At 42.3% G+C, this 72089-nt stretch overlaps 2 protein-coding genes across 10 annotated transcripts in view; both read right to left on the bottom strand.

Moving 5' to 3' along the window:
• UPF3A (UPF3A regulator of nonsense mediated mRNA decay) overlaps positions 1 to 18900 on the bottom strand; it is a 21146-nt gene extending 2246 nt beyond the window's left edge. The window contains exons 1-10 of one of the 6 annotated variants that reach the window (XM_058548560.1): positions 18698 to 18900; positions 17667 to 17773; positions 15630 to 15736; positions 11981 to 12079; positions 11754 to 11864; positions 11001 to 11165; positions 7956 to 8011; positions 7708 to 7866; positions 3277 to 3437; positions 1172 to 1466 (exon numbers count right to left, since the gene is read on the bottom strand). In XM_058548560.1, the coding sequence (XP_058404543.1) occupies positions 1172 to 1466; positions 3277 to 3437; positions 7708 to 7866; positions 7956 to 8011; positions 11001 to 11165; positions 11754 to 11864; positions 11981 to 12079; positions 15630 to 15736; positions 17667 to 17773; positions 18698 to 18883 (1446 nt within the window). In that variant the 5' untranslated portion in view covers positions 18884 to 18900. Of the gene's footprint in view, positions 1 to 1171; positions 1467 to 3276; positions 3438 to 7707; positions 7867 to 7955; positions 8012 to 11000; positions 11166 to 11753; positions 11865 to 11980; positions 12080 to 15629; positions 15737 to 17666; positions 17774 to 17924; positions 18463 to 18697 lie in introns of those variants that run through there. The other 5 variants (XM_058548561.1, XM_058548562.1, XR_009221231.1 and 2 more) reach the window with 5 other exon arrangements.
• A 17241-nt stretch (positions 18901 to 36141) lies between these two features.
• Positions 36142 to 66229, bottom strand: CDC16 (cell division cycle 16). 4 transcript variants are annotated; one of them, XM_058548556.1, is made up of 18 exons: positions 66095 to 66228; positions 64747 to 64801; positions 64554 to 64651; positions 63334 to 63372; positions 62539 to 62679; positions 60331 to 60490; positions 59239 to 59330; positions 58600 to 58733; positions 57954 to 58033; positions 56600 to 56649; positions 55668 to 55741; positions 53880 to 54005; positions 46614 to 46766; positions 45109 to 45172; positions 42650 to 42711; positions 41246 to 41381; positions 39580 to 39670; positions 36142 to 36624 (listed from the first exon to the last, which is right to left on the bottom strand). In XM_058548556.1, the coding sequence occupies exons 1-18, from the start codon at positions 66140 to 66142 to the stop codon at positions 36365 to 36367; spliced, it is 1863 nt and encodes a 620-aa protein (XP_058404539.1). In that variant the 5' UTR covers positions 66143 to 66228; the 3' UTR covers positions 36142 to 36364. The 4 variants fall into 4 exon arrangements, with proteins under 4 accessions (XP_058404539.1, XP_058404542.1, XP_058404540.1 ...); XM_058548559.1 differs by lacking the exon at positions 66095 to 66228 and adding an exon at positions 65781 to 65805; XM_058548558.1 differs by lacking the exon at positions 41246 to 41381 and having other exon boundaries at positions 36500 to 36624; positions 66095 to 66229.
• Positions 66230 to 72089: the final 5860 nt, after the last annotated feature.

The following is a 72089-nucleotide window of genomic DNA, read 5'->3' as shown; positions in this document are numbered from 1 at the left end:
GAAGGAGTCGTCCCGAGTTCCCACACCTAAAGCTGTGCAATACCCAAGCCCCTTGCTGTGGCGAAACAAAAAGGCAGCGAAAACCACTGTCCAAACGAACCACCCTGCCCAAAGACCCCCGTCCCACGTGGTGTGCCTGCAGACGAGGTCACTGCAGAGACCTGTGAGTCTCACACACACACAGGATCAGTGAAGAGTGAAGACAAGGAGGCTCTCCTCTTGTTTGGAGGTCCACCTCCCCCTTACTGGAAATGTTTTAAAAATCAACAACATCGCTGATACTTGCAAGGCCCTGGAAAAGTCTGAAGGGAATTACACCGAGTGAGAAAGCCAGTCTCAAAGGTCCACACTGCATGTTTCCATTTCCACAGCATTCCTGAAATGGCGGGATAACAGCGACAGCACAGCGGGGCTGCAGGGTCAGGATGGGTTGGGGGTGGGAGTGACGGGGAGGCCGGGCTGTGGGTGACTGACCAGCACCACAGGGCCCGGCCTTGGAAGGGAGACGGCCCCATTCAGTGCTTCTCTGCAACAATGTGGCCTGAATAAAAACTAACCTCAGACATCTGAAACAAGAGCTGTTTGTGGCTAAGTAGGCCGTCCTACCGTGTACGGCCTGCGCAGACCTGATCAGGTCTAGAATGGGTGTTTACGAGCCATGTGATTAGGCTAATAATCAGAAAGTTGTCAACAATGTAAAGGAACGCTCCATAAACGTCACTAATATTTTCCTTACTGCCTTAGGGGTAAATTTTGTCAACTTGCCATCACTTATTCTCAAGCAAATGGTATGAATGTGCTAATTTTATACTAAATAAAAGCTTTTTGTTTTCCTGGTGAAAAAAAACTTGATTCTCTCAGAAAAGATGATGGCTGGTTCCATTCAGGATTTGACATTCAGGACGTGGTGCTCACTGAGTGGACAAGAGTGAGTTCTAGCACATACAGACCCTTTGGGGCAGGACGCTCCTAAGATAATGCAGGATCCAGCGGGGTGGCCACTCCCTGTCGGAGTGTGCCACCCTGTACCTCAAGACACCTATGCAGATTTCCCTTTTTTGGTTAAATAAAAGAATTCCTGTTTGGAAAAGCAGTTGTTAGCCTGCAGAAGTACAGTTCGTACTGTGAGCACAGACACGAGTGAAAGATGATCCCAAAGGAATAAGAGAACCTTGTTTCCCACATGCTCCTTCCTAGGCGCCGGGCCGCCTGCGCTCTGCTCCGTCACTGGTCTCTCTGCTGCCTCCATAGCAACCCCGCCGTCCTGGCTCCCTTTCTGCCCTCTGTCTGGGGTGAATCCTTCCCCCCATTTTGGCTCCTCTTCCTTTTTTCTTGAAATCTTGTCCAACTCATAGTGAGCTCTGTGCTTCCTGCTGTCATCCAAGTGCTGTCTTTGTGTTTCAAGGTCTTTTTCTCGAAATCTTCTCTCCACATCCCTCTGCTCTTTATCACTGTCATTTTGTGACCTGTGATTCAATACAAACCATCAGTGACCCTGTGTAAACCACTAGTCCATCGCCCGCCTCCCCTTCCAGACCGTAAGTTCCAAGAAAGGCAGGGAGTACATAAGTCTGCTCATCACTTATTGCCAAGTGTGCATGTGACGGGCACACCACAGGCATTCCATAAAAACTACTGAAAAGATGAATAAACGATAGTAATACAATATTTAGTGTTATACTTGAGTGACACATATGTAATAGGCGCTATGCTAAAGTACCATATATACATATTTTTCTAACTTTTAGTAATCCTCCAAAGTAAATATAATCCTCCTTCTAATACAGATAAAGTAAATGAGACTAGAAGTGGTTGAGTGACTTTCCTAGAAGCCCAGATCCATTGTGACACAGAGCTGACACTGAGAGCTTAGTTTCTGCTCCAAGCATAGCTAAACTTAACTGAAATTTAGTAATATTTGTGCATATATCCAACTGTCAAATGAACAGTAAATACACAGGTGGCTGCTTAGCTCATCTTGTTCTTAAGTCTTCCTCTCCAAGAAAGATAGGCAGACGTCCCCAACCACGGCCTGTGGCCCCCACATACAGAAACAGCAGGACTACTGGGGACAAAGAGATCTACGAACAAAGTGTGAATTCATGCCAGAAACACGACAAAAGGCACTGCTGTATCATAAGCAATAATAATACAAACGCCTGTAACACAGACCACAGTGCTAAAAGATCATAGTTTTGATAAGCATGTATAAATTCACTTTATAAACAAACCAATAAACCAGAACCCCCCAAAAGAAGGAAAAAAACCTTTATCACAACTCTATGTGCAAGAAAGACAGTAATAAGCCATTCAGATTACTGTGATTCAGGAAAAATGGCAGCCTAATCTCATGACCTTGCTGTCTCCCCTCCCAACTCAGATCCACTTCCAGGCACCCTTGGAAGCAGCACAGCCCTGGGCTCCAGGAAGCTCTGCAGGTGTCCAGATGCAACACACGGGCAGAAGCCCTGGGGTGGGGGACAAGAAGCCCAGCTGCACGTGGCCCCACTGACTGTGGGGAGGTGACCAAACCCCGAGGACGCAGGGGCAGGGGCAGGAGGAAGGGGCTCCCCCTGACAAGCGTCTGGCTGCGCTCTCTCTGGCCCGTGTGCAGGGACTGCTGTGTCTGTCCTGTCTCCCGAGAAGCCCTCTCAAGCTCCCTTCGTGAGATGCAAGTCATGAGCAGGCAAAGAACTGCATGCCTAAGGGTCCCCAGCCGGAGAGAGGCAGGGCTAGTGGACACCACGATCCACTGCCGCTAGTCGAATCCCACAGTGGACCACAGGGATGACAACTCCACAAGGAATCGCAGCACTTAGAACTCCCCTTCTACATCACAAAAGACTTCCCAGCACCTACAAGACTGGGTTCTCAAATTTACAATTCCGCAGATAAATTGAAGGAGGTCTGGAAGATCAAGTGAGCAAGATATCTCAAAACAGAGGAAAATTACAAACTGATAAACTCACAAAGGAAAAGAGCCTGGGAAGAAGGTCCGTATCTGCAGTAACAGCACTCCAAGGGGAGAGGAGAGAGAGCGACAGTTAAGGGAGGCTCAGGAGGACATCTCCCTGGTTTGACGACTGCAGACCAAACGGGTTTACCGAGTTCCTCGCACAACCAAGGAGAAACAAAGATGCGGACAAGCACATCCTGGTGAAATTCTTGAATTTCAAGAATATTATGAAATATAAGCACTTGCATTGACACAGGTGACTGTGACCCAATGACCTCGTGATGCCCCACGTGGTGGAAGGGATGGGAGCATGGGCTCACCTTTCCCGGAGCTCCTCCCGAGAGCTCTCCGGGGGCCTGGGCCTCACGACTGCGCAGCGGGGACAGGGCTCCCACCTTCCATCTCCAGCATCAACTTCCTCTTCTCTTTCTTTTGGTTTCTCAGGGGTTGGTTCCTCTCCCTTTTCTGGTTTCTTAAGCAGCTGAGAAATTATAATGTCAGTAAAATGTCACTTTAAGAGTATATTATAAAAGAAGTTGTTTAATAAATAATTAAAAATATCCACCAATATTGAGCCCAGATGTTTGAATAGCAGAAAATGTAAGCTAAAGGTCCAATGAACAGGTTTTGGTTAAATACATAGGGGAACATTCAGTCAAGGAAATACTTTGTAGTTAGGAAAAACAATTTAGGACAGTCAATGTGATGGAAAGATGCTCATATTAATGAATAAAAGAATGTTACAAAACAGAATGATCTGATTTCTATCAGATACACACATATAGAAAAATGTCTAAAAGCTTGCAATACTGTGTTAATAGTGATTATTTTTAGGTGGCAGAACTGAAATGATTTCCTTTTCTTTCATCTACAGGTTCTAGTTTTTCTAAAATGAAAAAGTATTACTTTTGTAATAAGGAAAAAAATATTTTTTAAAAGGTTGCTTTATGTTGATGACTTTTAGAATGTTTAAAGTTTTCAAAACACTTATTATTCTCTTTCTTGAAACAGACGTAGCAGGTTGTTATGAGGCATTTAACTGGTATACCTTTGGAGCTGGGCCTTCCTCCCCGTTCTCACTCTTCAAAACTGAAGTACCACAGGGAGAGTCAACTTGTACAACATAAATGGAAGGTCTACCTCTGAGAATTTTGTTCTCACTTAAATAAGTGAACATTTTTTAAATTGCAGTATAGTGGGGCCGGCCCCGTGGCTTAGCGGCGGAGTGCTCGCGCTCCGCTACTGGCGGCCCGGGTTCGGATCCCGGGCGCGCACCGACGCACCGCTTCTCCAGCCATGCTGAGGCCGCGTCCCACATACAGCAACTAGAAGGATGTGCAGCTATGACATACAACTATCTACTGGGGCTTTGGGGGAAAAAAAGGAGGAGGATTGGCAATAGATGTTAGCTCAGAGCCAGTCTTCCTCAGCAAAAAAAAAAAAAAAGAGGAGGATTAGCATGGATGTTAGCTCAGGGCTGATCTTCCTCACAAAAAAATAAATAAATAAAAAATAAATTACAGTATAGCAAAATTATACACACATACATTTCGACTAAATGAGTTCATTTCAGAAGGACACAGATGTAATGGACGGCAGAACCCTTTTAAAGGCTGCTTCTCATCAAAGGTGTACACTGTGCACCTGTGTATACACTCTTATTCTGCCTACCTGGGGTCTGCGGGTTTAAACATTTCCTTTCAGATAACTATTGAACTTTTTTTTTATTACAAAAGTAATATCTGCTTGTAATAAACGCAAGCCACAGGAAGTGCGACAGTATGTGTCTCTACCCATCCACCCAACAAACAACTGTGTGCACCTACGAACTGTTTTTACTCACAATACCTCTGAAACCAAACGTGTGGAGTCTGTTCCAACACCACTTCTCCACTATCCAACACAGGCTGGGTGTCCTGTAATTCAATTCAGTTCTGACTCCATCTACCTGGAATTAACGTCAGATCCCACAAGACTGTCGCCACTTCAAATGTCAGTCCAAAGTCCCAATTTGTCACTGGTACTTCTAACCAACTAGCTATAAATTCAGGGGGTTCTTGAATGAGAATGACTCATGGACTCAGGAAAGTGCTTTGTTACAAAGGATACAGCTCAGGAACAGCCAGAGGGAAGAGGTGCACAGGGCCAGGTACAGGGAGCCATTCGGAGCTTCTAAGCCCTCTCCAGGGGCGTGACCTTCCTGGCACCTTGATGTGTTCACCAGCTCTGCAAACTCCATACTTTAGGGACTTTTATGGAGGCTCCGTTGCATAGGCACAACTGATTAAATCACTGGCCACTGGTGACTAACCCCAATCTCCAGCCCTCTCCCCTCCCCAGAGGTCAGTGTGGGGCTGAAAGTTCCAACCCTCTAAGATGCCCTGGTCTTTCTGGTGGCCAGCTCCCATCCTGAAGCCATCCAGGGCCTCAGCCACCCGTCACCTCATTAGCACACAGAAGACACTCTTATCACTCCAGAGACTGCGATGGTTTTAGGAGCTGTGTACCAGGAACCCGGGGAAAAGACCCAGTGCTAGGTGTTTGGAATATAGTTGTGGATAAGACACAAGCGCCCACAATGAAGGAACACACACTTGACATTTTCACCGAGGCAGTGGTGGCCATGGGGGTGGGAGAATGGTGTACACAGTCACAAAAATAGAGAAAAGTGAACAAGATAACCGCAGGTGGTATGAAATGCTGCAAACACATAATAAAACAGGATAAAAGGACAGAGAGATGCGAGGTGAGCGGAACAGGAGGAATGGTTTCTCGAGGGGGTTAGGGAAGGCCTCTCTGTGGAGACAAGATGTGAACAGAGACCAGATGATGAGAAGGAGCTCTTAGGAGAAGGCGTACGTCTCGGGGAAAAGCTCCCTGTGGAGGGAGGCAAGCAAGGGACCGAGGTGGTCAGCCTGGCAGAGGGAGGCAAGGAGGCCGGACAAGCCAGGGGCACATGACACGGGAGGAGGGGACGCAGGCTCCCGACCAGCCCTCTACGCTCCTTCTACGTGCATGTAACCTGGTCTCACACGCACATCTGTTTTTAAAGAGCTTCGTGAAAAAGACCACACAACTTTTTTGGATAATGTAATCTACAGCCTACAATTTACATATTCAGGAATTTTATTTGTAACTTTGGTAACCTAACTTCCTACTTCAACTTCAGCTCATTGCTTAGTTTTAGAGTCCTCAGAGGAAAATAAAAAACAGCTGGGTTGCTCTCCTTGTATCATATTTCTCTTTATTGTCAAAAATAGACATAAGGACATCTCTCTGCCTCTCTATTTTTAGGCTACTAATACAAATTCTTTTGGCATTTCTTCACAGATTTTATTTTCCAGTTTTTTTTAATTTAATTCTCCAAATGATTCATGAGTCAGAGATCCCAAACGGAGCAGAGATGCTTATTACAGGCTAACTCGGGGTGGGGTGTGTCCTGTCAGTCAGAACCCCAGACACTCTGAGTCACGCAGGCCACTGGTTCTAAGCTGCCACCGGGATCCTATTTACCGGATTTGGACAAGATTAACCCTTTCGCTTGCTGTGTTAATGTTTTGAGTTCTTTTTTTCTATACGAAGGATCCTACCTTTTTAAAAAGGATTTACTTTTACAGACTTAAATTTGTTTTTATTTCTTTGGTTTATTTTGGATTCTAATTCCATACTCAACGTAAAAATAAAATGCTGTACTCCACATACTTTGTCTTACTTAAAATTATAGTTGAAATTGTAGGCTACGAGTTTCATCATTCATCATCAAACTTTCTACTCTATCTTCCCCCAAGTCCTGACCCTTCCTTTTTTTTCTTTATATTACACAATTTTAATGAATCACTATAGGGCACCTTAAACCCTTTGTGGAGTGAGGGAAGATGCACATTAGGTTGAAATCTAGGGTTAATAAGGTCATCTGAGCAGAATACTAAGAAGGTAAGGGCTGACTCCAATTTGGGGCAATACATTTTTATACAGAGAAAAACTCCGTGTGCCTTAAACCACCCTCCTAAATGAAGGCGTCAGTCAAAGGAGAAACTGGGCAAGAGATGTAGAAACTGTTGCTGCAACCACAAAAGAAATGATAAACCCAGTTCTGTGAGTCAGCTTCACATACAAAGGCCGGCATACACTGGGCCAATGGTTTTCAAATGTGTGTTTGTAGGTCAGGAAATTTTTTTTTTTGCTGAGGAGATTAGCCCTGAGCTAACATCCATTGCCAATCCTCCTCTTTTTGCTGAGGAAGATTGGCCCTGGGCTAACATCCATGCCCGTCTTCCTCTACTTTATATGGGATGCCGCCACAGCATGGCTTGAGAAGCGGTGCGTCGGTGCGCGCCCAGGATCTGAACATGCGAACCCCCGGCCGCCGCAGCAGAGCACGCGCACTTAACCGCTACGCCACTGGGCCAGCCCAGGAAATCTTTTCTTTAAAGGAAAATGTAAGCAGAAGCCCAATCTATGACATTCAAATGTGGGGCTCCTCCAAGAGAAGGGCTCGCGCCACACGCAGGAGGCTGGTCCCCCTCCACCCTTCCATGCGGCCCTCCCAACACAGCATGCCCAGGGAACCGCTAGGGCTCAGGGAACACAGTTTGAGAACTACTGCTGTAGAACAGAGAGAAGGAATTATAATAATAAAAGACTCAACTAATGAAATGTTCCTGCAATTCTGAAGAGCTGAAATACCTAAAGGTATGATTAGTACAGCAGAACTATTTTCGGAAAAAAAGAACACGTCTCCTCGAAATTACCTTAATCCTCACTTCTCTCTCAGCCATTCTCTCTTGCTTGTCTGCTTCTTTTCTCTTACATCTTTCCTCCTCTCTTCTTTTCCTTTTCTCTTCTTCCCGTAGGCGTTTCTTTTCCAACTCCCTTCTCCTTCGTTCTTCTCGCTTCTCTTCTCGAATTCTCTAGAGATGTGGGAAGGTATGTGTATAAACCGTCTGCGTGGACACAGCACGGACAGGAAGGACATTCACCAGGGAAAGGCTGGACCTACCTGCTTTTCTAACTTTCTATTTTTAATATATTCCAAAAGAGGTGTGGTTCTTCTAGCTAAAACACAAAAATTGTAAGGTAGCATTTAACTCTAAAATAAGATCTTTCCTTTATTTTAAATATTTGTTTTAAATTTAATCTTTAAAATTATTAGGGGAAGAATATTATCATTTTAAAATTTGCATGAGCATACACTGTGTTTGCGGGAGTTCTTATTCCATCACTATAAAGTCAAGCAATCTGGAGGCACTGACAATCTTATACACAGTAGGCGTTCAATTCCTGATTCCTGAGGGCATCATAAATTACTCACAAAGATGGCATAAAAGAAAAAAAGCAAAATGAGTGCAATGCATTAAACTTCCCAAATGTTATAAATATCTTCACATTTCTGCAGATATTTTAAATCATTACATATTTATATATTCACTTTGATTCAACATATATTCTGGGAACAGTTTTAAGCAATGTAGATTCTTGTAATTATAACATACACTCCATAAATCAGAATAACCAGACATAAAAGTTTAAAAATGACTCTGTATGGCACTGTTGATCGAAAAAGCACCAACTACCCACGACTGAGTGTCTCCACCAACTCTACTTCAATCCTCAACTTTCACGCCCCCGCCCCATCTGACCTGACCGGGACTCGGGGAGCCCAAATAAGAGGCAGGCCACCAGCTCTGAGAGGTTTGTGTTCCCCACGGCAGCGGCTGAGGATGTAGGTGGGAAGGTGGAAGATGGTTTGGGTCTCCTCTACAGGTCTTCAAGACCTCAGATTAAACGAGGGAAGGAAGAATTCCTGGATGCACTTGAAGACATGACATTTCCAGAATTCCGAGGATCAGGAATTAATCAGGAATCATACGAGAGCCCCTGGCCAGGGCTTCCTAACGTGGAACTGAGGACCCCTGAACTCCTTGCCATCACATATCAAATGATGTCTGCCAGGGAGCTCGGTCCCAGGTTCACGGCCGTGGTGAAGAGCTGACGCAGTGCAGATGCCCACGTTTCGTCACTGGCACAGAGACCAAGAAGCGCCTGCCCCCTCCTTGGGTGGCTCCTGTGTTAACCACGAACTCTGGCTCACGAAGAGCACAGCCCATGCCCTTTCTAACAGGCAAGTCACCCCAAATTAGTGAGGACTCTGCTCTGCACCATGGACGTTCTGGATTTGTCAGCCAAGGTGGGTGGGGGAGCTGACCCCGAGACACCGTCTGCCTTCCTCCCTCTCCTACAAAACACCTGCCTTGTTACCCCAAAGGACCCATGTGAAGAGAAGATGAGACCCTGTAACAGAAAGTGCTTTACAAACCATAAAAGTGTATAACTCAGTAAACAGAGGATGCATACTCATTTAACCAACAGTACACTTATTACCACTCACAGAGAGCTGGCACCCAGGCACTGGGACGACACCCTGTGAGCACAGGGAGGCTGAGGCTCAGGAGGCAGTGACTGCCCAGTCCTGAGCTGGGGCCTGAGCCCAGGTCTGTCTTGCGCTCTATAGACCCTGACATGCCACTGCACCAACCTCAACTTCAGAGTGAATTAGTATTTCCATTTAACCACACTGCTTAGACTTGATCATAAGAATACACTGAAGGCAAAAATCTAAGAAAACAAAAAGGCAATTTGCCACGAATTCAAGGTTCAAATTTAAATGGGCAGCAACAGGAATCACAGAAACGAAGCTCCATCACCTCGTCCTGGGCTGGTGGCCTCTCAGTCACAGCAATTTGTTCGGTAAATAATCACGATGCATCTACTGGGCACCAGGCACTGGGCAAGGACAGGACTTGTCCCTCCTGCAGGAGGGCAGCTGTGTGTGTCTGACCACCAAGGGGAGGTAAAACAGACCCTGCCCCTCCCTGTAGCTTCCCTGTACAGGGGCATTTAGAACAAAGTGCACGAGAAATGGGAGGGGCAGGAAGGCGAGTTCTGTACATAATTTCTATTTTGCTTCTTCTTTTAGCTCTTCTTAAATTTAACATATTCTAGTGAAATCTCAATTTGCCCCGGTATTGTTTCTCTCTCCCAGTATTGTTACTCTTCCCCAGTCAATAACGGTGCTACAGCCCACGGATCTGCTCATGTCAAACTCCTGAAGCCTTGATTCTTTCCGCTTCCTTCCCTCCCACACCCAGTCGTCAGTTAGTCCTGCCAGTCCTACCTCCAGAACAGACGCTGACTCTGCCAGCCTCGTTCAAGCAGCCTTCCCTGGACTACATCACAAGCCTCCTAATCAGAGGCCCAGCTTCTCCTGACATCCACAGTCCATCAAGCATGGAGCAACCAGAGTGATGGGGAAAAATAAATCAGACTGTATCACTCCCTCCATTGTTTCCAGGTGTCCCTCAAATAAAATCCAAACCTCTTACCACCAGCCCGACGTGATGTGCCCACCTGCCTCTCCAGCCATTCTGCCCCTTGCCCACCATGTGCCGACCACACAGGCCCAGAACTCCAGCCTCCAGCTCCTGCGTTGGCGTTCCCTCTTCTACCTCAGCACAGCTGGTCTCAGCTCAAATACGGTTTCAGAGGGGACTCTCTCTCTATCCCATTCTTCTATGTCACTACGTTTGTGGCACTTGTCACAAACAGAAATGCTCGGCCTTGAAGCTTGATTATTTCTGCGTGTGTTTACTACAGTCAATCCCACCAGAAAGGCAGCTACACGAGGGCAGAGGCCTCGTGCATCCTGTTCCTGTTCCTGTTCTGTCCCACGCCGAGGCTCAGAGTTGGTACGCAGTCAACATGTGCTGAATAAAAATGAGAAAATGCATCCTAAGCACATCTGAAATATCTACCATAGTGATTAAAAATCCTTCAAGCCACACGTTGTCAGCTGTTATAAAGTATAAAACTTCATTATTAGACTAATGAAGAAAATTTCAATAATGCTAACCTTTCTTATTCATTTTCTCAACAAACATTTACTGAACACCTAAACTCGTCCCAGCAACGTGCTCCGCGCTGGGACTACAAAGAGGAACAGACAGTTCTGTTGGGGGCAGGGAGACAAAATGAGAAGAGCATTTACGTGAGGGAGATGGACAAACAAGGAGATGAATTATCCAGTGCATTCGTCCTGTCCTGCAGGACACAGCCGTGGGGCGCACTGGGCCTGAAGGGGAAGCAGCGCACAGGGCAGAGGCAGACAGGAAGGGAGGCACTACGGGTACGTCTGGGAGCTGCAGCAGAGTGCCTGGAGACAGAAAAAGGTGTTGCACGTCTACTCTTGAGTTTTAGGGACTGCACCCAGGAGATAACTATTTCTAAGACATACTGCCTGCAGGGTAGGCTTGAAGGCCTGATTCATACCAGATTCTGTGCTCTGGCTGGCTGTATCCACTCGGTTGCTTGGCTTGCTCAGGGGACTTAATATTGTTTTAAACAGCAGCAAGATGACCTCAGAGTTAAGCAAAGCCTTTTTCTGCTGTGACTGCTCTCGGCAAAGACGACTGACTTCAACTTTGAGAATAACACTCCCTCCCTAATGCAGCCAGGCACAGAGCACTCATGTCTTCTCTACTGCTCACTCGGAAGCATCATAACTTTGAAACAAAATGACCACAACAAGAACTCAAGTGCTCTCCACCAACAGATGCTCAGAAATAGACCCCCAAGCTGCCATCTTGCCGTCCTTTTATCAAAACTGGGAAATACTCTACGTTTCTGCCAAGCCTGTCACAAGTGTCAATTTTTTATAATAATCATGAAAAAGAGGAAATAAATCCATACTCTATAAATACATATCTCAATACAGTAAAGAGAAGAAACGAGTGAAACAGACCAATAAGCTCTCTTGTCTTTGCCTCTATGTCCCCTAGAAGAGTCTCAGGATTAGCACTGGTTTTCTCTTCCTCCACACAGTAAGTTTCTAAAAACTTCTTATATTCTGGATCTGTAAATTTAAAAAGAAAATAAATATACTCCTCCCCACAAACGGGAAAGATACGATATTTGATCAGAGTATTTAATGTGGTGGTTTCACAATCCAGCATCTGAAAAAGGACTCACCATCTTCAATGCTTCCAGTTTTGGCATCTTTTTTCTTTAGCTTGTTTTTGACGATCTTCTGGAATGGAGCAAACTCTACCACTGCAGGATATTCTAGGCCTTTAACAGGAAACAAATTCCAAGAACCATTCTGAAATTCTACCGTATTCATTTCAAAAATAATGATCTAGCTTAATTAAGGACTAAGCATAACAATGATAATGTTACTATTTAAACTATAATTTAACTATATTTCCAAGCAAGTGCAACCTTAGCATGTCAAACTCCAAATTTAAACAAAGGGTGAGCAATTATTTATTACATAAAACAATTCTTCATGTTGTAGTGGTGGTTACATGACTGAATACATTCAAAATTCATCAAACTGTGTACCTCAAAATGGTGAATTTTAGCATATGTAACTTATATCACAATAAACCTGATCTTCCCCCACCAAAGAGTTTATCATGGAATACATTTAAGTAGGTTTCTTTGTCACATTTAAAATTTTTTAATTTTAAAAGGTTAATTCAACTATCTATTATATGAAATCTAGGAAATTACTCTGCTTAGAAGAGACACTTGGCTAAAAGAGGGGGCTTCAAAGGCTGGAGATAATATTCAGGTAAGATTCGCTTCAAATAGAAAAGTTCAGAATGAAAGTCACTAGAAACTGATTTTGCTGTTATGTGGGAGGGAGACAAACACACCCAGAAATGTCCACTACGAGAATCTGCTAACGTTTAACCAACAAACAGGACACTTTTACCACAGACTAAACCCAAGTAGTCACTTAGACTTGTCAGGAATGGTCAGGTGACTATGATAAGTGTAACTCTCATTTATCTGGAGAACATTTTTGTGCTAACCTCAACTATCCAGAATAAAGTCAAGAAACGGTAGGCGAGCAGGGCTCTGGATAGGCAGGGACAATGTCCAATTCACTGCTGCATCCATAATGCCTGGTACATAGTAGATACTTATTAAATAGCAGTAGACACACTTCTTAATTTCAAAATTATTACAACGCTACAGAAATCAAAACAGCATAAAGTTTTCAAATCCTATGGCATAAAGACAGACATATAGACCAAAAGACTAGAATAGAGAGCCCAGAAACAAACCCTCACATATACGATCAAATGGTTTGTGGTAAGGGTGCCAAGACCATTCAATGGAGAAAGGACAGTCTTTTTAACAAATGATGCTGAGAAAATGGATATCCACATGCAAAAGAATGAAGTTGGACCCTTACCTAACACCATATACAAAAATTAACTCAAAATGGGGGGCCGGCCCAGTGGCGCAAGCGGTTAAGTGCGCGCGCTCCGCTGCGGCGGCCCGGGGATCGCTGGTTTGGATCCCGGGCGCGCACCGACGCACTGCTTGGTAAGCCATGCTGTGGCGGCGTCCCATATAAAGTGGAGGAAGGTGGGCACGGATGTTAGCCCAGGGCTGTCTTCCTCAGCAAAAAAAGAGGAGGATTGGCGGATGTTAGCTCAGGGCTGATCTCCTCACAAAAAAAAAAAAAAAAAAAAATTAACTCAAAATGGATCAGAGACCTAAACTTGAGACCTAAAACTATAAAACTCTTAGAAGAAAGCCTGGAGGAGAAGCTTGACATTGGATTTGGCAATTATTACTTGGATATGACACCAAAAGCACAGGCAACTAAAGTAAAAATAGATATACTGGATGACATTAAATTAAAAACATTTGTGCATCAAAGGACACATCAACAGAATGTAAAGGCAATCTACAAAATGGGAGAAAATCATACATCTGATAAGGGGTTAATATCCATAATATATAAGGAAATTCTACAACTCAATGGCAACAAACAACTCAATTAAAAACAGGCAAAGAACTTGAATAGACATATCTAAAGAAGACATATGAATGGCCAACAAGCACATGAAAAGATGCTCAACATTAATAATCATTAGAGAAATGCAAATCAAAACCACAATGAGATACCACCTCACAGGCATTAGGATGTCTGCTATCAAAAAACAGAAAACAACAAGTGTTGGTGAAGATGTGGAGAAATTGGAACTCTTGTTTACTATTGGGAATATAAAATAGTGCAGCCTTTATGGAAAACAGTATGGCAGTTCCTCAAAAAAATAAAAAATATAATTACTATATGATCTAACAATCCCACTAGGGTATATATCCAAAAGAATTGAAAGCACGTTCTCAAAGAGATATTTGTACACCCACGTTCACAGCAGCTCTATTCATGATAGCAAAGAGCCAGAAGCAACCCAAGTGTCCATTAATAAACAAATGGATAAACAAATGTGGTATACACACACAACAGAATATTATTCAGCTTTAAAAAGGAAGGAAATCCTGTCACATGCTACAACACAGGTGAACCCTGAGATCATCACGCTAAGTGAAATAAGCCAATCACAAAAAGACAAATCCTGAATGATTCCACTCATATGAGTTATCTAGAGTTTTCCAATTCATAGAGACAGGAAGGGGAAGTGTGGGTGCCAGGGGCTGGGGGAGGGAGGAACGGGGAGTTGCTGTGTAATGGGTACAGAGTTTCAGTTTTGTAAGATGAAAAGAGATCTGGAGATTGGTTGCATGACAATGTAAATATACTTAACACTACTGAACTGTACACTTAAAAAAGAATAAGACGGTAAATTTAGGTTATGTATATTTTATCACAATTTTTAAAAAGTAAAGGAAAAAAGGCACTTGAATAAATTACTCAGAAAACAAGTATCCAACACAAATGTCAAATAGTTCAAGATGAAACTTGCCTTTACTCACAGGAAAAATCTCTTGGCTTCAGTCTAGTCACTCTTTAACCATCTTTTCTAGTTTGTTACCCCTCAGTGGAGGAGAAGAAAACACTGAGTCTTGGGGGTGGGTAGAGTGGGAAGAGGTTGGTTGGTGAGGGGTGCATAGAAAACAACACGCTGTCGAGGTGTACACACTCGAGGGCCGTGAACACAATGTCCGCAGAAAACAACACGCTGTCGAGGTGTACACACTCGATGGCCGTGAACACAATGTCCATAGAAAACAACACGCTGTCAAGGTATACACACTCGATGGCTGTGAACACAACAGCTGACAGTATGACAAGAAAAGAGGAAAAAGAAAAAATATATCAAAAGCAGAACCCAAAAAGTACAGATAATTGGAACCATTTAGAGTGGAGGTAAATATCACTGTCTCAGGAGGCAGTGCTGTTCAACAAGGTTGAAAACCAATGTTCATTATATAACCCCCTCCCCACGTGACATCATCCAGAAATGGGATAATTATGAAGAGTACTCTGTTAGAAAGACACAGATGTAAGTGAATAATATATTTTAGAAAACTTCTATCAAACATGGATAAAATAATTTAGTTTGGGGACATAAAAAAGTAAAGTTCACTTATTCAGAAAACTCATTTATATGAAAAATTTCATTCTCTGATGATAATACATAAATAAGTTGTCACTATTACATAGAATTCTTTGGTTTATATATAATTTTAACTTTCAACATAAGCACACAATCACAGTAACATTATAATCAAAACTTAATATTTATTTTAGATTAGTATCTGAGAACTTAATTAAAACTCACAAACATTCCAGCAAAACTTAATTAATGTACTTAGAGATTGTAATAAGAAGTTAAAAAGCCAATGACCCAACCTTTACTGTCAATGAAGATATATCCATCAAAACGATCTCTAAAAAGAAGGATGTCATCAGGATTTCTAAAATTAATGTATGCTCTTGAGTAGAGATGAGGATAAAGACTGAAATAAGAGAACAGCAAAATGGTTAGTAACAAATACAAACACTTCTTTCATCATTTGCCTTTGTTTTTCTTTTCTGGATAGAACAAACTACTTTAATTTTATTTATTTATATTTTTTTCCCCAAAGCCCCAGTGGATAGTTGTATGTCATAGCAGCACTTCCTTCTAGTTGCTGTATATGGGACGCGGCCTCAGCATGGTGGGAGAAGCGGTGCATCAGGTGTGCGCGCAGGATCCGAACCCGGGCCGCCAGTAGCAGAGCTTGAGCACTTAACCGCTAAGCCACGGGGCTGGCCCTAGAACAAACTACTTTAGATAAAACCTTTATGCCAAAGTATCATCTCTCAGTTAATTACAAAATGGATATTCTTTAGCAAAAAATCAAAATCAAACAAACAAAACACGAACTGAGACCTTGTTAATGACTTGGGGGAGACCCTTTAGGTCAGTTTCTCTACTGCACAGAGTCAGGGTTAAAATAACTGGTCCTGGGGCCGGCCCCGTGGCTTAGCGGTTAAGTGCTCGTGCTCCGCTGCTGGCGGCCCGGGTTCGATCCCGGGAGCGCACCAACACACCGCTTCTCCGGCCATGCTGAGGCCGCGTCCCACATACAGCAACTAGAAGGATGTGCAGCTATGACATACAACTATCTACTGGGGCTTTGGGGGAAAAAATAAATAAATAAATAAATAATTATAAAATAACTGGTCCTCAGAGGCTGAAAACCAAAGGCATGGTTATTCAAAGGTCATCCCTCACCATGCGTCACCACTGCGACACCACCTAGTGAGGACCGTTCACAGGCGACAATGCTGTGCTGTAAAGAGATCCTTCACTGACTTAGAGAAAACCTGCAGGTATTTTAAGAGTATTTCTTGGAGCACATGGTACGAGGTCTACAAAAGAACGAAGCCTTTCTCCCGTCTCACAGCTACCGATTTCCTTCATAGGCAGGAACTTTCAGCCCCACGTGACAGATGAGAACACTGAGAAATCAGGAACTTGAGAGGACGTGTTAGTTAAAAGGTGGGCCTGGGATCCCACCTGAGACCAGTGCCCGTCTTCCTGTAACGGCACCAGTTTTCCTAAACTTTAGTCATTTGAAAACCATCTTTCTGTTGGGTTTTTAAACTATATCTAAAGTTACCTCTTAGTGATATTTTTCTTTGAATGGACTGACGTTTTTTACTTAAATGCATTTATTCTAAAGGAAAGTTCCTATGGCTACCATAATTGAGAACTCACAATATTGAGAATAGAAACAATAACAATGATAATGAAGATCATGATAAAAACATAATGAAAATCACTAAATTCTAGGTGAACTGTCACCTGTTGAAGGTCTAACCTGGTCTGCTCCCTCTGTGTCATTAAAAGGGAAATTTGGAAGTGTTACAGTGTTGTCAGAGTCATCTTATTACCAAGCTGTAACAGGGAATTGAAAAAGACATGACCGGGCATGCGCAGGGTCGGGGTGTTAGTGATAGAAGGGAGTACAAGGGGGCTTCTGGGGTCGGGGATATTCTGTTTCTTTATCTGGTGTTAATTATATGGGTGTGTTCACTTGTGAAAATTCATCAGGTTATACATCTATTATTCATTCACTTTTCTTTGTTATATCTTAATAAAATCTACTTTAAAAAGCTCTATGAAATAGTTTATTGATATCCAAAATTGAGTAATATGTTGTTAGTTTGTCTGTTTTTCTTTTCAGACTACGGTAGTGACAGCAGAGGCATATTCCAAATCTGTTTTAGAGGAATTTAATGATCTGCCTACTTAGAAATAACTTAGAAACAAAGGTCTGCACTGATTTCTGGGTACGTGTGGGAAAGAAGATGGAAACGAAGATGGCTCCTATTATCTACAAAAATTTCCACCACTGACAATACCTCACAGCTGTTTAACGTCGGTAAACAGCTTCTCACCTGAGATCGGCAGTGAAGAACTCGAAGGAGTCGTGCGCAGGCAGCGGGCGAAGCTGCTGTTCCAGCTGCTCCTTGGTGAGGCTGGGAGGAAGCCGCCGGATGACCACCTGGGGAAAGGTCGCTGCCTGGGTTTTGTTTCACTATCACTGTATTAAGCTTCAATTATTTGAATGCTTGGTCACCTGTGTTTATGCTCAAAGGAAAATCTAAACCAGGCGTCCAGCAGAAACACACATTTTAGGAAAGGATAAGAAATACCTGGAGAACATAGCTGTCAAAAGGGTAATGAGGGCTGAATAATTTAAAAGGGATCCGTGGGGTCAGAAAAGCCTGCGCATAACCCCTCTTCCTCGGAATCATTTCATTACTACCACGACACGTACGGTCCGTGCCCGAGCTGCAAAATAAGACCCGCTCCTCTCTCTCCTGCATGTGGGCCACACTAGGAGGCAAGACACACGCAGAGAACACCAGCAGGAGCAAACCCACGGGCACCGTCCTCACTGCCCAGGGGAAGTCCGCCTCCTGTCCGCAGTGTCCACACCGCGGGTCCTCTCCAACACCTCACCAGCCGTCCGGGCTGCCTCTCCCGGCTGCCGCCGTCTTCCCTGGACCGGACCGGACCCTGACAGAGCCGCCGAGCCACCGACCCCGCTCGTGCCCCCTGCGGCCGCGCTCCTCGGCAGTGCGGACAGCTACTGCCAGGCGCCGGGGAGCCCAGCGTCTCAGCCCCAGCGGGAAACGTGCTCAGGCCCACAGGGCATTTCTTCCTCCCCAGGCCGGAAAAGCTCGCGTCGGAGGGCGCCGAAAACTCGGCCAGCGCTGCCCGACCGCTGTCCGCGGTGCTGAAGGGCGCCCCGCCCAACCCGCGGCCCCGCCTCACCTTGCTGAGGACCGTCCTCCTCTCGCGAGGTTGGCGCGCAGCACCCACCCTCGCCCCGCCTGACCGCGCTAAGAATTCCCCTTCCTCTCGCGAGGTTTGCTTGCACCGCCCCGTCCTCACCCCGCCCCTTCCTTCGCCCCGCCCCCACCTTGCTTAGGGCCGTTTTCTTCTCCTCGCGAGGTTTGCCTGCGCCACCCCCACAGCCGGAGGACGCGGCCGGTGGCGACTCCCGGCGGAACTGGACTTCCAGGACGGCTGCCTTCTCCCTCCCGGTTGAGCGCCGTGCAGCAACAGCCGCCCTGGGGCCTCCGGCCCCCTCCTTCTCCGAGCGCATCTCGTACCGGTCGCGGAGCCACTGCCGCCTCTCGCCCGGGCGGAACCTCGCGAGAACTGGGCCGCTGGGGCTTGGATGGCGCCCGCCCCTCTCCTCCGTTCCCCTCCGCCCCCTCCCCCTGGGCCACCCCCTGGCCCCGGGTATTCCACTTTCCGCGCGCCCTCTTGGCCCACGACCTCCGCCGCCGCCCTGGGGCCTCTGTATGGGGGCCCTGGAGCCGCACCTCCCACCAGCCCTGCCGCCACATTGCGCAGCTGTGCGGTCACTGGGAAGTGGGAGCTCGACCTCGGAGGGTCTGGAGTCTTGTTCGTTTGGTGTCAGCAGGACATTCTGGCCCAGGGGACGATTGGCTCAAGCAACAGCCTTTGCAGGTGTTGGGAGAGAGGGAGAATCTCCCTCTGCCCTTTGCCTTAGGTTCTTATGGCTGGCCAAATAATTAATAAGACAGGTTAGCAGGAGAAAATAATACCAAGTTTAATAACAATGTATACGTGGGAGAAAGCAGGGACGCTGCGTTTCTCAACACAATAGCAGAAATTCTAGTCTTAAATACCATGTTCAGCCAATGACAAAGGAGGATGTTGGGGGGGGGGAGTCAGTTACAGAAGATTATCACTAAAGCCCAGTAAACAAGAGTGAGGTTATTATGCAGATTTAAGGCCTCACCTTCCATAGTGATAAGTCTCTAGAAATGAGGCCATCCCCCCTCTTCCCAAAACAGAGAGGGAGATCCCTTTACAAATGGAGATTTCCCTTATAAATGTAAATGTTTGTCTGGCAACTCCTCGCAGGGCCATCCAGAGAATGTGGCCAGAGAGACATAATATGGGCTTGTTGATGCCTTTTCTATTGTAACATCTATTTTACATTATATTACAGCCATCAGATAGAAGATCTGTTCCAGTATCAAAGAGTTTGATACTATGTCAAATTCTTTAGGCAGTTAGTGGGGGAGGTCAAATGTCCTCAGAGAAAACAACCAAGGTAAAGAGAGAGATTTCAGGGTGGCCAAATCTTGATCTCCCACACAGGGCTGAACCTGCTTCCCACAGAGAGCTGGCTATTTGGCCGAATAGTCCTGCGAGTTACATACACGTGCTTAATAAAACAGTTACAGATATTTATTGTTCTCAAAGTGTGGATGCAAAATAACCAATAAGGATTATAACCCAGGAGGGCCTTTTCCAGAAAGTAAGAAAGCGTTCTGGAGAAGAGTGGTTTTCAGTACAGTCTTACACCTTTTTAGGACAAAAAACATACATTAAACATGCCCAGGATAAAATTTCAAAGAGGCATTCAGTTGCAAATTAGCAGGTCAACATGACCCTGATGTTGGGGAAAGGGACTAATCCGCATTACCAATAGGGCGTAGGAGGGGAGGTAAGCATTCTTAAGAGAGGATGTTCTTTAATGGTTAAAGTGTATGTACAATGTATGTTTCATAGGCCATAAATCAGGCTTGTTTAGTTCAAGCCTAGAATCAGGTTTAAACCCAAAGGGTTACCCTTTGTACGTCAATGTGTGAAAATCTCTTATCACAAGATAATTCGAACTTTTTGGGGGGGATCAGAATTGGCCACTTCAAATGTGTCTCTTTGGCTTGATTATTTTGATAAATAAATAGCAAGCAATAGGGCATATTGGAGCATATGAGGAAGTCATTTGGTGTAAAACTAATTTGGCCTGAGCTTGTTTTTCCAAAAGGGCCTGTGGCCTTTGAAGATATATTGTAAATCTGCTTTAAGCAATTAACATGTCCCAAAGACAAGAACAAATGCCGTTAAGATAAGGATGCAACTTCCCCCACATTGGCATTTCCTTAAGGATAAGCATTTCTCCCTAGGCTAGGATTTGATTGCTGCACTCATCCTGTGACCACCCAACTCCAGACAACAGACCTGCTGCCTGCTGTGTCCATCAATCCCTGTGCAGACAGAGTAATCTGACAAGGGCAATCTCAAGACTATTGTAAAAGGGACATTGCAATCATATGAGATACATGCACTTGGACAGTATATAACCGCTCAGTACACCCCACTTCTTTGGTGCCCTTCCTTCCTTGGGGAAGGAGGGCCCCAGGCTATGTGGTCCTCAAATTTGGCTCATGATAAACTCACCCCAATTTTGATTTATAGATTGATTATAGGTTATTTGCATCAACAATTTTTAAGAACAAAAGACTCTGAAACTCTGACCTTCCCCTAACTGCCTAAAATAATTTAAGATAGAGGGTCTGTTCCAGGAAAGAGCTAATACCATATGATAACTGTAATGTAATGTAAAATGTTTCTTTCAGGTGGGCCCAACACTTTTTTAACAAACATTTACATTTCCATCTCCATGTGAATTGCCTTCCTTCCTTCCCTTTGGAGCCCAAAACCACTACCCCCAACATCCTCCTGTGTCTTTAGCTGAAGATGATATTTAAGGTGTTGACTTTGGCCATTCTGGTGAGTTACTCAGCTTTCCTGGGTTTCTCCCATGTATACACGTTATTAAACTTTGATTTTTCTCCTGTTATTCTGTCTCATGTCAATTTAATTCTTAGACCACCCAGAAGGACCTAGGGGGTAGAGGAATTGTCTTCCTCCTCTACAGTTTCATCAGAGACTAGCAGTTACATATAAGAAAAACAAAACTGTTGACAAAGAGCACGAATGGGTGCAGGGCTTTACTATATATATGGAGTGGAATGAACGTGCCAGAGTTGTGAGCAGAAATTGGCCGGCACAGAAAGAAGACTCACTTGGACTATCCTCAGGAGCCCAGGCGTCAGCACTGACTGCTGTCTGGATGATGTGCAGGCTGGATTAGAGGAACTAAGAGCTCAGACCCACGGCACCCACAAAACAGGGCGTTAAGGTTTTCCAATATAATTTTTATTCAACTTTTTGAGGCTCTCAATTAATGGGACAGCAATTAAGCCATGATCACATTTGTGTATTTTTCTTTTACAAACATGCAAACGGTAACTTTCAATTAGAATAATTTATATGAAAGTTCTTCACTTTTAAGTGCCACATTTTTTCATATTTCCTCATATATTTCTTTATTTATGTTGGCTGTATATTTCATTCATAGCTCCTTTCTCCCAAGAACTTCAAATACAAACAAAAAAATTAGAGAATGGAGTGACCAAGGCATTGAGAGATTAAGGGAGTCACTGGTAGATACTGGAAGCAAATCCAGACTTAACTCAACCAGCACTTGATCCCACTCACTATGTATGGACACAGTTGAAGTGTAACATTTCAAGTGGGCCAAAAGACTCAAAGAGCAGTTCCCAAACTGAGTTCTCTAAAACGCCACAAAGGGGGCCAGGCACAATTTTCAGTATTTCATAAGGTCTAGAGGAATTGCATTAGAGACAAGCCTATGATCAAGTTGCACACACTGGATCCAGTTTCCTTTTTTGCCTCAAACCAACTCAGTATAGAAAGCCTAGTTATGCTGATCAAAAGCTCTGATGATCTTATCTATGATAAAAAGGAAAACGCGGTTGCCAGACAAAATCTTTTACTACATAGTGAGGGTGGGAGGTAGGGGCAAAAGGGGCTGATAGGAAAAATTTGGACACCATTCATTTTAAAAATCTGAATGTTCAGCAGTCTTTAAATACACAGCACATACAGATCTTCCTCGACTTCCAAGGGTTTTATGTCCCAATAAACCCTTTGTAAGTTGAAAATACTGTAAGTCGAAGATGCATTAACACACCTAACCTACCGAACATCATAGTTTAGTCTAGCCTACCTTCAACGTGCTCAGACACTTACGTGAGCCTACTGTTGGACAAAATCAACTTACACAAAGCCTATTTAATAATAAAGTGTTGAATGTCTCACGTAATTGATTGAATACTGCAAGTGGAAAACAGAATGGTTGTATGGGTACAGAATGGTTGTCAGTGTGTGGGTTGTTTACCCTTGTGATCATGTGGCTGACAGGGAGCTGCAGCTCGATGCCGCTGCCCAGCATCACGAGAGGATTGTACTGCATATCGCTAGCCTAGGAAAAGACCAAAATTCAAAATTCGAAGTATGACGTCTACTGAACGCGTATTGCTTCTGCACTGTTGTTAAGTCAAAAAATCCTAAATTGAACCATCATATATGAGGGACTATCTGTATTCTGAACATCTTTTTTTAAAACTGCCCTCATCTATTTGCAGGTCTTCCTTCTTTAATTTCTGCATGTTATTCAGAAGTTAATCATCTAACTCAATATCTGATTTCAGCTCTTTAGTGATGTTTCTACATTGGCATTCTTTTATTACTCAGCCAAAAAACACTGAAATTACCTAACGGAGAGAAGAACTCTTGTCCTCAGCTTCTCATTAGGCCCTGGTATGTGCAATGCCTTGTGATATTTCTTGTGTCCATATTTTGCTGCCACCACTATGAAGCCACGGCTTATGCTATGGCCTCTGCCTAGCACGTCCTCCCACCTTCCTGAAGCCCTCTCAGCCCAACCGAACACCTTCCCAGCCACGGTGGCTTCATTTGAGATCCCCAGAACCTTAATCACACTTCCATTTGTTGCACCGTATTCAATGCTCAAAGAACACTCCCTACAGCCCAGAATGATGACTTACTCAAGCAGGAGCTACATTTTATTCCACTCTGTATGCCCAGCCCAGGCCTGTATCTGGCACCTACAGGCATTCACATGTTTGCTGGATATATATTTCTTGTAAATGTAGCTCGCAAAAGGCCCAAATGGTTTTTTTTCCCCAAGTAACAGCCACCACTGTCAATTTTCAAAGACCCCTCTGATTCGCTACTTTCTGTTCTTACAAATAAACTTGAGAAATGGTTTCACAAAAATGATAGAATTTTAGAATTCAAGTTTGTTGATGAAATTATTCTTTTTTTTTTTTTTTTTTGGTGAGGAGATTAGCCCTGAGCTAACATCTGCTGCCAATTCTCCTCTTTTTGTTGAGGAAGACTGGCCCTGGGCTAACATCTGTGTCCCTCTTCCTCTACTTTATATGTGGGACACCGCCACAGCACGGCTTGATGAGCGGTGCACACGTCTGCACCTAGGATCTGAACCTGCGAACCCTGGGCCTCTGAAGCAGAGCACACGAACTTAACCACTATGTCACCGGGCCGGCCCCACCATGAAATTATGCCTTAAATAAAATCTTATAACACAAATTTCAAGATATAGTGAATAAATACACTTGTAAAATAGCCTATGATTTTATATGAAAAAAAATAAGTATATCACAAAGAAAAATCTAGCTTCCTACACATTATGAAGCCTGTTAAAATGTTTTGTTTTACGTATGCACAGAACTACAGGTAAAATGAAGCAGTAACAAATAACCTCCAAACGTCAGAGTGAATATAGTAGGTGACTGCTTTTGCTTCACTGAACCCTCCACCCACAAATGTGGTGCTTGGGCAAATGCTTGTCATAGGGAAGGCTCCGTTCCACTTGCAGCACAGGTCCACTGGTGAATGACAGTGGCTCAAAGCAGCTGGTGACCATAACATCCCCATTTTCCTTTGAAGTGACAGCACAGTCACTTTAAACCTGGCAAGAAGGATGCCTTTTTAGGAAACTGTACTGGAGAATTGGGTAGTACCAAAAAAATTGGCAGTACAATTACACATTACCTTTTCTGATACTCTCTGAGCCTAAACATTGGTATTAAACTGTTGCTGATCTCAGAAACAGCTCAAATGTCTTGAAGTGTTTGCCTTTATGTCTTAAAGCCCAAAGCTCTGTCAATATGGTAACGGCTCATTTACCAGGAGTTTGCTTGATACATCATACCACATGCCCAATGAAGAACCTAAGTGAAGAAATATTTTGGTCTAGTGGGCAAAATAAATGTGAAAAAAGTATTAACAGAATACCTTCATTTTTACTTATTTTTAAAATGATTATTTTAAGTTCAGTCATTTGATTTTCCAGCCCAGCTAAAGAGAGGGAAGGCATAAAAATAGGCACAAGTGACGCCTGACAGAGAATAGAAAAGCCATCAAAAAAGAACAAAAACTCAAAAACGCAGTATTTGAGTCTAAACAGCAGTCAGCACCTCCTGGTCTGCCGGAGCATGACCGCATTAAACACAGGTTGTGATGAGCCGACACGGAGTGTGGGGCCAGACGCACCAGCAGCCACGCCCACTCCTCGTCTGCACGAGGCCTCCCAGTGGAGCCTCCCTGGAGTTAACACAGGGGGCCTCCAGAAAGGAGTGCTGTTCTTTTTCTGCTTTACATACACATATATTAATTTATATATATTTTGCTGCCATATACATATATATAGAAGAAATATATGGGATACATTCTAGGCTAAGATAAAAGGTTTTGGTGTTTAAGGGAGCATTTCAGGAAAATTCATTTCTATACAATATCTTACTTGTTAATATTGCTATGAATACATGCCTTAGAATACAACATTTTTCTATGAAAAACTAGGATAATGTGCCTGCTGAAGTCAGGATGAGCCTGAAAGAAAGGATTTCAAGAGACAAAGTGTACAATCCTCTCCCTTTATTACACTAAGAAAAGAGTTGTCTTGTGCTGACAGTTATCACCCAGGAATCATAGTGATACTGGCTCAAAACAAGGTTGACATAGGGAAGCCATATTGTAGAAAAGAAAAATTCTATTGTAACTTTGAATGACCTCTGACAAACTAACCCAGCTGGATATGCACCCTCCAGGAGATCTAACTGCTCTGTAGATTTTATGACCCCTGCTTGTGCATGTACCTCCCAGCTGCGACAAGATGATAATTTTGTTTTTTTGAGTTCCTTAGGAATGTGATGAACATTCTCTGTTCATTCCATGAACAGAGAATCTATGCTGATAGCCATCATCAATGAAAACTGAAAGAGCTGGTGTGGCACTCCCAGTCTGTAACACCTGGAGGTCAACATTCCTAACCCCCTCCCCCAATAAGCCAATGGCCTATATAACTGCTGTAAAATTTCATGCTCCCTTAAGATGGGTCTTTTGGACATGAGTCAGCCATCTTCCCTCTTGCTGGCAAGCTGTAATAAAAAGTCCTTTTTCTCCTACCACCTTGCCTCTTGACCACTGGCATGTCTTGTGGCAAGCAGAAGGCCCCACATTGGACAGTAACAATAGCAAGAGTCTTTCTTTTACCAATTTCAGTGAAGAGATTTAAAAAAATGTTTAAAGATTAGAGATTAGTAAAATTTTTGTATAAATTTTTAAAAATGTAAACTTTTTGAAGACAAAAATTTTAACATGTCTTTCATGAAATACATCACTTGCCAATGTGCAAACCTGTATGAGGACTCTCCTTTCTCGGTTCCAGCAAACGTGGACATTATTTCAATGAGTTCTGCCACACTGACTCCAGGTGCTTTATACAAGATAGTTATCTAGCTGTGACACATAACAAATGACATGCCATTATTGATAATACCTGCTTATTTCACATGGATTCAGTTTTCAATCTTATCCATAAGTGAAAAGAAGTACAAATGATGCTAAAATAATTGAATAAAAACAGGCCAAGAGAGCCTGTAACATCCACCAGCAGTTAAATGGATGACATCAAGTCAGTATGTGAGAAACCAGGTAAAACTCACTCGTCTTACCTCCTATAGGATGTAGACACTATAGAGAATAGTGGATCACATTTATTTTATAGAACAAAATGATAATTTATCACCAAAATCTGTTCAATTCTTTTGGCTTTTTAAAAAGTGTCACAAAATGTGCTTACTAGTCAGTTGAGTTTGTTAGCTTAAGTACTATTATTGTAACCATCACAGGCCAATTCACACTGGCCCTATTGTACCAATAACAATGTATCAAAGTTGTTTTGCAGGGACAACAAGCAAAAATTGCCAGTCATGTAGCTGGAGCCTGCTCAGAAGAGGGAAATCTTGTCTTCAGGTGACCTTGAGACGCCTAGGAACCACAAGTTCCCTAAGTAAGGAGCCTGATGAGCAGTGAGGGGGTCCCTGGATTTGTAGCACATGCGACTTACAGACTGTTACACTGCTGCTCTCCAGTCAGATTCCACAAGTTAGCATTTCACATGAGCACTCCCACTCCCAGCTCCTTAGAAGTCTGTGCTCGTTTCAGCTCAGGGAGACAGATTTGAGTTTGCCCCGCGCGTCGTTGCTGGTCAGCCATGCAACAAAGCTTTCTTTTCTCAAAAGCTGGTGCTGTAGTATTGGCATCTCTATGCATCAGGCAGCAAGCCCTTGCTTGGTAACATTATGACCTTTGAATGTTTTAATTAATTTTGGTAAGTACTGTGGACAATGTTACATGACTCTCAACATTTATCACAGTAATAGCAAAAGATCTAGCTATAGTTTTAAGACATACGAGTGATATCACAGAGAATCACAGAGGAGGAAGCTCCAGGGGTCAGTCCCTCCACCAAAACAACCAGTAAGACTAAAAAAACTATCAGAAGGGGCCGGACCGTATAGCGGTATAGTGTTGGGTTCACACGCTCCGCTTTGGTGGCCTGGGCTTCACAGGTTTGGATCCTGGGCGTGGACCGACGCACCACTTGTCAAGCCATGCTGTGGTGGCGTCCCATATAACGTAGAGCAGTACGGGCACGGATGTTAGCCCAGGACCAATCTTCCTCAGCAAAAAGAGGAGGATTGGCAACAGGCTAATCTCCCTCACAAAAAAAAAAAAAAAAAAAAAGGAACTATCAGAACTATTTTGGAACTCTGGAAGCTGATCAGGTACTTACAGTGACCAGGGGACTGCCTGACGAAAAAAAAGCGGTGGCTGTTTGGTAGGGGTGGGGGTTCACGCACGTGAACCACCCTACATCCCGCCACACCACAGGAGAGTGGCTTGTGTTCCTGGAGGGGTCAGCTAGTTCCAAGGCGGCCAGTAAGGAGCTTGTCTCCCAAGAATTTGGAGTTGTATCTCTGGCTGCCTGGTCATTTGGAGAGATCAGCATAGATACTTGCCTTGATTTGACCCCCTCAAGTTGCAGTGTTTTCCCACACAGCGTCCATCAGAAGATTTAAAGAGATACACACACTTTTTAAAACAAAGATCCAGACATTTAAGGAAATCTCTGCCAGGTTTGACTGAAGAGACAACAGGAACTTCGGTGATCACCCACAACAAAGAATAAAGACTTTGGAAGATGGACAACTGCAGCCCCAACAAGTAACAAAACCAATCCCTAAGGAGGGGGAGAATCTTATTTCCAGTTATCACATTATGATACTCAAAATGTCTAGTTATCAAAAAACTACAAAGCTCACAAATAAACTGGAAAATGTGGCTTTTGCACAAGAAAAAATGACTTTGACAGAAACTAACTCAGAGGAAGCCCAGACATTGGAATTACTAGTCAAAGATGTTAATGAGGGCCGGCACCGTGGCTTAGCGGTTAAGTGCACGCGCTCTGCTGCTGGCGGCCCAGGTTCGGATCCCGGGCACGCACCAACGCACCGCTTCTCCGGCCATGCTAAGGCCACGTCCCACATACAGCAACTAGAAGGCTGTGCAACTATGACATACAACTATCTACTGGGGCTTTGGGGGGAAAAAATAAAAAAAAAAATAAAAAAAAAAAGATGTTAATCAACTGTATTAAATATGCTCACAGGGCTAAAGGAACCATGGACAAAGAACTAAAGGAACGAGGAGAATAATGGATGAACAAATAGGAAATGTCAGTAAAGAGAGAGAAATTACAAAAAGGAACCAAACAGAAATTCTGGAACTGAAAAGTACAATAGCTGAAATAAAAAAATTCACAAGAGGGGTTCAACAACAGATGTGAGCAAGCAGAAGAAAGAATCAGCGAACCTGCAGATAAGGCAATTAAAACTATCCAGTCTGAGGAGCAGAAAGAATGAAGAAAAATGAAGAGAACCCAAAAGACCTGTGGGACACCATCAAACATACCAAAACACACACTATAGGAATCCCAGAAGAGCGAGACAGGGGCAGAAAAAAATATTTGAAGAAATAATGGCTGAAAATACCCCAAATTTGATGAAAGACATGAATCTACACATCCAAGAATCTCAACAAACTCCAAGCAGGAAAAACTCAAAGAGGTCCACACTGAGACACATTATAGCTAACCTGTCAAAAGACAAAAACAGAACCTCGCAAGCAGCAAGCAGCTTATCAGATACAAGCGATCCTGATTAAGAGTTGATTTCTCATCAGAAACCATGGATGTCAGATGGCAGTGTGGTGACATATTTAAAACTCTGAAAAAAAATACTGACAATTAAGAATTCTGTATCTGGCGAAACCAGCCTTCGAGAATGAAGGAGAAATTAAGACACTCCCAAGAAAAAGAAGTTAAGAGAGTTTGTTACTGGTAGATGCGCCCTACGGAAATGTCAAAGGGAGCTTTTCAGGCTAAAATAAAAGAATAAATACTACCTCAAAATCACATGAAGAAATAAAGAACAGTGGTAAAGATAACTACATAGGTAAATGTAACAGCCAGTATTAGTGTACTTTTGGGTTGTAACTCCTCTTTTCTTCCTATATGATTTAAATGGCAAATGAATAAAACAATAATTATAAATCAATGTTAATGGGAAAATAACAAATAAAGATTAACCTGTGACAATAACAATATCAAAGGGAGGGGGTGCAGGTGTAGAGCAGCAGTGTCTGTACGCTACTGAAACTAAACTGGAATTACTGAAACTAGGCTGTTATGAGTTTAAGATGTAAATTGTAATCTCCAAGTTAGCAAAAAAAAAAAAAAAAAAAACTAAAAAATATACGGAAAAGGAGAGTATCAAAATGGCACACCACACACAAAAATCAACTAAATACAGACTAAGGCAGTAAAAGAGGAACTGAGGAACAAAAAACATGCAAGACATAAAGAAAACAAACAGCTAAATGGCAGAAGTAAATCTTTCCTTAGCAGTAATTACTTCAAATATAAATGGATTAAATTCTTCAATTAAAAAGCAGAATGATAAAAAACGTATGATTCATTTGTATGCTGTCTACAAGAGACTTGCTTTAGATATAAAGACACAAAGAGGTGGGAAGTAAAAGCATGGGAAAAAATATTCCATGTAAATAGTAACTGAGAGAGCTGGGCTGGCTATACTAATATCAGATAAAATGGACTTTAAGTCAAAACTGTTATAAGAGACAAAAAAAGACATTATATACTGATAATAAGGTCAATCCATCAAGAAGTTATAACAAGTATAAACATATATGCATCTAATAAGAAAGCCCCAGGGCCAGCCCCATGGCTTAGCAGTTAGCTGCGCGTGCTCCACTACTGGCAGCCTGGGTTCAGATCCCAGGCACGCACCGACGCACCGCTTCTCTGGCCATGCTGAGGCCGCGTCCCACATACAGCAACCAGAAGGATGTGCAACTATGACATACAACTATCTACTGGGGCTTTGGGGGGGGGGGAGGAGGATTGGTAATAGATGTTAGCTCAGAGCTGGTCTTCCTCAGCAAAAAGAGGAGGATTAGCATGGATGTTAGCTCAGGGCTGATCTTCCTCAAAAAAAAAAAAAAAAAAAGAAAGGCCCAAAATACATGAAGCAAAAACTGACAGAATTGAAGGGGAAAATAGACAGTTCTACAATAACAGCTGGAGACTTCAACACTCCACTTTCAATAGACAGAATAAGTAGGCAGAAGATCAATAAGGAAACAGAAAACTTGAACAACACTATAAACCAAGTAGACCTAACAGACATACAGAACACTCCACCCAACAAAAGCAGAATACACAATCTTCTCAAGTGAACAGAACACGTTCTTCAGGATAGACCATAAATTAGGCCACAAGAAGCCTTAATACACTCAGAGAGACTGAAATTGCACAAAGTATCCTTTCCAACCACAATGGAATGAAATTGGAAATGAATAATAGAAGAGAAACTAGAAAAATCACAAATATGTGGAAATTCAATAACATACTCTTAAACAACCAATGGGTCAAAAAAGAAATCACAAGGAAAATTAGAAAATACATTAGACAAATGAAAACAAAAACATAAGATATCATAACTTATGGGATGCAGCAAAAACAGTACTCAGAGGGAAACTTACAGTTGTAAATGCCTACGTTTAAAAGAAAAAAAAATCTTAATTCAATAACCTAATTGTACACCTTAAAGAACTAGAAAAAGAAGAGCAAACTGAACCCAAAGCTAGCAGAAGGAAAGAAATAAAGATTTGAGTGCAAATGAAATAGAGACTAGAAAAACAACAGAGAAAGACAACAAAATCAAAAGTTGGTTCTTTGAAAAGATCTACAAAATTGGCAAACCTTTAGCCAGATTAAGGAAAAAAGAGAGAAAACTCAAATTACTAAAATCATAAAATGGAAGAGGGAAAATTATTACTTACTTCACAGAAATAGAAAGGATTACAACAGGAAACTAGGAACAACTGTACACCAACAAATTGAATAACCTGGATGAAATGGACAAATTCCTAGAAACATACAAACTACCAAAACTGTCTCAAGAAGAAATAGCTGTAACAAGTAAGGAGATTGAATCAGTAATCAAAAACCTCCCAACATAGAAAGGCCCAGGACCAGATGTCTTCACCGGTTAATTCTACCAAACATTGAAAGAATTAACACCAATTCTTCTCAAACATTTCCAAAAAAATGAGGAGGAGGGAACACTCCTTAACTCATTCTATGAGGCCAGAATTACCAGATACAAAGCCAGACAAAGACTCTACAAGAAAACTACAAACAAATATCTTTTATGAATATAGGTGTAAACTCCACAACAAAATATTAGCAAACTGAACTCAGCACTATAGTAAAAGGATCGTACACCACAGCCAAGTGGGATTTATCCCAGGATTGCAAGGGTAGTTCAACACACAAAAATCAATCAACGTGACACACCACGTTAACAGAATGAAGGAAAAACCCTGCGAGATGTGATATAAATGAGCCAAAGATGGCCCCTGTATACTGACCCCATGTTGTTCACTTCTTCACAGCAGGCTGGGACTGTTAGCGAAAGCCCACCAGCATGAAATCAAAATTTACACATGCAACTGTTTTCTTTTTTTAAAATACTTATTTATTTAGTGTGTGTGTGTGCGAGGAAGATCAGCCCTGAGCTAACATCCATGCCCATCCTCCTCTTTTTGCAGAGGAAGACTGGCCTTGGGGTAACACCTGTGCCCATCTTCCTCCACTTTATATGGGACGCTGCCACAGCATGGCCTGACAAGCGGTGCCTCAGTGCACGCCCGGGATCCCCACCCGGGCTGCCAGCATCGGAGCGCATACACTTAACCACTATGCCACGGGGCCGGCCCCCACATGCAATTGTTTTAAATGAAGCCCAAACAAGCATGTCTTTAGCCATCCAGAGCCTGCCCATTCTGTATACAGGCAAAACTACACCCAGTATCAGCTGGTCTTATTTGTAAATATGACAAACCCAGGGGTGATAAAAGACCCCAGGCTGCTGCTACACATCAGACCCCCACCCCAGACTCCCTGCTGTGCTGCACTTTGGACCCCCCACCCCAGACTCCCTGCTGTGCTGCACTTTGGACCCCTCACCCCAGAGACTCCCTGCTGTGCTGCATGTCAGACCCCCCACCCCAGAGACTCCCTGCTGTGCTGCACTTTGGACCCCTCACCCCAGAGACTCCCTGCTGTGCTGCACTTTGGACCCCTCACCCCAGAGACTCCCTGCTGTGCTGCACTTTGGACCCCACACCTGAGACTCCCTGCTGTGCTGCATGTCAGACCCCCCCACCCCAGAGACTCCCTCCTGTGCTGCTACTACATCACTGAGACACGTGAGTGCCTCTGTAACTCCCCTCCCCCCAGGACTTCCTGTGTCCTCTTCCCCTTCTGGGTGGTGGCCCCACACTGCTGTCTATGCAAGGGGCTACCCCCTCATACAACTTGTCAAAGTGCTGCTCAGGTAAAGCTACCCCAAATAAACTGTGCTACTGCCACCTTGTGCTTATGTCTTTTCCTCGAACAGCCCTGAAATCCTAGAACTCATTACACCTGACCATTTCAATGGATCCAAAAAAAGCATCTGATAAAATCTGCACCCCTTCCTGTTGATTAAAAAAACAACACTCAATAAACCAGGAATAGAAGGGAATTTCTCCAACACCATACAGGGCATCTATGAAAAACTCACAGCTAACATCATACTCAATGGTAAAAGACTGAAAGCTTTCCCTCTAAGATCAGGAACAAGACAACGGTGCCTACTTTTGCCGCTTCTATTCACCATAGTACTGGAATTCTAGCCAGAGCAGTTACACAAGGAAAAGAAATAAAAGGCATCCAAATTGGAAAGGAAGAAGTACAACTACCTCTATCTGCAGATGATGTGATCCTATTACACAGAAAACTCAAAAGAATCCACACACACACATATACAAACTGTTGAAGCTAATAAACACATTCAGGATACAAAGTCAACACACAAAAAAGTCAGTTGTATTTCTATACACTAGAAATGAACAACCTGAAAGGGAAACTAAGAAAACAATTCCATTTACAATAGCATTCAAAAGAATAAAATACTTAGGAATACATTTAACCAAGGAGGTGAAAGACTTGTACAACAAAAACTATAAAACATTGCTGAAACAAATTAAACAAGACATAAATAGAAAGACATCCTCATAGATTAGACAACATAATATTAAGAAGATATACAAATTCAATGAAATCCCTATCAAAATCCCAATGGCATTTGTTTTGCAGAAATGGAAAAAACTTCTAAAATTCATAAGGAGATTCAAGGGACCCACAATAGCCAAAACAATCTTGAAAAAGAACACAGTTGGAAGACTACTTCCCAATTTCAAAACTTACTACAAACTATAGTAATCAAAATAGTGTGGGTACTGGCATAAGGATACACATATGGACCAATGGAATAGAATTCAGAGCCCAGAAATAAACCCTCATCTTTACTGTCAACTGACTTTCAACACAGGTGCCAAGAAGCTTCAATAGGGAAAAGACAGTGTCTTCAAGAAACGGTGCTGGGAAAACTGAATATCCTCATGCAAAAGAATGAAGTTGAACCCTTAACCTACAACATTTATAAAAATTAACTCAAAATGAATCAAAGACCTAAATCTAAGAGCTAAAACCGTAAAAATCTTAGAAGAAAACGTAAGTGAAAATCTGCATAACCTTGGATTTGGCAATAGTTCCTTAAATATGACACCAAAAGCACAGTCAACAAAAGAAAAAATAGATAACTTGAACTTCATTAAATTCAAAACTTTTGTGTATCAGAGGACATTATCAAGAGAGTGAAAAGACAACCCAAAGAATGGGAGAAAATATGTGCAAATCATACATCTGATAAGGGTTTAATATCCAAAATCTATCAAGAACTCCTACAACTCAACAACAAAAAGATAAACAACCCAATTTAAAAATGGGCAAAGGATCTGAACAGGCATTTCTCCAAATGGCCAATAAGCACACGATGAGATGCTCAACATCACTAGTCATTAGGGAAACGCAAATCAAACCAAAATGAGATACCACTTCCCACCTATTAGGATGGCTACAGTAAAAAAGAAAGAGTAAAAATCATTGGTAAGGATTCGGAGCAATTGGAACCCTCATGCGTTGGTGGGTGGTGGGAAAGTAAAATAGTGCAGCCGCTGTGGAAAAATTTTGCTGGTTCTTCAAAAAGTTAAACACAGAATTATCATATGACCCAGCAATTCCACTCCTAGGTATATACCCAAAAGAACTGAAAACAGGGACTCAGATATTTATACACACGTTTATAGCAACATTACTCTTGACAAAATGCAAAACAACCCAAGAGTCCATTGGCGGTGTGGTATATACACACAGCGTTATTTAGCCATAAAAAGGAATGAAGTTCTGATAAAAGCTACAACGTGGATAAAGTTTGAAAATATTAATCTAAGTAAAATAAACCAGACACAAAAAGGACAAATATTGTATGACTGCACTTATACAGAATTATCTAGAATAGGCAAATTCAGAAACAGAAAGCAGATTAGAGGTTACCAAATGGTGGGGGGTGGATGAGTGGGGAGTTACTGCTTAATGGGTACAAAGTCTCTGTTTGGGTAACGAAAAAAATTTGGAAATAAATGCCACTGAATTGTACACTTGAAAATGGTTAAAATGGCTATCTATCTATATCTGTATACACATACATACACACCCCCCCCAATGTCTTAGAGCAGTCTAGGTTTACAGAAAGATGGAAGAGAAAGCACTGAGTTCCCACACACACCCCATCCCCATATCCCATCTTGCACTGGTGTGGTACATTTGTTACCAATAGCGATCATGATCTTCAATTAAAGTCCATAGTTGCTGTTACATGTTTTACCACAATAAAGAAAAAAACAATAACAAAAAACAAATGGATGGGGGCACGTCATAGGAACACAGGAGCCAAGCTCAAACAATCAAAGCCACAAAATAAGTAATATTGTATAGGATTCTAACCTAAAATATGAAATACATATACATGAGTCCATATGGATAAATGATTGAATAAATAAATAGGAAAGAGACAAATTTTCATCACAGAATAATTCCAAATATGTGCAGATGTTCCCCCCCAGGGATGAAGCTTAAACCCCAAGGTGCCACTGAGAACAGGCTGACTTAGTGACTTGCTTCTACAGAACACAGTATAGAAAGGGAACAACAGCAACTTTACAGAGAAACACCATCAGACACCATTGTAACCAAGTGGTCAAGGTTAACACCACCCGTGACACATCATATTGATACTATGAACCCCAGGACACAATGCTCCATGATGAACCCCAGGACATGACAAGAAAGTTAGTTCACATCTGTGGTATTTTTTTCCGAAACCCATAATCCTAGTCCAATCATGAGAAATACATCAAATGAACTCAAATAGAGAGACATTTTACAGAACACCTGACCACTCCTCCTCACCCCGTCCAGGTCATGAAAGACAGGAGTCTGAGACACTGTCAGCCAAGAGGAGCCTAAGGAGGCACAATGGCTACATGTGGTGTGTGCCCTGGACAGGAGGCTGGGGCAGAAAAAGGACATTAATGGAAAAACTACTGAAACCCACAGGAAGTCTGCAGTTATTAGTTACATGCCAGTGTGGGTTTCTCAGTTATGACAAAGGTTCCACCATAATGTAAGATGTTAACCACGGGGAAACTGGCAGAGGGGATATGGAAGCTCTGTACTGTCTCTGCAGCTTTTCCGTAAATCTCATTTCAGTCCAAAATAAAAGTTTACTGAAAAAGAAAAAAGACATAATAGATGGTTTATCTTCTTTATTCCACTACATATAACTGTTTTGTAGAATCAGAAAACATCTATTGCAAGGGCGTGCAATCCAGTCTCTTAAGGCAGGTCTCCATTCCTAAACATTGAGGTATTGTCTGGATTCATGGTAAGAAATGGGAAATTTTTAAGACATAACAAGGCTGTGAGGAAACACTGACCTACTCTGCACACAACGGAACTGGGGCCCGTTGGGAATCACGTACTGTGGTCTGACATAGATGTCTCTAACATCATGTCACTTTCATTCATCTCAATTTCAAAGGTTTCTTCCAAGGAGGGTCTGGAATCTGGAGTTTTCCTTGAGGTTTCCAGGGGTGCAAGCCCCGTTTCTTCCGCAGTCTGTTTCTCTACTTCAAATTCCCTGAAATCCCAGGGAGGTGAAATAATGTTTTTTAGTGTCTTCATTGTATGCACATCAAAGTCATAACATTTTAATTTGTCTTTAATGTCTGCTCCTAAAAAGAAACACCACAAGAAGAATAAAATAAGAAATTCCATCCTTAAGCCACCATTTCCGTCGTTACATGACACCGCCTCTATCGTCTATGGCAAACGGTACTTTAAGAAACCAAGTATAGCTCAGGGGAAAAGTGTCCCAACCACTTCCCTCCTCCTCTTTTTCTCTTTCGTATCAAGGGAGACTGCTGGGAAGCCCTGCAGGAGCACGTGTGGCTCAGCAGCCACACTGCCGCGGCCCCTTCCCGGCATCTGGAGAGCCACGAGTCTCACGCACACAGAAGCCACACGTTCTCCAGTACCAAACCTTAAGAATACTGGATGAGATTTTCAACAGATGTATGAGGTCCAATCAATTCTGACACAAGTAAAATGACAATTTTACCCAATTCAAATTAATAGCTTTCACTAACAGGTGCTTTGACTGATAATGACATGCAAGCCTTCTAAAAATAAAAATAGTACAGCATGGTGACTAAAGTTAATAATAATGTATTGCACATTTGAAGTTGCTAAGACAGTAGATTTTAAAAGTTCTCATCACAAGAAAAAAACTTTCTAACTAGGTATAGTGACAGACGTTAACTAGATCTATTGTGGTGATCATTTTGCAATAAACATAAATATTGAATCATTATGTTGTACATAACTAACATCATGTTGTATATCAATTATACCTCAATTATACTTCAAAAAAAAAATGGTTCATCATGAACAATACACTTGGAAATCTCCTCTGTAAGATCATTACCTTTGTGACAACAGGAAAGTCTGTCTTACTCAGTACTGTGTCCAGACCTTACCTAGCTTTACAGGAATTATGCGTCACAACTCTGCCTGGAACAAATGAAGAAGCTAAGGTGCAGACCTGCCCCAAAGCCACAGGCTACTGCGTGGTAGAGCTGAGATTTCAACCCAGGGTCTTTAGGATGTCAGAGCTCAAGTTTCTTTTTTTGTTTTTTAACTTTTAAAAATTGAGCCATAACCTGCAAGCCATAAAGTAGGCACAGCTTGATGAATTCTCACCTATGTATAACCCACATCACCACTACCAGATCAAAAGCAGAACATTTCCAGCTCTTAGACAACCACCTCATGCCCCTTCTAGAGACTACTTCCCTTTCCCAAGCTAAAAGTAACCACTGATCTGATTTTTCTATCACCATCAATTAGCTTTGCTTATTACTAATCTTTGTATAAATGGAATTAACCAGTATCTATTCCCTTTTTGTCAAAATTAGTGAGACTGATCTATGTTACAACACAATTCAGTAGTTAGTCCCTTTAACTGTGCAGGATTCTACTGTATGAGTCTACCACAGCTATTCTCCATTCTCTTAAGAGGGGACATTCGGTGATTTCCAGTCAGGTGCTACTATGAACAGAGCTGCTGTGAACAACCCTGTGTGTGAATTCTGGCTTACCCAGGCACTTGTTTCTGCTGGCACATACCTGGGAGTAGATCGCCACCCTAACACTCCCAGTGAATACACCTCCCAGCACCCACGCCCTTTACATAGCCCCCCCACTGACTCTGCACTTAATCACACGACTCCTTTTGATGAACAGGATGTGATGGAAGTGATTTTGTGCAACTTCCAGCTTTCAAGAGGTCTTAAAGTTTTAGTTCTTATCCTTTAGAACCCTGCGACCACCATGCACTGAAGACCCCTGGAGAGGCCCAGCTGTGTCAGCTGAGGCCCTCGCCTGTGTATGAGGCCATCTGAGACCACCAGCCATGCCGAGTGCCTGCTGACCTCGGCCACATAAGTGCATGAGATCAGCAAACGAGCCACCAAGTGACCCACAGAATGGCAAGAAACAATACATCTTTGTTGGCTGGAGTAGTTTGTTAGGCAGCAACAGATAACTGATACCATAGGCCTGTTTAACTTTTGTAGATGTGTTAAACAGTTTTCCAAAGAGGTTTTACCTGTTTATAACCCTACCAATAATCAGTAATATACAAGAGTTCCAGTTGCACTGTATCAAGGCCAACATTAGGTACTACCCGTATTTTTCATCTTTAGTCATCTGGCAGGTGTGCAGTGGTATCTCATTATGGTGTTAATTCCATTTCCCTGTAAGTAATGATATCAAGCACTTTCATTTGCTTTGTAACTTTCTGGATATCCTCTTTGGTGAAGCTCCTGTTCAAGTATTTTGCTCATTTTTGATTGAACTTTTTCTCATTGATTTGTAGGATTTCTTTGTATTCCAGATACAAGTTCTTCGATGAGTCTGTACTGTGTAACTTTTCCCAGTCTATGACATGCCTTTTCACTCTTAATAGTGTTTTTGACAAACAGAAGTTCTTAATTTTATTGAAGCCTAATTTAACATTTTTTCCCTCTCATGGTTTTACATTCTGTTAAAGAAATCTTTGCCTCAAGTTCAGATCTCAAATTTAACCTCATTGCACCCTCTTTACAATGTTTATAACTAAATGAGTGCCCAAGTACAGCAATTCCATCCAAACTTATGACTTGCTTATCATTAAAAAAATTTAAAGAATTACATAGCACTATAGTGTGAATGTAAGCCAACTTACTATTCCACTGAAATGTAAAGATTCATATGCTATACCCTGCATTATAAAACATTAAGGCCAGAGCCCTTTCACTTGTTTATTAGAAAAATGTCTCCAAGATTTTTTTCCATTATGTAACCAGACTGACTCTTGTCTATCACAATGCTCTTGACGCACGTTCTCTAATAATATTTGCATCCAGCAAGTACTCTAGCAATTTTAAACTAAATGGATACTTAACGAGTCATTAATTCCCATAGCATTGTTCCAACAAAATAAATAAGAGTTTCTTGATATTAATGTAGTTAGAATGGTTAGAAAGACAAACTTAGAACCTTACATGAGAATCTGAGAAACCCAAACAGAGATATAGAGCAATCTAAAACATGGAATACAATGTCAATAACAGTAATTATACTCTTACCAATATAAGCTTCAGAATCACCAATGTACATTTCAATGCAATGACCAAGCATTGTAACAGAAAATGTGTCATCTCGCCTAAGACCAAGGGCCTGCCAGAAAAAATTCAGCATCGTCATTACAAGAAAATGTATTTCGTTTTCTTTTGTTTCAAAATATTCCCACAGGACTCAATTCAAAGTATTCCAAGGCATCCAGGGTGGGGTAGGGAAGGCTGCTGGCAGGGACACAGCTAAAACAAGAGCGGCCATGATCTGACGGCCACTGAAGTGGGGCAACGGGTAGCTGGAGGCCCCTCACACTTCTCTAGTTTTTGTTTGGAATTCCCCTCCTCTGAAAAGACTTAAAAAAACCGCATCTCCACCAAGAGGCCTCTAAGCCTTCTGTATTAACTCAATCACAAAGAGAGGTGAATTATACAGTACTCAGATCACATACTTAAAAGATCATGCAACCCAGACACCTGCTTAGCCCACACCTGATGAGCTCAGCACTCTGGGGATCACAGCGGCACCCTCAGGACTTCATCTCACCTAAAAAGCTCTAACCGAACCTGGAAAATCAGTTACGAAGCTATCACTCGCAAATTTATCTCTCAAATATTGTATTTTCTTTCCTTCTCCAAATACCATCATTTCATCAATTCTAAGACCCACAATTTTTAAAATTCAAACATTTCTGAACTTAGGCTGTCTGACAACTGGTGGTTTTCCAGTACTGCCATCAGGCGGCCGCAGCTGTGATGAGGGTGTCCTGCGTGAGCAGCGCGGACTTGGTGGCCATGTTGATGGCACACACTAGACCACAGGCTACATGAGGAACACTCCAAGAAGATACATGAATTGCGGTCATTGCCTAAAATCCTTCTGTTGACACCTTTTGGCAAGATAACATTTGCAGAGCCATTGTTTTTGGCTGGGAGGAACCTGAGTCAAGAGTGGGGCGAGTGTGTCGGCATCAGGGCACTATTTTGGGAAAACAGGGATACTGACCACCTGGTACAAAAGTGATCTAGAAGAACCAAACTCTGAATGTGAAGAACTGAATATCTTAACTATTTCACTTATATTTTCTTATTTATGTAGGTACTAGAGTGATTCCTGATAAAAATCTATGTCCTAATATGTCCAAAAGAGCACTTTTTCTAAGTACGTAAAAACTAAGTGATAGGACAGAATTATGTTAAAGTTTAAACGGCAGCATATTTTTTTTGTGTGGTCATCTTGCTTATTAACAGCGTCTTAGATTTGACGAAATATAGTGTATGGATTAAGGAGAGATTCTTTCCTGTGACAAACACAGATTGTCTTGTTCATCTAATGAAGAGACCTCAGGGAATTAATTATAAGTCATAAGGTCCTAAAGTGCTCTCACTGTGCAACAGGAACTCTGTGCTCCCCACCTCGACATAATGCCAGTTCAGACTGGGCTGACAAAGGTCACCGCACACTTAGGACAAGCCTCACGTTTGTTTCTAACCTGATGAGTGTTGCACAACATGCACACACCTTTCTTTGCAAAGAAAAGAACAAAATACAAGGTTGCCTGCAGAATTTTAAAATGGTAAGGTAACAGAATATTGCCCAGAAAAGATCTTCTCAAAAAAAAAAGAAGAGAAGTGGTAAGTGTTAACCAGCTTCCAAGTCAGGTACAGACAAAAGACATACTGTATGGAAATAGTCCACGGCATTCTCAAAGTTGCCCATTAGACTATGGATGTAGCCGATGGCAGAGTAGGTGGACGCGTTCTGGGGAATCAACACTAGGGCCTGGCGGTGATAATCCAACGCCTCAGCATACTTTCTGTGAGAGAAGAGAACGGCAGTTGGGGAGGGGAAGAGAATGGGAAGAAAGAGAGAAAACAATTAGTGGGCAGAGGGAAAGCACTCAACTCCTAGGTCTAAGATGAGTACTCATCCTGAAAAAACATAGACACACTTTTCTCTACCAGAGTAACAGCCCAGACTGTAACGGTCCCGCACGTCCACTTCTGTGCGCCTGTGTTGAAATGCATCTCCTGCCCTCTCACCCCGCTGGCTGAGGGTGCTCCTGCAGGGTATTAGCTGCATTCCTTGATGCTCGGCAGGAGACCAGAACCAGAATCTAATCCTTGACTCTTAGGCCTGCGCCCTATCAGTAGCAAGGCCTCCTTCACGGGAACACAAGCCCCGGGCATCAGGAGTGCTGCCTTAAGGTCAAAGGAGTGATTGGCCACAGCACCTCCCAAAGTTCTCTGGAAAACCTGCCCTGTAACATCTTTCGTGAAAAAAAGATATTATGCTCAATAAAGTCTGGAAAATTTTGCAGCTCGTAATGCACAATAAAGACTCCAAGAAATCCTGAAATAGAAAAACCTGTTAAATTTGGAGTAACCTAGTATTTCCCACACTTTTTTTTTGTGAGGAAGATCAGCCCTGAGCTAACATCCATGCCAATCCTCCTCTTTTTGCTGAGGAAGACCGGCCCTGAGCTAACATCTATAGCCAATCCTCCTCCTTTTTTTCCCCTTTTTCTCCCCAAAGCCCCAGTAGATAGTTGTATGTTGTAGTTGCACATCCTGCTAGTTGCTGTACGTGGGACGCTGCCTCAGCATGGCCGGATAAGCGGTGACTTGGTGTGCACCTGGATCCGAACCCAGGCCGCCAGTAGCGGAGAGCGCTCACTTAACTGCCAAGCCACGGGGCTGGCCCCATTCCCACACTTATTTAACCAAAGAATCTATTTTTCAATCATTACCTATTTATCACACCACAAAACTGGTATCTAGAGGGAAACAGTGAGTTAGAATATGGATGTAGTTTTAATTAGATGCTACTGTCCTAATTCTTTTAAATTAATTTTGATCACTAAAATTTTTTAATATAAGAAAACAAGTTATTAAAATTTCGAAAGTTTCTAAAATAAAATTGTATCAGTAGAGATACTAAAAACAATTATTTTGACGCTTGTTGTATCTGAACAGCCAAGTACAAGGAAGCTGGAGGATCTCAAAAAAGAAAAATATGGAAAAGGCCACACAAAATAAATTTTTAGTCACAAAGAATATTCTGAAAATGCTCCTCTTCACTTACTTAAGTTTTCTGCAGACATGCCCCAAGTTGTTCAACAGAGGTTCCCATTTGTCAACTGTTACCTAAAACACAGCAACATCAAACCCATGATTCACACACGTCACTTTTCAGCTTGAATGTTTGCATCATTTCACATTTCTGTGGGAGTTGGGCTCTTTCCTGGTGCCTGCACAGCACTAAGCAAGAATGTTTGTTGGTCTTTCCATCTTTCTTTCTACTAGATGAGCCTTCCTGAGGACTCTAATATTTTATTAGCATAGTTTTGTTAAAGAGCCCATTTATGCTGAAGAAATTCAAATTTCGTGTCTCTGGCCCAGAGCTTTCCCTCTGCCTACTAAATATTTCCACTTAGAAATCTCACAAGCACTTCAAATTCAATGTGCCACATGCTGATCTCTTATCCTCTCTCTCCTGCCACCCCAGCTCCCCCACCTTAACCCCTTTCTGAGTGCCCTGACACTCAGTCCACAGCACCCATGCCATCCCTGACCCCCAGAAATCACCAGGCTTGTTCATCAGCCTTGTCCGGCCAATCATACAAGTCTCACCATGCTCCATCCCACCACCTCAGGAGAAGGTGCAAACTCTACATCAGCTTCAAGGCCCTTAATGATCCACTCCTAACTCTCCTGCCCCATTTCTTGATATTCTCTGTGAACTCAAAATCCAAGCCATACTGAATCAGCTCCAAATTTGCACACACCACTCTCTACCCCTGCAATATCCTTCTCCTCACTTTCCCCTGGCTAAAGTCTGATCATCCTCTAGGATTGAGGTCCCTCAAGTCTAGGTGAACTGCTCCTCTGTGTGGGTTTCTTTATTTCCTCCATCACAGCCCTTTTTGTGCACTGTATCATTACTGCCAATTTACTTATCTGCATTCCCCAACAGATCTGAGGGCAGGAAATTATCAACCAGTTCTCTGTTGCCTTCCAACGCATAGCTCAGAGCTTAGGACACAGTCGGCATGCATTAAGTAAGTCTGAACTGAATAAATAAAACAGATCTGACCCACACTCTCTACGCTCCTCAGCCTGGCTCCAGGAGGCACAGCCCATGGGAATGAAAGCAAATCTTTTATGATTCTTACTTATGACTGCTTTCCTGTGGCTATTCTGACATTTGCTGTAGTTTATAACTAAAGTTAAACCATATTTTCCCCTCTTCATAACTTTTTAATGGGCATGTTGACAGTTTAAAAGTATTGTGCTTTTTTACTTAAAACTATTACTTTAAGAACATAGTTTCAACGTTAAGTGTGGTTTATGACTGTGTCTCAAACTTTTCTGCGCATGGGAACCACCTGGGCATCTTGCTAAAACTGCAATTTCGATTCAGTAGATCTGAGATTCTGCACTTCTAACGAGCTCCCAGAGGGTGCTGATACGGTTGGTACAGTTTGAGGAGAAAGGTCCTAAGGTATTCAATTCTTTGAAAATTACCAAGGTGATAAGTGGCAACCCTATATTAACAAAAACACATGTATTATCCAGACCACCAAGACTGAGCTGTGGAAGAACCTGCTTTATACACATATATGTGCAAACACACAGAAACAGTGTTTTTAAGTTCATATGACAATAAGAAGAGACCAAAATAAACACAGCTGGGTCTACGGGGACAGGCAGACTGCCACCTGGCAGGCAGCCCAAGGGAGCTGTGTCTGTCTCAGCAAAGAGGAACTAACAGTCAAGGAAGACGTGGGCCATGGGCAAGTGCGCCCAAACAGGAAGAGAATGAAACTGGGAACTGACGATCAGAACAGAATAAACCAAAAACAGGTATGAACAAAAAGCAGCAGGAACCAGATTAGCAACATGCAAATTCCTTACCTACAGAGGTTTACAATATCTAAAATTGTTATTATTTTAGAATAATACCAGTGTATACACATCCACATTGAGCACAAATTCATAGGGTACATCTCTCATACGACAGACCCAGTTAAATATTTCAAACACTGAAAGGTCTAAGTACATACCAAGTACAAGGAAAGGGAGAGCAACAACAGGTCTGAAGTGGAATGACTTCTGGCCCTATTCCTGCAGAAGTGGGACCTGCTGCTTACTTACTCATTAATCACAGATGAGACCCTTTTAAGTTCTGGAGAAGGACATATTATGTTAGATGCTACAGTTGCCACCAGCTTCCACCAACCATCACATATGCCCCGCATCAAATAATCATCAAGTATATTCCGATTTCTCCCACTATCAAAACTAGTCTCTTAAGCAGCAAACAGCCGACACCTGCCCTCTCAATTAGACACAAACTCATTTTGTACCATGTGGTAGAACAGCTCATTGCCTGACAACTCAAACATTAACAAGCCATTTGTTATGATAAATATTAGGTTATTATCTTCTAGGCAAGACAATTATTTGTCTATATTAGTTTCCTTATTCAATAGTAAAAATACTTAGGAGTGTGTGTGTATTTATAGATATTACAAAGAATACCTCATTCCCAATTGCTTTAATTTTTTCCAAAGCATCGAGAAACCATTTTTCTGCTGTTTTCCATCTAAAATAGAGGGAAAAAAGGTTGCACGTTATCCAAAATTAGTAAGTGTAAACATTTTAAGAAAAATGTGAGTATCTCTTTCTAGCAATACTAAAATAAATGATGTAAACTTCTGTAAATAGTTTATTAAAACTCAAATTTAAGTCAGATAAATGATTAATTTTATGGCATTAACATCACAGGAGTTCAAGATTTTAGGAGACAGTCGATTCTCATTATTCTCAGTAATCATGTTCTATAAAGTCACCGTGAACACTGCTTTGGCGAATAGTGAACCACTGCTCCCAGCAGCAACACAGGGTTAGCTTCCTACAGACCTCTGGTCACATTTCATCCACTGTTATAACCAGTTTTATATCTGTTTCTGTTTCACGACACCTTGTTTAACTTATCTTGTTGATTCATCAACACTGAACTCAGGGCCAAGAGCACATAACCCAGGCCTTGACAAAGCCATCTAATACCTCTTTTCTCCAAAGCACATCAGAGCCTTCTTGCGCTTAGGAACACGAGGCAGCATTTCAGCACTACGCTTGGGGATAATTTTAAACAGGGAAATCATCAATAAAAAGCACAAAAATGAGAAAAATGTGGCACAAAACAGCCCACAAAAAGAACACTTTGGTTACAGTAAAGAAAGTGAAAATAAAAGGCAGAGCATTATCTTGTTTGAGCTCAGCTGGGAACACACACATGTCTGCATACATGAAAGCAGTGTGTTGATTTTGGGTTACGAATAAACTGACTGAACATTAAATTATTACTACACATTATTAAAAAAAGCTCCAAACTTTCTTTTACAAATACTAGGTAATCCAATTTTTAGAACACACATACGCGCCACAAAAAACACTACAGTAGTACTAATTTACTGTTTTTAAATTTATGTATAAATTAACGCAAAGGACTATAGATATTTTTCTCTTTAACAGTGAATTACTTATTCTACAAATATCCAAGGCTACAGTAATGCCTCAATTGACCAGGAAACTCTGAGACTGGGCCATTTTAATTAGTTTAATTTTCAGATTAACTGGCAACTAAACAGAAAACATTTTGTTTCAAAATTGTGGAAAATCCCCCTCAAATGTATGAATCCAACTCCTAATCAACAAGGAGATGATTAAGGATTCTGCAGTGCCTCCAGGCCACCCTCTGGGGTTCAGTGACTGGACAGAGTTCACAGCAACTGTCCAGTCTTGCAACTAAGGACCTGTGGAAGCCCACATCCAAGGGGACTGGCACTCAGGGTTAGTATTTTTAAAGAAATCCAAGACAACACTTTCTATTTTATTTTTTTAACTGTCCACCTCCTTTTCCTAAAATGTACACATTTAAAAACAAAAAGCAACTGAAGACTCACTCTGTAGAGTTACCCTCCAGTGACTGAGATTTCACTCTGTTTACGAAGGGAACAGAAGGGTGTGGCTTCAGTACTTACTCTCCGTTCTGAAAGGCAACCACGCCAACCTCATGCATGACAAAAGGGTCTTCTGGTGCAACGCTCAGAGCTTGGCCAAAGAACCTCTCAGCCAATTTTGAGTTATTGGTCAATCCATATTCTAGTCCGATGTACAGCATTGGCAAATGGCACCTAAAAATATTGGAAAATTTCACATATTCAACACCAAAAACTTTCTAATTCAGCAGAAATTAATTTATCAACTTCAAAGCCTGCCTGCAAAATAATTTAAACATAGCCAAGAACAGAGTGTTTACTTTTTTCCTAACACTTTGTTTACGAATATTTAATGAATGAATAATGGGTTTTTAGACTAATTAGCTACCACTTCTAGAATCTATGAGCAACCTACTTACCTTTATTTTTCATTATTCTACAGTAAAAAACAAACACAAAAGCCCTCTAAAGCAGAAGGGCATGTCTATGCTGCCTGTCTTCGTCCACTATGCTAAGGTCACCCACCCAGCCTAGACTGTCTTTCTCGTTCTCCTTTATTAACTCAGCACCACTAATCCATCATGACTCAAGTTCCACTTCCCTTTATGAAGCTGCTTCTGACTTTCTAACCTAAATGGCTCTCCCTCGTGTGGATTCCCATTGTATCAGTTATTATCAGTCCTACACCAAAGACTTCTGAACTGTGTCATGCATATTCTATTTTCATACCTATGAAAGCGTTCTAGGCATGGAGTAAGTACTCAAGAAAGACAGAGCTGAGAACGTCAACAAATGCTCACTGACTGGTTGGCGTGAGCTCTGGTTCTAATCTAGAATCATGACTCAAGAGTCTATCATTTACAGAACGTCATGAAGAACCCTCTAAAAGTATTTACTTGCAGGAACTACTTCCAAAATGGCAAGGTAAGGACCTCCAAAACTCCACTCCTCCATAAAAGCAACAAGAACACTGCCAAAAATTGTCAAAATAAACTTTTTCAGAATTTTGGAAGTGAACCAAAGGCTTACAACAATCTGAGGAGTGTATACTCTAGAAAAACAGCTGAGTCTCAGTAAGAACAGCAAACTTCGTGATGTTTTAACTTGTCCTAGTCCCATCTCCCTTTTCCAGTTCCATGCAAGTCTAGAAAACCAGCAGCCTAGCAACCACTGGAGACAACAGAGCGAGTTTGGAGCTCCTGAAACACCCCACAGAGAACTGTCACTATTTGACCCATCTGGCAGCTCCCTGGAAAAGCCCCACTCACAGCCTGTCTTTATTTGACCTGACTCAGAGATCACTCAGCAAGAAAAGATCCATCCTCAGAGCATTGACTGAAAACAATCAGGAGTAACTGTCTAACATTAACCTGAGGCAGCTATACCAGTTGAGGCAAACAAAAGGCTGGCCAAAAACTTAAAAGGAAATCTGGGGAATAAGATGTCCATAGGGGCCTTTGAAGAGCTCCAAGACATTCCTGGTGATCTGGAAAGCCACAATATGTGTGGGGCTACAAGCATGCACATGACAGACTGGAGAAGGCCCTAATCTCTCATCTCTGCCTGACCTTGAGGCTTAGTGAAGCAGGAAGTGAAGGCTAAAGCAGTTGTCAACTATAGGAACACTGAAGGCATGCCACAATATAGGTACAGGGTCCTTCAACCAAGAGGGGAAGACTTACTGGTGTGAGATGTAAAAGGAAACCACTAAGCTAACTGAGCAGAGGCTTCAGTGGCCTCATATGACAAAGGACACAGAGTGTACAGAATTTTCCAGCAAAGCCACCAAACAAACAGCAACAACAGCAAACTCTGGGGTGGCGTAGAGTAAATCTAATTTCCCAAATTGCCACATTATATTATTTTAAATGTCTAGTTTCAACAAAAAATAAAGAGACATGCAAAGAAACAGGAAAGTATGGCAACAGATGGGGGAGAAAGCAGTCAACAGAAACGATCCTGGAGGAAGACCCAATGTTGGACTTACTAGACAAACACTTTAAATAAGCTATTTTAAACATTCAAGAAGCTAAAGGAAATTATGTCATCTATGAAACTAAAGAATGTGAACAATGTCTAATCAAACAGAAGAATCAAGAAATAAAAACTGTAACAGAAAATCAAATAGAAAATCTGGAGTTGAAAAGCAAAATAACTAAACAAAAAATTCACTAGAAGGGTTCAAGAGCAGTTTGAACAGGCAGAACCATCAGCGAACTTGAAGGTAGGTCGATAGACATTATTCAGTCTGCGGAAGAGAAAGATAAAAGAATGAAGAAAAACGAACAGAGCCTCCAAGACTCGAAGGACATCACCAGGCACAGCAACATATGCACAAGGAGAGCCACAGAAGGCGAAGGGAGAAGGTAAGTGGCAGAAAGCATGTTTGAAACCAAAAACATTCTGGCCAAAAACATTCCAAAGCTCAAAAAAATCTAAGGATAAACTTAAAGAGATCCACACCTAGCCAAATCACAGTCAAACCACTGAAAAAGAAAAAAGAAAAAGAATCAAGTAAGAAAATACAATTAATAACATACAAGAGATCCCCAATGAGATAAACACCTGACTTCTAATCAAATACTTGGAGGCCAAGAAGGCAGATGGATGACACTCAAAGTGCTGAAAGAAAAAGAATGCCAACCAAGAACTTTATATCCAGCAAACCATTCTTTGAAAATCAAGGTGAAATTAAGACTTTCTTAGGGAAACAAAAACTGAGAAATTTTGTTGCAGGCTCAGCTTACAAGAAATACTAAAGGAAGTTCTTCAGGCTGAAAGCAAATGTCCCCAGACAGTAAGTCTAATGCACATGAAAAAGTAAAGCATACCAGTAAAGGTGATTATGTAATTATAAAAGATAGTACAAACGTGTATTTCTTCTTCTTTCTTCTCTAACAGACTTAAAAGGCAACTGCATGAAACAATACGGATATAACTGTATTATTGGGCCTATCATATACAGAAATATAATGTTTACCAATAATGGCACAAAGAAAGTGGGTAAGAGCAAAGCTATAGTGCAGTAAGAAAGTGACACGAGACAGTACCTTAAATCCACAAGAACAAACGAAGGGAACTAGAAACAGTAAATGACGTTAATATAATAAATGATATAAATTTATACTTGCTCTCCTCACAGCTTCTTTGAACAACAAAATTACATACAGTAATAATTATAACAATATATAATTCAGAGAATTCGTAGCCAGCAGACCTGCCCAACAAAAAATTCTAGCGAGTCCCTCAGGCGAAATGAAAGGATACTGAACAGTAACACAAATCCACACACAAAAATAGTTTAGTAAAAGTAACCACATAGGTAAATATAAGACAGTATATTTTTGTTTGCAACTCTTTTTCTTCTGATTTAAAAGACAACTGATAAAACAATAATTATAAACCTATGTTGATGGGCTTATAAGGGATAAGATGTAATTTGTAAAACAAAAACAGCACCAAGGAGACAGGAGGGAACAGAGCTACACTGGAGTCAAGTTTTTGTATACTACTGAAATCAGGCTGGCGTGGTCAAGAGAGAAATATGCTTGGTCTTTGTCCTGGGTTCCTGGCACACAGGTCCTACAGCCCTTGCACTTTCCTGAGTGACAGGAGTGTCTTTCATTATTCATAATGAGCCCCTCTGGATCAGACCTGAGTTTATGCTAATGGAGGTAACTGAGGGTGGGGCCCCTAGAGCCTCAGGATGAGGATGGTCACCAGAAAGACCCAGCGATGAGAGGGCTGGAACATTCAGCCTCACCCACTGGCCACCGGGAAGGGGACGGCTGGAGACTGAGCTCTAACACTGGAGGGGCCTGCCCCGTGGCTTAGCAGTTGAGTGTTCGAGCTCTGCTACTGGCGGTCCGGGTTCAGATCCCAGGCGCGCACGAAGGCACCACTTGTCTGGCCATGCTGAGGTGGCGTCCCACATACAGCAACTAGCAGGATGTGCAACTACAACATACAACTATCTACTGGGGCTTTGGGGAGAAAAAGGGGGAAAAAAGGAGGAGGATTGGCAATAGATGTTAGCTCAGGGCCGGTCTCCCTCAGCAAGAAGAGGAGGATTGGCATGGATGTTAGCTCAGGGCTGATCTTCCTCACAAAAAAAAAAAACAAAAAAACACCACACTTGAACAATAAGACTCGGAGAGCTTTCAGGCTGGTGAACACACTGAGGGGCTGGGAGGGTGGTGTGCCCAGAGAAGGATCGGAAACTCCACACACCACTAAAAAACACTGTGGAAGAAAAAACCAGGAAATTAAAATGGACATTACAAAATATCTAACACAAAAGAAGGCAGTAATGAGCAATAGAAGAACAAAAGACATAAGACATCTTAAAAAACAGAACAAAATGGCAAAAATAAATCCTACCTTACCAGTAATTACGTTATACATAAATGGATAAAAATCCATCAAAAGGCAAGAAATCGGCAGAACAGATAATAAAACCACGATCCACCTCTATGTCGTCTACAAGAGACATACTTCACATTTAAAGACATGAACAAGTTGAAAGTAAAAGGATGGAAACAGATATACCATACAAACCCTAAGAAAGGAGAGCTGGTGTGACTATACTAATATCAGACAGAACAGACTTAGGACAAAATTTGTTACTAGAGATAATGACGGACATTTTATAACGATGAAAGAATCAACCTATCAAGACCTAACAGAGACTCAAAACACATGAGCAGAAACTGCCAGAAGTTGACGGACAAATAGACAATTCGCCAAGAGCAGTTGGAGACTTTAATACCCCACTTGCAGTAATGAATAGAATAAGTAGGCAGAAGACAACAAGAAATAGAAGACATGAACAGCACTCTAACCCAGTTAGACCTAAGGGACAGCTACAGACACTGCATCCAACAAGAGCAGAGTTCTCAAGTGCCCCGAAATGTTCTCTAGGATAGACCAGGTTAGGTCATGAAACAAGCTTCAATAATTTAAAAGGGTTGAAATCACACAAAGTATGTTCTCCAATCACAATGGAATTAAATTAGAAATCATAACAGAAGGAAATTTGGGAAATTCACAAATATTTGGAAATTAAACAACACACAAATAACCAATGACTCAAAGAAGAAATCATAAAGGAAATTTTGAAACAGTTACGTAATTTCAAATATTTACCCAAACACACGGCAAGTTAAGAGAACACAAAGCCGTTCTGACGGGGAAGTGAAATTGAGAGAAAATAATGTTTATCTTGAAGATTTGAAAATTAGATAAAGTTTGTTCAATTAGGAAACATTAAAGGTATTAATCATGTCATTAATTATCATTGGTTGTGATTCTTAGCTGGGAACTAATAACTAATAATAACTACCTGGGTTTGTGAGCACCTAGAATAGCAAAAAAAAAATTAGGAGACCCTAGTATGCGCTCATAAGAAACACCTCACAATACGTATCGAAATCTCTTTTGCCAACTTAGACTGATAGATCAGGGGGCAAGTGAAGCGCACTAGAAAGGTCTCACACGTCTTGGTGAACAGGATGGAGAAACCTAGATGGGGTATGAAGACCATTTAGGTGGATGAATGACTGGTTAAACAATTTTAACCTGGAGGATTATTCCTCCAGCATAGTAATATGCTAATGTTATGGACTGAACATATGTGTGACCCCCCACAAATTCATATGTTAAGCCCTAACGTGACTGTATTTGGAGAGAGGGCCTGTAAGGAAATACCAAAGGTTAAATGCGATCATAAGGCTGGGGCCCTAATACAATAGGGCTGGTCCCCTTATAAGAGGAAGAGACACCAGAGCTCTCGCTCTGCCCTGTGGGGACATAGTGAGAAGGCAGCCGTCTGCAAGTCAGGAAGAGATCTCTCACAAGGAATCAGCACCTTAATTTTAGACTTCCCAGCCTCTAGAATTGTGAGAAAATAAACTTCTGTTGTTTAAGTCACCCAGTCTATGGTATTTTGTTACGGCAGCTGAGATGACTAATAATACAGTTAGGAAGCTATGTCCTTTACAGTATTTTCTTTTTCTTTTTTTTAATTTCACTTTTTTTTTTTTTTGTGAGGAAGATCAGCCCTGAGCTAACATCCGTGCTAATCCTCCTCTTTTTGCTGAGGAAGACCGGCTCTGCGCTAACATCTATTGCCAATACTCCTCCTTTTTTCCCCCCAAAGCCCCAGTAGATAGTTGTATGTCATAGTTGCACATCCTTCTAGTTGCTGTATGTGGGATGCGGCCTCAGCATGGCCGGAGAAGCGGTGCATCGGTGCGCGCCTGGGATCCGAACCCCGGCCGCCAGCAGTGGAAAGCGTGCACTTAACCACTAAGCCACGGGGCCGGCCCTACAGTATTTTCATAGATGACTAGTTAGATATAAAAGTCACACTTATCAAATTTAATATAACTAAAATAATCTGAGGATAATACTCAAATGCAGGACTGGGTGCCAAAATGAGTCTGATAGTCTGAAAAGATAAATCAAACCCAAAGAGATGAAATTCAACACAGATAAATATATGATCCCACTTCTGAATACAAGCAAACAAATTATGGTAGCTAACTTTTATTAAGCGCGCTTTCTACGAGTCAGATACTGTTCAAAGTCTTTAACTGGTATTATCTCAATGACTCCTCACAATAAGCGTAGGAGTAAGTATTGCTATTATTTCTATTTTTCAAGAAGTTACATAATTTGCCAAGATCATCATGCAGTCTGACTCCAGCCTAGCCCTCTGAACTATCACACTCCCACCACCTCTCCACACAGAGATGGAGGCAGCAGTCAGCAGAGGCAGCCCACACGAAGAACACTGCAAGTGTAACCAATGGCAAGTCCGAAGAGTCAACAGGAATAACAAACTCTACTCCCCAAAGTAACATACTCTTAGGGTACACTTACATCAGTTAATATCAATACATTTATTATTGATGTAAATCTAGAACACTGACAAATACAGTCCTGCACTACCACTAAGCCACATCAAATATCTTTTGGACATAAACAGAATGTAAATAATTTTGCTCATAAATACTTTCATTCTTGCACAATCATGTGAAAAAGAGCTCCCGTCGTCCTGTCCCCCTGGCCTGGTCTCCCAGTTCCCTTCTGTATTGGTTAAGATAAACTGCTGGGAGAATCACTACACCAGCTTCTTTCTCCTTCAACTTACACAGTTATTTTACTACCATAAGCTACTAACAAGGTGCAAGTAAGATATTTTTGTTTAGTTTAGCAACCAAAGGGCAGTGACAGTAATAACAGAAATTTCATTCTGTTAGCAAAAACAATCCTGTCACAGAGTTGAATCCACTTGCTCTGCCGTACCCTTTCATCAGCTGTGCTGCTGTGAAGTAAGCAGCCATTGCCTGGTCGTGTTCACTCTCAACCGCAAACGAGTGCCCGTACGCGATCCACGCAGGCCCGTAGGTCTTCTCAAGCGTCGTAGCTTTGCTAAAACAACAGATTTCAGTCAAGTAATATAACATTTATTAAGTTGTTAAGTAAATTTTATGTAAGCTGATGGCTTCAAGGACATTAGAATTAAGTAAATAAATGAGCTGTCAACATATTAAACGCGAATATAACATTTGTGTTAACTCATTTCAAATAAAAGAATGTTTAGCAGTACAAGCAAAATTTTTAAGAAATTTTAGGTGAGTTCCACAACTTTTCAGGTGCTATAGTTGAACCCATTAGCATTCTGTATAGAATTCACAAATATTACTTAATCCAGGAGCTTCACTTCACAACCTAGTAGATAAATGGTGGTAGCAGCCACCATTTAATGAGGGCCTGTTGTGTGCCAGGCACATGTTAGATGCCTTATATGTATCATCTAATCCTAATAACTTCCAAGATAAATCATTACTTATATTTTAAAGATAAGTATACCGAGGCCAGAAAGATTAAGTGACATCCTATGGTGTCAAGACGGTGGGATGTGGGAAGAGATTCACCCTGGTTCCAAGGACTGGACTACATAGTCATCAACAGTCATAAATAGTCTTCAATCAGTGGACACACTGGTGACCCCAACAAGGAATAAAGAGAACATATCACAAAACATGGAAAATATAAACTGAAATTCCCACTTTCTAGCATTTTCTAAGTTTTTTTTTTACCCAAATAGTTCCTGTTTCACGTAGAGTCCATCACTGAATAAGCACACTAAATCAAAGAAAAACAGTTGAAAAGAACTATTACAACACAAATCCTCTTCCTACTCCAGGAAGAAGCACAGCAAGTTTTTCTAAAATGCTTAATACTCAACTAACCAGAGAGCCCTTCCTATTGTCTTCCAAGCGCAGGATCCTTTCGTGTCATCTGATCAATTTTCCTACAATCCTGGGATACAAGTATCACATCATTCCCATTACAGAGAAGAAAGAGAGGATTGGAGATAACTTTTTCAAGGAATTATAGCCAGAAGTGGCAGAACTTGGATTAGCATTCAAGTCTGTGTCCAAAGCTCACGTGCTTTCCCTTAGATCCAGCTTCTATTTTGTTCACATGGAGGAAATCACAGGTATGATTATATTTTAAACCTTTAGTAATTAATTCTTCACATACTAAACCTTTTTCTATACTTGAATAATTGAGTAAAACTGGTTAAGTAGCTTGATTGGGCTGCATGTGGCTAAAGCAGATCCTTATATAAACCATGTCACTATTGCAAGAATTCTGTTTTATAGTCACATTTGGTGCCTAATCTCATGTAAAGTTTCAGGCAACTTCAAAAGTATTAACAAAAGAAGTCCTAAAAATAAAAGGTTAGTAGTATCTCTGTAAATGAAAAACAGAACCTTTCAAACTACTTGATATTATTCTCTATTGTTCATATTTATTCTCATTTATAATAGAAATTTAAATATAAGTTCCTTGAGAACAAAGTCTATCTACACCACTGATTACCTTCATCTCCCTTCATGACACCTTATAAAGAGCAAGTTGCATAACTGATCCAACTGAACTGAATCTGCTGAAGAAAACCTTTCTTCTTTCAAACTGCTTTTTAGAGTACCTTCAGAGTTACTAGTTACTGCATTAAAGCAGATGAGCAGGAAATCACTTCCTACAGGTTCACTTCAGAGCGAAGAAGACAATAATTCATACCTGAGATATCTTCTGGCATGTTCATTTTTATGACCAACCATGAGATAATAGCATCCCACTGCAAACCAAGACACCTACAAAGTTCAAAATTCACCATCACCAAAGACACTCAATTTGGAATTAGAAATCTCTAACAAATTAAGCCAGAGGGTGGAATAGATGTTCCATCACCTATTCTAGTTCACATCAGAAACTTCTTGGAGACAGGCTGTCTACTAAGTCCTGGATGAAAAGAGGACCGGGTCCCCAGCTCCTCCTCGGGGTGCCTGCCATCAAGACGAGGATCCTGAACACCTCCCAGTTCAAGCACCAGCCTGAGTCTGGCCTCCCACGTGCACTGTCCCTGGCTCAACCCTGGTTCCACTGGGTCTACCTTGTTAGCTGATCTCTCCTGTGCTGGTTTTGCCTCTTTATAAACTACTCTCATACTGGTCTAGTGAGCAGATTCTTGTCTGAGACTTAGACCCTGACTCCTGACTTCTGTCTCTAAGGACATAGTTCCTGATTACACTTTCAATCTCTAGGTCTTAGTTCTGATCCGCGGCAGTTTGGAAGACAATTCAATCAGCGCAAAATTCAGTAAGCTGTCTTGTAGATAGGTGAGAAAGCTACCAAGCAATTATCAGTCTTCCTTATGAGGGGTGGGAGGACGACTTACACTTTCAATACTTCGTTTTTCTCTAAGTATTTTTAAATAATAAGCATATATAATTTCTATAATCAGAAAAAAATAAATATTTTTGTTTTAAATTGTTTTGGTATACTAAAAAAATACCTTCATGGATTGAAAAGGTTAATGCTGCTTCTAATTATCACAAGCACTAGCAGATTTTGCTCCAACACCTTAAAAATAAAACATTATCTGCTTGAACTTAATACACTAGTTAAGTACGTTCTTACTCTAAGGAAAAAAAAGGTTTATATTTACTTACAGGATTACTAGGATATAAATCCACCAATTTATGAGAGAGATAGAAAAGTTCTACATTAGGGAAAAAGAAAACAAAGAATAAAGTTATTCATATCAAATCAATTTTTTTTTAAAGCTTCAGTGCATGGCTGTGTATCCTAGTTGTTAGTTTTAGTTTTCTATGTGAGCCACTGCCACAGTATGACAACTGACAGACAAGTGGGGTGGTATGGTTCCACAACTGGGAAACAATCCCAGGCCATGGTGGTGTGAACGCTGACTCTTAACCACTAGACCACCAAGGCTGGCTCTCATATTGATTTTAAGATACGACTTTCCTCCACTTACAACTCTTCACAATCATACAAACTGTGATCTCATAGCAATGATGTCATACTTTTCTTTCTTTCTAGATACAAAATCCATTTACCTAATGAAATACAGAAATTCCACGGGGCAGATACTATGCCTGTTTCATTCAAACCCCAGCCCCCCACCTCCTTACCCTGTGCCAGACCTGTAAGTGACCCGAGTGCCCGCTGAGTGACTGGAACACTGGATGAATGGCACATGATAAAACACATCACCTGCTTAAGAGGTTATGTCAAAGAGCCTCATCTATCTTAAAAACCCACATCTCAACTCCACAGGCCTATTATGGACCATCTTAACCACCCACAACCAATCTGGTTGACCAAACTTCCAAGTCTATCAAATCAGCAAGATGATTTCCTCTTGAGAAACATGTAGTCCTAGCACGTTGGGATGACGTTTCCTTCGTGCAGACTCGGACTCATGAGACCAGGCAGCTGTCACAGCTACAGCTCAGCAAGTGTCCAGGAGACGTGAAGCTGCTGGTGCACAGACCACACTCTGAGCAGGAGGGTCTGGAGTGGAGTGTCTGGCTTTGTTTTCCTCTCAACAGAGCTCACCATTCAGTTTAAAAGATTTAAGGGTGAACACAGTCCAAACACAACTAAAAGTTTCTGAGATGTTAAAATGTGGAAAACATGAGCAAAAAATTTGCCCCCTTCCAATTTCTAAACAGTTACTGACTCTTGCCACATCAGTTTTCTTACGAATTTTAAAAAGGCAAAATTGCCACCCAACACTCTAAAGCTAACAACCATAAACCACAAATTATATCTGAGAAAAGGAAACAGGGACAAAGAAGCAGAGTGTTCTGCTGGGTTAAGAGAATGACCGTTGGTCACTGTGATAAGCACTTCTTCCCCCAGTTGTTACTTTTATTATAAAACTCCATTATGTTGTTACCTGCAATCTCAATTATCCAGGATTTGTGAGACAAAATTTCAAGAGTTACAGAAATTTATTTTGTCTTAAAAATTATTATTTTAATTTAAAAAAATTCTTACCATTTGCTTTATTCAGCTCCACAAGTGTCCCTATATGTACAGGTAAACAATTTGCATGGAAAGGATCTTTTTCCATTACTCTGAAAGTTAAAGCAACACATTACTACCCCAGAAACAGTATGTAACAGCACTCATCATAATTAGCTATGTTTAAACAGTCAGTACAGCGTCATGTACAAGACCACCCATTACAATACTGTTCTACTTTTTTAACTCCATTATCTTCAAGTTGGTTCAGTTAAGGCAATGATTAGGTTATAAACGAAAGGGAAAATTCTGGTTTATTTGGAAGGAATAAAACTAAACATTATTACATACATTTACTTTACATCAGTAAACTTGTAACGCATCAAATAAAGAGTCTAATTATTTAGAAGGATCAAAAACTACAAAATATTAATAGATCACAAGTATTCATCAATTAAAATTTTTGTGAATTCAAGGATTTTAAGCAACCCAAAGATCCGTTAAAAATAGTTTATGTAATTTGGTAATGGACAAGCTTGAATTTACTCTGCAAATGGTAAAGATGACTTAAATTATCATCAATTAGTTCAAAATTACTCAGAAAGCATGTCCCATGCATTTCTTAGGTAAAATGTACTGAACTCTATGTTCCTACACAAAAATGACTGGATATACTTACACAGAAGTAAGTTTGTAGCACATTTTAAAATCACAGTTATAATAATGTCTTTCAGCTAAAGACACTACCACATCCAGATTCTCTTGCAAACCATCTACAGACTCGGGGATGACAGTTTCACTAGGCTTATTATACTGAAACAGAGAAATGTAAACATAAACTCCATGAGCAACACCAAAGCAAAAGCAGACTCCATCTGGCCCACGTGTTGAAAGGATTTACACAAGGACATGTGTGAGCCTCTGGGAACTTTTAACTTCAAGTCTCATCAGTACTCCTCTCAATAAGTTTAATTCTCTTCTCAATTCTATCACAGAATTCCATGGTAGGAAGTATTTTACAAAGTAGAGATTCAGGAAGCATAAGAAAAACATCCTCATTTTCACGCAACATCATTCCATTTATCTGATAGTTCAATCTTTAGTATAAGGAGTCCCTGGGAGGAAGACAGATAGTTTTGGAAGCTTTTTTAGGAATCACATCGTATATTTTAAATAATGTAAATCTATTCTTGCAAATCACCTAAATTAATAAAAATTAACTTCTGATAGTTTAACTAGTAAAAGAATAGAGGCCAAATTTAATGAAAGAAATAAGATATTTACAAAAGGCAAATACTAAGTTAGTGTTTTTACTTACCTTCTTTAATTTGTTCTCAAATAAAAAACGTAGCAATTCCTGTTCTTCAGTACAGAGCTTGCTAAGAGGTAGTGATTCAAGAAGTTCTTTTTCTTAAAAATGTTGAGAAAAAAAGAATGTCCTCAATATTTATGGGGGGAAAAAGTCAGCAATGAAAAATATTCTTCTATATTTCTTGGTCTAAGTAAATCAAACTCAAAAGACAAAATAACAAGATCAAAATGTACTAGAGAAAACTAAGACAGTGGTTCCAGACCCTGGTGATGAGACCCACCTGGAGGGCTGTGCCATGAAGCCTTCCAGGTGATCCCGGTCATCACCAGACTCAAGAATCACCAGACCAGCTTCCCAACCCCAGCACTACTGACACTGTGCGTGGACAGTTCTGTTGTGTTGGCTGTCCTAGGCACTGCAGGACGTTTTGCAGGATCTCTGGCCTCTACCCACTAGATGCCAGTAGCAACCTCCTACCCTCCCTCGACCCCTAACTGACAATCAAAAATGTCTCCAGACATTGCCAAATGTCCCCTAGAAGGCAAAATCACCCTGGTTGAGAACTATTGCACTACGCTAAAATACATTTGATTCCATTAATACAACATCCCCATTTTCTCTGTTTCTCTCGTTTATCCACCTCACATCACTGCCGACATGCTAGGTCAATACTTCTTAGCCCTTGTTGTTCCTTAGGATCATCTGGGAGCTTTAAATCATCTGATGCCAGGGCCCCAGCACCAGAGATTCTGCTTCAACTGGTCTGGAGTTAGGACCCGCACAATGTTTTTAAAGCTCCTCAGGGATTAACAGTGCAGCCAGGTTGAGAATCACTGAATCAGATATTGAAATCTTGGTTTATACTACCTCACGCCGCTTTTCAAAAAGATGGCCTAATCACACCACAATCCCTAAAGACTGACTGCAAGAGGCACTGCATAATAGTGTACTTTGCAACGTGCTCCATACTTGAAGACATTAAGGAAATAGGTCTATTTAAACCTGTACATAGTCTGCTGTTGAGTCAACAGATTTCAGAGAAAAAAACAATCCCAACAATATTAATTGTGCTCAACATAAATGCCTGAGTTTCCACACCTTCTTGGGCTGTCAGCATGTGGTGTGACGTCAGAAGATCAAACGCTTCGAAGCAGTAGACGTCGAGCTTCAGAGCTTCCTTATAGCTGTAGGTGGCCAGGGTTCTGTTATCCAGAGCATCGTAGATTTTCCCTCGTAAAAGACAAATAGAACTCTTTATCTGTTGGAAAAATATGATGAATCACATACTAAGTCAATATTTTTAAATTTAATTTTTGATCAAAAATTATATATTATCTGCAGGCTGAGACTTTTTTGTTTTACATCTAAAACAATGTGTTCCATCCTCACTGTCAGACTCAGTCTGGATTAACAGAAACATGACAGTAAAACTTCTCTAACCTACCTTCCCCAGGCTCTCTTGACTTCAGCACACCTCTATGACCACCTGCCTATCACGGCTATCTTGTTCATCACTATGTCTCAAATAGGGTGACAACTTAGAGACAGCAAACAGAGCATGCACATATTACATCAAACTCTAAAACAGTTTGCTAGGTAGACCTCAATGAAAAATATCAGACAACCGGTAGCAATGTAGCACAGTGGTTAGGAGCTTGGCTTTCTGGAACTAGACAGACCAGAGTTCACATCCCAGCTCCGGCACTCACTAGTGACCTTGGACCAGTGATTTACCTCTCTTGCCTCAGTTTCCTTTCCTCATTTAATGTACAGGGCTCAGTGAGGACTGGAGGTGGCGCTCTCTAAATAGCAGCACATGGTAAGGCGCCCTCACAGCAGCCACCGTGCTACTATTAACAAGAGGATGTGGAAATCTGATTTATTTCTAGACTCGAAACCTCAAGAAACACATAACTGAGCTTAAAGACGATCCAAAGATGAGTAGCTAAAATTGGTCAAGGGATGAAAAAGAGTCATCATAAAATCAAAATTTTAAAAATATTGGAGGACATTATGAGAGAATCTTAGACCTATGCAATATCCTATGAATTGTAGAAAAAAAAGTAATTTCATAAAACAATAATGCATTACAAATAAATCGCGCATTTCTCAGAGATAAGTTAACAGATAGGAGGTCCAAAAATAGTAATACCAAGCTCCCTCATAAATGCATTTCTTAGCAGAAAAATGAATGTGCTTAACACATAAATTAATAAACACTTCAAAAAAAGAAAGAGAGAGGGGCTGGCCCCATGGCGTAGCAGTTAAGTGTGCACGCTCCGCTGCTGGCAGCCCAGGTTCGGATCCCAGGCACGCACCATCACACCGCTTGTCAAGCCATGCTGTGGCGGCATCCCACATAAAGTGGAGGAAGATGGGCACAGATGTTAGCTCAGGGCCAGGCTTCCTCAGCAAAAAGAGGAAGATTGGCATGGATGTTAGCTCAGGGCTGATCTTCCTCACACACACACAAAACAAAGAGAGAGACACCACCTAAGAATGTATAGAATTCCTACCTTTTTGAGGTGAAAAGTAGAGTAACCAAGTCCCTTCCTAAGTAAGTTATAAAGAATAACCGAGGAAACAGAGGAAGTGGTGGGTGACAGCTAACAAGCACAGGGTTTCTTTCTGGAGTAATAAAAATGCTCTAAAATTGACTGTGGTGAGTGTTGTACAGCTCCGTGAACACACTAAAAGCCAATGAACTGTACACTTTAAATGAATGAATTGCATGGTATGCGAATTATCTCTCAAGAAAGCTGTTTAAAAAATAAAGAAAACAAAAGAATAACAGTCCAGATTAGTAATCTCACTGTGGACGTCATTTATTACATCATATTATATAATCTCTGCCAGCAAAGAATTTGCAATTTCATGCAGATATAAAGTATACAAACTGAAATACACAAAATAACATAAATAGTAACACCAAACCACTCCCTGGAAAGAAAGAAACAATCTAAAGTAATCAAGGTTTCTTGGGGCTAAATAAAAAACACTCTTGAAACACAGTAAGAAGAGGAAAGATGATGCCACGTGCGGAGTAGTTTAAGGCATCAAATAAGAGAAGGAGATCTCAAGTCAGCCTACTTCAGACTCAAGCACCTGAAGACAAAATTACAGCTTCCAAGTGATAGCTCAGAAACGTCTCAGAATCTTTTTGGATTTTGGTGGGCAAATTAAATAAACTGGTAACCAAACTGCTTTAACACGGTTACACTGAAATACGTAAAAGAAGAGGGTTTACATTTGCCATGTCAAGTGGGTAATTCTTACTGATGTTACCAATGTATGTTTATTACTTACTGACGACTGTGATATTTCCCAGTCACTGGAGGGGTCTTTCAAGCCACTGTCATCCTTTGAGTGTTTCTCAAATAATCTTTTGTTGATCGGCTCCTCCATATCAAGAATGTCAAGAGCCTGCTGATGCTCTCCTGCAGCATACTACGCAGAGAACAGAGACACCGTCCATCACCCAGGGCTTCTGACACTAATATACACATGAATACTGCAGATTCTAAGAGCCTGCTGATGCTCTCCTGCAGCATACTACGCAGAGAACAGAGACACCGTCCATCACCCAGGGCTTCTGACACTAATATACACATGAATACTGCAGATTCTAAGAGCCTGCTGATGCTCTCCTGCAGCATACTATGCAGAGAACAGAGACACCGTCCGTCACCCAGGGCTTCTGACACTAATATACACACAAGTACTGCAGATTCTAAGAGCCTGCTGATGCTCTCCTGCAGCATACTATGCAGAGAAGAGAGACACGGTCCATCACCCAGGGCTTGTGACACTAGATATACACACAAATACTGCAGATTTTAAGAGAGTAATAAATATTACACCCACTCATTATTTAAATTTAAAATGTCTAAAGTAGAATTTTCTTCATGTATGTCAGCTTTTAGTAAATGGAGAATCAATATTTCATAGCAAACAACACAAAAGAAAAGAACATTTCCTCAAGGAATGCTTTACTAATCTGCCAAGCTCCATCACTAGAATTCTCACACACATGTGAGGAATGCATCACATTCACATAATTAAACTTTTACGAAACAAAAATGAAACTAAGAGCATACTTACATGGCATCTAGCTGCAAGGTAGCGACATGCTTCATACAACTAGGAAAGAAATTAATCTATTAAAAAAGTGGTCAAGATAATATACATCTCCATTCTAAAAGAAAACTATAAGCATGACAAGAAACCTGTTTTCATAGTTTTTCCTTTCACCCTGGCAGAGAAAAAAAATCCGGTCTTTTTAACCCATATTCATCATGAATCTACTGTTTACTAGGCACCAAGGATTCAAAAAGGCGTAAGGACCTGCCCTCAAGGGTTACAGCAGGGGAGACATAAAGAGAGCACAGTTTCTTTCATAAACCATGAAAGAAGGGCAAGACAAGGACAAGCCAGCTGAGGAACACATCTGTAGGAAGAGGTAAGTGGGGAGCTGGTCAGCATTCCAGGCACTGAGTCTGAATAACCATTGCAAGTCTAAGGAACCGCAAGTAGTCAGCATGACTGCAGCACATGTGACACGTACTGACGGTGGTGGTGGGTCAGCTGCAGACTGAAGAGAAATCAAGGACCTGGGGTGTCAAGGACCTGGGGTGTCTATTAATGTATCTGATCTTATCCTGTAGCTAACAGGAAACCACCGAGCAAGACTGTGAATGAAATACAGTCATACGTCGCTTAATGACGGGGACACGTTCTGAGAACTGCAGTGTTAGGCGATGTCATCATGGTGCAAACATCAGAGTATATGTGCATAAACGTTGATGGTACAGCCCACTGCACACCTAGGCTCAATGGTACTAATCTTACGGGACCACCGTCGTACATGCGGTCTGTCATTGACTGAAACGTCGTTACGCGGTGCGTGACTGTAACCAGATCTGTGTCTTAGGAAGACCAGCCCTGTGACAGTTTAAAAGATAAACTGAAGACAGGGAAGGTAGGAGTAGGAAAGATATTACTGGATAAGAGCTAAGAAAAGGCTAAAACAACAAAACGGACAAATGAAAGGCCTGACATCTATGACTGGTAATGAGATGGAAAGGAATATCTGTAATTTCAGAGCTATTTAGAAAACTGCATTTTCAACTCAGTGACTAGATGGTGGGAGGTAGGGGGAAAACAACGTGACTGAGACTAGGAATAAGAAACTTTCTCTTCACATTCAATAAAAAAATTGAATCCTTTTAAATAATTTTGGTGTAAAACATGCTCCTAACGTACTAATGTAACGACATTTTTAAAAAGTTTCGGAAAGCTTTAAAGTTCATACAATCACTTACTTTGTCCAGTTTTCGTGACCGAAGCGCATGAGCTGCTCTGTGATGCTGTGCTGTCAGGTAAAGACACTGAGCCAACCAATAAATGTCCTGCGGCTCCTCTGGAGGGAAAATTACATAAGTGGCCAGAGGTGCAAGGAAATACAGATTTTTAAAGATGGAGAAACCAGAAAAAAAATTAGAATTTGTCACTTACCATGAGAGAGTGAAGCTACTTTATCTGCCCAAAACAGAGCACTTTGATACTGGTGCTGTATCCACAAAAAAAAAAAAACAAAGTGGTAACTGCTCTATTATTTCAATAGTGTTAAGCAAGTACCTAATATTATTAGATTGCTATATAATAAATCAACATCTCAATACAGTAATTTTTTACATGTAGTAGGGATCTGTCAATCATCTCTCTACCTTATATCTAAGTGAGTTTTAGTTCAATGCTACAATAAAAACACTAGAAGATTTTTGATATATACACTTCAAGAAAAGTTTTTTTTAAACTTATACATTGCAAAACTGTATCAGCAGGTACCTAAAACAGCACATAATTTAAATGACTGTTTTGCAATATCTAGTCATTAGCGATGGTTCTCCATCTTTCCAGATCTTTGCCTCAGTCTTCCTGGTACAAACCAGGAACTCTGCTGCTAGTCAATCTGGAGGTTCTGGGATGCTTCTGGGACAGTTACAGGTCTGCCCAGTGTAAGTGCCCTAAGAGTGGAAACCAGGCCTCACTCCACACGCATCCTCAGGGCCAAAAAGAAAAGTGCTCAGAAAGCATCTGTCCAATTCCACTGACCTACGTGCAATCACAACACAGCTCTCCAACGCACTGCAAACATCTGGCAACAGTATCTCACATCCGACTCTGAACATTTCACGATCTCCTCCCCTTCCTTGTTTCCAATTTATCGGGAGAGCGTACATTTTACAAAAACCAAGTGACATCACAGATTAAACTGAAACTGATTCTAGAGACACTTCTCCACTTAAACAGTTTGCTGTTCATTAAACAGTGATGCAAGCAATGCAGATGTAGTTAATACAAAATTTTTTAAAGTACTGATTTGAGACAACAGGCTTGTTTGTATCTTTAATCACTTAAATTCGGCCACACAAGAACCACAACTAAACTTTTCAAAAATTTCCTCTTAGCTAGCTAAACTCAAAGACCGCCCTGCAATTTTCCTCCTAAAGTCATCCTTCCACTTCCAGTGAGCGATAAGTACGTACTGACCCCGACTGCGTGTCCGAGTGTCCAGCAGTCCGGCCGCACGGAGCCCCGAACCCGGGCCCGAGTATCCGGCCGCACGGAGCCCCGACCGCGGACCCGGGTGTCCGGCTGTCCGGGCGTCCGGCCGAGCGGCCCCGAGCACGTGCAGGGCCCGCCCGCGCCCCGCGGCTCTCACCGTCCGGCGCGGGGCAGGCTAGGGCCGCGTCCCTCCCGCGGGGGCTGCACCCCGAACCAAAGCCCGGCCCGGCCGCCTCGCCCCAGCGAGACCCGACGGTGGCGACCCCCGCGGACCCACGCTGGCCAGGCAGCCCACCTGGTCTAGGTACTGCCGCACGCGCTTCCGCAGCCGCTCCAAGTTCATGGCTGCGCCTCGGCGCGCCCTGGTTCCAGCTGCCGGCCGCCCCGACCCGATCCCGTGCGCCGCCAGACCTTCCGCTCCTCCGGGCTCCGCCCCGGAAGTCCCGGCGAAAGAGTCCTCTCTGGCGCCGGAAGCAGGCGCCGCGCCGTGGGTTCCGCGCGCCGTCTGAGCCCCGGCGGGCGGGGTCTCTAGGCCGCGGAGGCGCGTCCTCTCCGGCTTGGGGCCGCTCAGGCGCCGGCGCCGCTCGCCCGTGAGTCGGTCCTCGGCGGGCGTGGGTGCGCGGGCCTGGGGTCGACGTCCTCCTCCTTCGCTCGGGTCCGCGGTCCCACACGGGACCCGTTCCCGCCGCGTCCGGGCACCTCCACGTCCGGGGCTCAGGACCCGAAGGCCCCGCCTCACGATATCTCACAGGATGGCAGAGCGCACCGGCGGCCGGCGGAGGGAGGGGGTGCACACGGAGTGACCGCGGCCCCGGGGCGTGGGCGCCGCGGAGGGAGGCGTGGACAGGGAGTGACCGTGCGCCCGGGGCGCGGGCCGTGGAGGGAGACGTGGACGCGCAGCAGCGGTGCGGCGGCCCCGCGGAGGGACCGTGCGTCTAAGAGGAGCCGCCCGAGGACCGCGCAGCGTCCGTGGAGGAGATTCCCGCTGCCCCGGGCCCTAGCTCCGTCCGTTCAGGCCCGGCCGGGTACCCCGTGTGTGCGCCCGCAGGGCTGGGTTTAGCCGGAATCCCCTGCCCTCCGCGTCTGAAGATCGTGCGCGACCAGACTCCTCGTCTCCACCGCGCCGTGGCGTCTGACCACCTGGAAGCTCTCACTCTGAAGGTCTCTCCGTCGTCCCCGTCCACACAGCTCGCCGTGACCTCGGCTGCAAACGCCGCCCTCTTGTGCCGTGAGCCCACCGCGTTTCCCTCGCAGGGTCCCTGCACCCCCGCGAGGCTCCACCCCCGATGAAACCTCCCTTCCCGGGCTTTAACTAAGGTCGCTGGAATGGGTTTTTTTAACGCAGTTTATATGAAATACCCAGAACAGGCACATCAGGAGCGAGGCGCTGAGAAGCAGTGTCGGGGGCTAGTGCCGGCTGGGCTGCCTGGAAGACGAGGGACTGCTGAACGGGACTTGTCGTAGGGTGGTGACAGTGACCGAAAGCTGACTGTAGTGATTGCTGCACAATTCCGAGTAAACTAAAAGCATTGAGCTATGCACTTTAAATTTTACAGTATGTGAAACATATCTTAAATACAGTTATAACAAAACTCCTTTGACAGGTTGAATGCAAAAAGAAACATCGTTTGACAAGTATTGTTTACTTAACTTACTATACATAAATGGTGCTGGCAGTTAAGTGTGCAGAGATGCTCAGAGGGCTACCTGCCTCATAAAGATGGTCACCACAGCACCGTCTGTGAAAGCAAAAGTTTAGGGGCCACTTAATAACCCATCGTTTAAAAGACTGATTAAGGAAGTCAAGTGTACTGACGTAGTGGAATACCACACAGCCGTCAAACAGAACGAGGCAGGTCTGCGTGTGTGAAATTGGAACACTCCAAGATAAGGAAGAAAAAGCAAGGTATAGGAAGCTGTTTATCGGTTGTGTCTGTTTGGGTAAAATGGAATACTAACTGAAAAATAGGTAGAAAGCTCCTTGAACTGTCCCCGGAAGGAGGAGTTAGAAACCTGGGGACAGTGCGATGCCTTCTGTGAGGAGTGCCAGCCCTGAGAGATTGGGGCAGGGAGACTTTTTCCTGGATGTCTGTTTGTGCTTTTGAGTTTCAGACCGTGTATGTGCCTTATGTTTTTAAAAGTGGATATAACCTTTATAAACATAAAAACCTGAGAAAAGAACATGCAGAGAAGCCAAAAGAACTTAAAACTTCCCATAAAGAATCCCATCACTCAAAAATTCTCTCCCAGGGCTGGCCTGGTGGTGTAGCAGTTAAGTTTGGCTTTGGCGGCCTGGGGTTCGCCTGTTCAGATCCTGGGGGCCGACCTACTCACCTCTCATCAAGCCATGCTAAGGTGGTGTCACACATATAAGAGCTACAACTCTACAACTAGGATACACAACTACATACTGGGGCTTTGGGGAGAAAAAAGAGGGAGATTGGCAACAAATGTTAGTGCAGGGCGAATCTTCCTCAAAAAAAAAAATTCTTCTCTCCAACTTTTGTGAGTAATCTGCCATCTCCTCTTCTATGCGTACACATAGACTGTAATATTTTGAAATAGTACTTTTATTTGTTTGTTTTTATTTATTTATTTATATTGTTTTGTGAGGAAGATCAGCCCTGAGCTAGCATCCATGCTAATCCTCCTCTTTTTGCTGAGGAAGACCGGCCCTGAGCTAACATCTATTGCCAATCCTCCTTTTTTCCCCCAAAGCCCCAGTAGATAGTTGTATGTCATAGTTGCACATCCTTCTAGTTGCTGGACGTGGGACGCGGCCTCAGCATGGCCAGAGAAGCGGTGCGTCGGTGCGCGCCCGGGATCCGAACCCGGGCTGCCAGTATCGGAGCACGCGCGCTTAACCGTTAAGCAACGGGGCTGGCCCCTGAAATCGTACTGTTAAATTTCTTCTATATCTCTCCCGTTCCTTCTCCCTCCCCACCCCCTCCATGCAAGCAGATAGTAATCAGCTCTGTGCTCATTAACGTGGCGGAGGCAAGTGGCAAGGTATATTTTAAGCCGTATTTTCAACTGCTTCTATTCATTTAATATTTATAGATAATTATTTGTGTATTCCTTAGGTTTTATCTTTTTTGTCGTGTAAGTTGCACATGGATGCACTCTCTTTATAAAAGATTCCCACAATAAAGGTTTATACAGGCTGTGAACCTTCCCCTCCCCCTTCCCTCCTCCACAATCACTGTCAATATTGTGCATTTTCTGCTTCCTTCTGTGCCTTGGAGGCACATATGCACATTTACAAATATATCTCTTTTTCTTCTCTACAAAAATGGGTTGGTACTATGTGTAATTATTCTGAGAACTGCCTTGTTCACTGGTATACCTTAGAGATCTTACCCCATCAGAACCTGCCTTGTTCTTTTCAAGGACTGAAGAATGTTTGGTGTTGTGGTTATCAGACTAGGCTGGGTTATACCGTTTATGCTAATCCTTTAGGTCACACCTGAGTGGCTGTGATGGTTAATTTTATGTGTCAACTTGGTCGCAGCACAGGATGCCCAGATCTTTGGTCACACATTATTCTGGGTGTGTTTGTGAGGGTGTTTTGGATGAAATTAAGATTTAAATTAGACTGAGTAAAGCAGATTGCCCTCCCCAGTAATCCATGAAACACCCTAATAGAACAGAAAGGTAGAGTACGAGGGAATTTGCCCTCTGCCTGATGGCTGGAGCTGGACCTTGGTCTTCTCCTGCCTTTGGACTCAGACTGGGACTGGAGCTCACACTGTCAGCTCAGCCGATGGCAGATCCTGGGACTTCTCGACCTCTGTAACTGCGTGAGCCAACTCATTATAATAAATCATATACGTGGATACACACACACACACACACACACACACACATCCTATCAGCTCTGTTTCTCTGGGGAACCCAGATTAATACAGTGGCCGTTTCCTCCAGGAAATCTTCAAGCTCCCCAAGTTGGGTTTATGTGTCCCTCCTACACTTTTTAGTGGCACCGTTGTAATTGTATGTTTGTTTTCCATATCACCTTGTAGTCTGTGTGTTCCTTGAAGGCAATACTGGGAGAGAATGTGAAGAGAGGAAAATAAATAGAATTTTCTCTATTAGTCAAATCACCCTGGGGCATTTAAATGTTTGCAGAGTTCTGATTTTATTTCCTAGTCTCCGATCACTACTTGAAATGGGTCTCACCAGTCTAATGTGAAGGTGTTGGCAAGGCTGTTTCCCTCTGAGGGCTCGAGGGGAAAGTAGAATTCCTTGCCTTTTCCAGCTTCTCGAGGCTGCCTGCATTCCTTGGCTCATGGCTTCTCCCTCCATCTTCAAAGCCGACAAAGTAGTGGTGGTGCTCAGGGCAGGCCACCCCAAGGTGCACCACTCTGGTATGCGGATTGTTTCGAGCTGAAGACAATACAGACTCAGAAAACTCAGGAAGAACATTTGAGTTTCCCCTCCCAAACTGCCTAAAGAATTTAACATAAGAGATCTGTTTCAGGAAGGAGTTACTATCTATCATGATGGCTATAATATAATGTAAAATAGATATTACAATAGGAAAGGCACCAAGCCCCTCTTAAAAATTCTGTCTCTTCCCGGCCACATTCTCTAGGTGGCCCTGCTGGGTGTTGCCAGACAAACATTTACATTTATAAGGGAAATCTCCATTTGTAAAGGTATCTCCCTCTCTGTCCTGGGAAGAGGGGGGATGACCTCATCTCTAAAAACTTATCAATGTGAAGGGTGAGGCCTTAAATCTGCATAATAACCTTACTCTTGTTTACAGTGCTTTTCTGGTAATCTCTCGTAACTGACACCCCCCATCCCCAACATCCTCCTTTGTCTTTGACTGAAGATGGTATGTAAGACGAGAATCTCTGCCATTGTGTTGAGAAACTCAGTGTCCCTGGTTTCTCCCATGTATACATGTTATTGAACTTGGTATTATTTTCTCCTGCTAACCTGTCTTGTTAATTATTTGGCCAGCCATAAGAACCTTAAGGGAAAGGGCAGAGGGGGATTCTCCCTCTTCCCCTACAGTAGCGTCTTCAAATCTCTCTCTGACTCCGACCCTCCTGCCTCTCTCACTTATAAGGACCCTTGTGATTACATTGTGCCTGCCCAAATGACTCAGGACAATTGTGTTATTTAAAATCTTTAACTTAATCACCTCTGCGAAGTCTTTTTCGCCATTTGAGGTAATATATTTGCAAGTTCAGGAATTAGACGTGGACATCTTGGGGGCTGTTATTCTGCCCACCACATTACCTAACCGAGTCAGCCACCCAAAGGCATGCCTTTGTTACAACAGGGTGAGAAAATACAGATGGGTTAGAGAAAATCCATCTTTTCTACCAGAAACCAATTCAAAGTGCATGGACCACCCTTTCCAGGACCATGTCTTCTTTCCAACACCATAGCCGGGTGATTTTCCCACTCCTTACTGGAGGGTAGCCATGGGGTGGAGAGGGAGACCTCTGAGATGCAGCCAGAGGCAGAAGAGTAATAAAAGTGAAGGCTGAGGAAGCCCTATGAAGAAACTCGGAACCATCCTGCGGGGCCACACCGTGGGGGAGACGAGTGTGCTGTTTGGTGAGAAGGGGGCTCTGGTTAGAACTACCTTGGCTCAGAGCTTTGGCAAATCCCTCAACCTCTCTGCACCATTTCCTCATCTGTAAAATGGGGATGATGGTAGCTCATACTTCATAGGATGGGTGCCCGCAAGGATTCAGTGAGAGAATTCACGTAAAGTGCTGAGAATAATGCTGAACGTATTCCTGCAATTATAATGCGTATGTATATCAGCATATGTTGCATTGCATTACATTATATTATTGATGATATTTATTAGTAGAGGTAGTAGTAGCAGCAGTCTTGCTAACAAGTCCTAGAGACAAACCAGCAGCATGGAAACCTGTCTTAGCCATTTCGCAGGGTCCTTCTCAAAATGAGAGTTTGCGCTAGTTCCATTTGAGGTCTCTGCGCCAAGACGGTTCTTGTTTACCTTCGGCCTGCTCAGCTCTATGGAATGGCTAAAATGCAGTGGCCAGGCTGCTAAACGAAGTTTCTGGGACCTCAGTTAGGCCTGGAGTCTGTCTATTGTGGTAAGGCTGGCAAGTGGTTTGTCATACTCAATTTCATGTTTAGAGTCTTGACTGAATATTTTTTGTTAACCTATATGTCCTAGTTAAAGTCACGAGATGGAGAATTAGTAAAATCACAAAGATAGTCTAAAATTTCCATCAAACTCATTTAAAAAAAAAATTAAAATGTGAATTTGGTTTGGATTACAAGTCCTTAGTAACTGG

The sequence above is a fragment of the Diceros bicornis genome, chromosome 9, assembly GCF_020826845.1.
Source record: "Diceros bicornis minor isolate mBicDic1 chromosome 9, mDicBic1.mat.cur, whole genome shotgun sequence".
NCBI classification, from domain to species: Eukaryota; Metazoa; Chordata; class Mammalia; order Perissodactyla; family Rhinocerotidae; genus Diceros; species Diceros bicornis.
Note: the sequence above shows the minus strand (reverse complement) of the source record. Positions and strands in the feature narration are given on the sequence as shown.

Bases quoted from the DNA above. Each gene is read 5' to 3' on its own strand.
- CDC16 (XM_058548556.1), bottom strand. From the start codon at position 66,142: ATGAACTTGGAGCGGCTGCGGAAGCGCGTGCGGCAGTACCTAGACCAG. The intron at 54,006-55,667 runs GTATGAATTATT...CTGTTGTTTTAG, and splicing joins CATGCCAGAAGATATCTCAG to CAAAGCTACGACGCTTGAGA. The intron at 39,671-41,245 runs GTATGTCTTTTG...TTTTTCTGGCAG, and splicing joins CCGTGGACTATTTCCATACA to GCCCTTGGTCTTAGGCGAGA.